This window comes from Microchirus variegatus (assembly GCF_963457635.1).
Source record: "Microchirus variegatus genome assembly, chromosome: 23".
Classification (NCBI taxonomy): domain Eukaryota; kingdom Metazoa; phylum Chordata; class Actinopteri; order Pleuronectiformes; family Soleidae; genus Microchirus; species Microchirus variegatus.
Window position 1 is genome coordinate 11,622,532 of NC_139824.1, and position 70,567 is coordinate 11,693,098.

General features: G+C 40.4%; 7 protein-coding genes across 8 annotated transcripts in view; 2 read left to right on the forward strand and 5 right to left on the reverse strand.

The window, feature by feature from the left end:
- The first annotated feature begins 9,576 nt into the window (after positions 1-9,576).
- LOC310943513 (calcium uniporter protein, mitochondrial-like) lies at positions 9,577-23,908 on the forward strand. Its single transcript, XM_083909106.1, has 8 exons — positions 9,577-9,839; positions 19,938-20,007; positions 20,098-20,268; positions 22,418-22,522; positions 22,635-22,795; positions 22,894-23,097; positions 23,341-23,457; positions 23,590-23,908. The coding sequence occupies exons 1-8, from the start codon at positions 9,723-9,725 to the stop codon at positions 23,665-23,667; spliced, it is 1,023 nt and encodes a 340-aa protein (XP_083765232.1). The 5' UTR covers positions 9,577-9,722; the 3' UTR covers positions 23,668-23,908.
- A 1,540-nt stretch (positions 23,909-25,448) lies between these two features.
- Positions 25,449-28,632, reverse strand: LOC310943741 (caspase-6-like; the record flags this gene model as incomplete). The annotated part of the gene is made up of 8 exons (XM_083909377.1): positions 25,449-25,684; positions 25,975-26,125; positions 26,227-26,402; positions 26,507-26,583; positions 26,755-26,901; positions 26,986-27,028; positions 28,304-28,345; positions 28,602-28,632. The coding sequence occupies 8 exons, from the start codon at positions 28,630-28,632 to the stop codon at positions 25,449-25,451; spliced, it is 903 nt and encodes a 300-aa protein (XP_083765503.1).
- Positions 28,633-41,741: 13,109 nt separating this feature from the next.
- Positions 41,742-44,654, reverse strand: pla2g12a (phospholipase A2, group XIIA). The gene is made up of 4 exons (XM_083909185.1): positions 44,369-44,654; positions 43,291-43,367; positions 42,655-42,820; positions 41,742-42,302 (listed from the first exon to the last, which is right to left on the reverse strand). The coding sequence occupies exons 1-4, from the start codon at positions 44,586-44,588 to the stop codon at positions 42,184-42,186; spliced, it is 582 nt and encodes a 193-aa protein (XP_083765311.1). The 5' UTR covers positions 44,589-44,654; the 3' UTR covers positions 41,742-42,183.
- Positions 44,655-45,038: 384 nt separating this feature from the next.
- On the reverse strand, positions 45,039-50,542 carry dnajb14 (DnaJ heat shock protein family (Hsp40) member B14). 2 transcript variants are annotated; one of them, XM_083909410.1, is made up of 8 exons: positions 50,381-50,542; positions 48,274-48,445; positions 47,455-47,600; positions 46,998-47,186; positions 46,827-46,903; positions 46,609-46,718; positions 46,084-46,256; positions 45,039-45,968 (listed from the first exon to the last, which is right to left on the reverse strand). In XM_083909410.1, the coding sequence occupies exons 1-8, from the start codon at positions 50,511-50,513 to the stop codon at positions 45,844-45,846; spliced, it is 1,125 nt and encodes a 374-aa protein (XP_083765536.1). In that variant the 5' UTR covers positions 50,514-50,542; the 3' UTR covers positions 45,039-45,843. The 2 variants fall into 2 exon arrangements, with proteins under 2 accessions (XP_083765536.1, XP_083765535.1); XM_083909409.1 differs by lacking the exon at positions 48,274-48,445 and having other exon boundaries at positions 50,381-50,523.
- A 1,509-nt stretch (positions 50,543-52,051) lies between these two features.
- LOC310944061 (tetratricopeptide repeat protein 39B-like) lies at positions 52,052-56,631 on the reverse strand (the record flags this gene model as incomplete). The annotated part of the gene is made up of 16 exons (XM_083909768.1): positions 52,052-52,166; positions 52,299-52,415; positions 52,738-52,855; positions 52,937-53,048; positions 53,772-53,892; positions 53,987-54,078; positions 54,155-54,316; positions 54,412-54,471; positions 54,573-54,640; positions 55,089-55,197; positions 55,278-55,343; positions 55,429-55,531; positions 55,631-55,760; positions 55,870-55,946; positions 56,088-56,219; positions 56,537-56,631. The coding sequence occupies 16 exons, from the start codon at positions 56,629-56,631 to the stop codon at positions 52,052-52,054; spliced, it is 1,677 nt and encodes a 558-aa protein (XP_083765894.1).
- Positions 56,632-60,022: 3,391 nt separating this feature from the next.
- Positions 60,023-65,128, forward strand: snapc3 (small nuclear RNA activating complex, polypeptide 3; the record flags this gene model as incomplete). The annotated part of the gene is made up of 9 exons (XM_083909378.1): positions 60,023-60,258; positions 60,867-60,950; positions 61,063-61,141; positions 61,240-61,344; positions 61,462-61,611; positions 61,749-61,831; positions 63,223-63,381; positions 64,765-64,872; positions 64,961-65,128. The coding sequence occupies 9 exons, from the start codon at positions 60,023-60,025 to the stop codon at positions 65,106-65,108; spliced, it is 1,152 nt and encodes a 383-aa protein (XP_083765504.1). The 3' UTR covers positions 65,109-65,128.
- An 857-nt stretch (positions 65,129-65,985) lies between these two features.
- Positions 65,986-70,567, reverse strand: part of psip1a (PC4 and SFRS1 interacting protein 1a) — an 8,559-nt gene continuing 3,977 nt past the window's right edge. Inside the window, exons 9-17 of the mRNA XM_083909379.1 lie at positions 70,007-70,121; positions 69,739-69,922; positions 69,572-69,651; positions 69,416-69,471; positions 69,051-69,121; positions 68,788-68,889; positions 67,449-67,650; positions 66,415-66,505; positions 65,986-66,252 (exon numbers count right to left, since the gene is read on the reverse strand). Coding sequence (XP_083765505.1) covers positions 66,222-66,252; positions 66,415-66,505; positions 67,449-67,650; positions 68,788-68,889; positions 69,051-69,121; positions 69,416-69,471; positions 69,572-69,651; positions 69,739-69,922; positions 70,007-70,121 — 932 coding nt within the window. The 3' untranslated portion in view covers positions 65,986-66,221. The remainder of the gene's footprint in view (positions 66,253-66,414; positions 66,506-67,448; positions 67,651-68,787; positions 68,890-69,050; positions 69,122-69,415; positions 69,472-69,571; positions 69,652-69,738; positions 69,923-70,006; positions 70,122-70,567) is intronic.

The following is a 70,567-nucleotide window of genomic DNA, read 5'->3' on the forward strand; positions in this document are numbered from 1 at the left end:
TACAATATTTTATTCCACCTCTGAATAACACACAGAATGCAGGTTGAATAACCAGCAAAGCGAGCTTTTCCTTAAGTAAAACACTCTTTGGCGCAGCGCGACTATGCTGTGCTGTTTGTTTTTGTTTACGGTGTTAATGAAAGGTTGCATGAATAATTTAACATGAACAAAGCGTGTCATTTCAAATTAGCAGCAGCAGCAGCAGCAGCTCTGCAAACACATGACGCAGCCCCACACAACACAGGAGACTCAGACGCTGATGATCTGATAGTGACCTCTGCTGGACAGTTGTGTTGCTGCATGTAGGATTGTGGCAAAACCAGTAAGTCAGCATGAGTGTGTAAATAAACTATAAATACATTACAATAGGTCAGATAGGTAAATAAATAAATTGCCTTTGTATTTTGCGACACTATTTTACTACACTACTGCACTATAGATAGATAGATAGATAGATAGATAGATAGATAGATAGATAGATAGATAGATAGATAGATAGAGATAGATAGATAGATAGATAGATAGATAGATAGATAGATAGATAGATAGATAGATAGATAGATAGATAGATAGATAGATAGATAGATAGATAGATAGATAGATAGATAGATAGATAGATAGATAGATAGATAGATAGATAGATAGATAGATGCTTAATATTGAGGATTGACGTGTGTTGAAAGAGAACAGTAAAATATCGCTTTTCCATTATACAGTTCGAGCACGACTCGGCTGCTTTTCCATTAGGGACAGTACCAGGTCAGGCATTAACAAAAAAAAGCCGTTGTGTTGAAGCGTTGCATATCGCAATGTTTTTTCAGTTGGGTACCTGGTTGGTGCGTGGAGGAAGGCCGGGGGCTGCAGTCACCGCACCATACTGGGGTTAGAGGTTCCGAGTGGGGCATCGGGCGAGTGCGTACCCGGGGGGTGGACACGCCTCCGTCGAATCGAATTCGACTTTATTGACAGATAATTCGATCTGAAAAAAATTAAGAGAAGTCATTAATGCCCAGTACCTGGTACCTTCTGCTTTTTTGAGCCGATACTAAAGTGTGAAGTCGACAGACTGCCGGCCACTGATTGGTCAGAGAGTGTCGTGCAGCCCTGCAAGTTTGGGGTCACTTAGAAATGCCCTTATTTTTTGCTATTGGATGATTAGAAAACCCTTGTGTAATGATGTTAGCACAGCTGAAAACATTATGTCTAATCTTGTCAATGTCTTGACTCTATTTTCTATTCATTTTGCAACTCTTTTGATGAATAAAAGTGTGACATTTAATGGAAAACACAACAAAAATTGTATACGTGACCCCAAACATTTGAACGGTAGTGCACATAAAACTTATAATACATGTTGTGAGTTGGACTGTTCATGTTTTTAAGTCAAAGAACTAACTTTTTACTTTTAACTAGAATGACATTTATTGATTCAGGGCAGCAGGAAGGAGACAGTATGCATGTTTTCTCAGGTTGTTGTTTGTCTCTCACACACACACACACACAGATGTATACCCACCAGCACTGTTTGCCACCCCACTCAGCTCAATTAACAGTGAGGGCCCACGGGTGCGAATTATTTAGCAATGAATTATTAATAAATAATAACAAAGGGGCTCCGGGGAGATACAACCTGGTCAATTAAGACAGGAGGAAAATGTGAAGGCAAACAGTGGGAGGTTGTTGGCTGTGGATCTGCAGTTAATCTGATCTTGGTCTCATCATTATCGTTGCCTGTCAGACACAATTACCTTGGCTGCGTGCACGCGGCACTTCGAACAACAGCCCGTCCCTCTGACGCTGACAACCTTCTGACAGTTCAAGCACAGACACCCGAGCTTGAAGAGTAGTAATTATACTGTAATGTTTGTAACAAGGCCAGGAAAAGTACTTGGTGTCTTATTCATAGGGTTAGATTTTTAAAAAAAGGGGTTTCATAAGAACTTAGATTGAGCTGCTGGACAACTTGTTAAATGCTTCAAACGTCCTGATGCTCTTCTAGGCTGCATGTTTTAAACGTGAACAGGTTTATAAGGCTCCAGTTTGACTCATCATCTACAACTGTACTGTAGAGTCACACTGTGTGCTCATATTGAATAATAAGTGCATTAATCCGACTACTTTGACGTCACATTTTGATATAAACATTGATATTTTAATGGTGCACCGGGTTATTTCTGCAAAATTGCTCAGGAAACTTAAAGGTGCCATATGTAAGAATGTGTCCAAAAACTGTTACTACATTCAAATTCAAAATACCGAGGTCTTTTAGGTTTCGTTTTCTGACCTAACTGGCAACCTGTGGTTGCTCGGCAGCTGAGACTCTACTGACTGCAATGATTGGTAGACGGTGGTAGGTGGCGCCACATGCCAAAACATGATTTCAAAACATAAACATGATTTGCAGTCTGCAAAAGATTTGTTTTAATGCAAATATTTTGTCTGTACTGTTGTTGTTGGTGAGTTCAGTTTGTTATATGAACATTATTCCTGAGTCTCTGTGACATATTAGGAGGATTTTATGGCCAGTTGCTTTAGATTTATTACATAATGCACCTTTAAATATCATATTAATATTAATAATTATTTTTCACATTTGAAGGAAAACAAAGAATGCACAATTCTATGAAATGCAAACTACTTCAATACCATAAAAAATATTGCGTGTTAAATAAACTGCAGTTAAGAATAGCAAACACCACATGTGCTTCAAACTATTTATTCAAATGAATTCCTAGCATATTAATTCTCTCCCTCTCTCTCCATGAGTCCTCATGGAGACCAAAATCTGGTCCTACTGAGACAAAACCTACTTTCTGAGAAACTGTTTGAATTGTGGGTTAGTTAAACCTTCTCTGGTTACAGAGAAGGTTTAGGGATACAGTGAATTAATGTAAGTCAGAGGTGGAAAGTATGTTTTTGTGGAAGGACTGTATTTTTTTAGGTTTTAAATCACACATGTATAACAAAAAATCATAATAAAACATTTTTATGACAAGTCAGGTGAATTAAGGTCCCTGAGTGAGTGACAAAGTTTCAGCATTTGTGACCTTTGACCCATTGTGACTGATACATTATGTGATTCAATATAGTATTTTGTCAGCACTTTAATTTGTAAAGGTTTGCCTTTTAATTTAAAACAAATTATGTGAGATTTGTGTCCCCTGGTCCTTTTTTACACGACACAGGAAAGAACCCCAACCTTGATTTAAAAAAAAGTCAAATTTACTAAATTTTTAGACCAGTACTTTTACTTGTACTTAAGTAAAATTGTCTCAAAACAGTGGTACTTTTACTTAAGGAGAATATTTCAATACGCTTTCCACCTCTGTCTGTATTGTGTGAGTGAATGTGCACAATATTTATTGCCACTAGATGTCGCAGTTGCATCAACATCTCAGATCAAAACAAACCCTTCATTGGATACAATGCACACTCTCAGCAGGTTTACAGTATACGTATATATACACATGTATATATATATATATATATACATACATAATCCACTGACTTTATCCTCTTCTCAGAACTGGCAGCTATATTTGTGCTTAAGTGGTGTTCTGTACATATAAACTTCAACTGAAGCTATAAACAGTTGATGGAAAACATATTTAAGGTTAAGACCGTAGGTGCTGCACATTCTAAATGAAAGATTATACTGCAGTGTCTAAGAGTTCCTTCTGTCTAATTGACTTGAATGGGTTTGATGAGTTGTGGTTGATCTGTAAATGTTCAGAGTGAGTGTCTCTCTGGCTGTTGTTCTGTGACAAATATCCAATTTCCTCATGACCCACAAAGGACAAAGGGAAATGGCTGGATGGATACTGTCAGTGCAATTGTTTTTAAATTCTATTATACTTTTCATATTTACTTTAAAAAACCTGACATCTGTCTCTGCCGATTATGTAAACTATATTCACAACCAAACAAAACATCTTTGAATTATTTATCACTTCTATCTCTCTGCTTGAACATAAAATTCTTGTGTCATCTTGTGACAAATGTCCTTAAGATACGACTGCAGTCTTGTAATAAGCTTGTACGTATTTGTTACATAAAATATACCAACATTTTCTTCAGTTGTGAATATAGATTTATTTGCGAGGCGTCGTTCGTCTTGCATAATGATTTTATAACACGTTAGCTCCAGGTGGCAGCCTTGTCACGCCTTTATGTTGACGCTGATTCATGAGGGCAACTTTGAAAACAGTTCATTTACCGGAGCGGCAGAGCAACGACTGTGTGCCCTGCATCATTCATTTATCAATAATAATACAAATAACTTACTGAACAAAACGTCTCAGTCTCTGGGTTCCAGCATCAGTGCAGTAGGTTCTCTAAGGTCATGTTATTGCTGTAAAAGAGACAACAATAAAAATAAACTCATTTGAGTTACAACTATTTAATATACAGAGCACTAAACCAACAACCTAAAGGACATTCAGAGCATTCAGAACAGGACATTTCAGAAAGTGAGGACATTTTTAGAAAGTGAAAAAAAATTTCAGAAATTGAGGACATTTTCAAAAAGCATGGACATTTTCAAAAAGTGAGGACATTTTCAGAAAGTGAAGACATTTTTAGAGAGTGAAGCCTTTTTCAGAAAGCGAGGACTTTTTCAGAAAATTAGGATATTTTCAGAAAGTGAGGACATTTTCAAAAAGCGTGGACATTTTCAAAAAGTGAGGACATTTTCAGAAAGTGAAGACATTTTCAGAAATTGAGAACATTTTCAAAAAGCGAGGACAAATTCAAAAAGCGTGGACATTTTCAGAAAGTGAGGACTTTTTCAGAACGCGAGGACTTTTTCAGAAAATTAGGACATTTTCAGATAATTAGGACATTTTCAGAAAGCGAGGACTTTTTTGGGAAAGTGACGACATTTTCAGAAAGTGAGGACATTTTCAGATAATTAGGACATTTTCAGAAAGCGAGGACTTTTTTGGGAAAGTGACGACTTTTTCAGAAAGTGAGGACATTTTCAAAGGTTTAATCGCCCATGAAGTATTCGTTTAGCGTCTCTGTGTAAAACAGGAAAAACCCCAGTGAGAAAAGGTGTCCCATATATTTCAGTCTGCAGCAATTAGTATATTTGTCACCGCACAACTCCAGAATTACTCCTCGCATCACTTTGCTCCTCACTAATGAACCGACGATGGGCACATTTCTGCACGAGCACATTTCATAATTAAAGTGCAGCGTTTCTCAATGGCCAAGAGCTCACACCGGTCCAAAAGAAAACTTGGCACAGAGCCCGCAGATAAATTGATTCAGCTGGAGAGCTGATGCAGTCTTGTGGTTTGTGCGAGAGGATAAATCTTCCTTTCTTTGTTGCTCTTGCGCAGAGCAATAAAAAATAAATAAATAAATACTTTTTAAAAAAGAGCAACTGGGCAGAAGATTTGCTCTGTGATTTTTGTGTCTCTTTTAAGTTAAACCGGGAGCTAACGACTGCCAAATTTACTGTGTGCACCAGCGAGGCATGTTTTTTAAGGTCAAATTATTTTTATTTTTTTTACAAACAAATTAATTTCAATTTGTAGAAAACTCCCTGCATAGCAAACACTTATCGATTGCATCCAGCCTTTCTGCTATCCTTCCCCCTTACAGTATTGATTGTAAAGAGTGAGTAAGAGTGAGAGGAAAAGACATTAGACAAATTACAATATAGCTTCAATGAATAAAACCCTGGCTCCTCTGCATCTACTAGACTTGTTTTCATGCTCTTTTTGGGTCCAACTGTGGTTTATTATGATGAAAAGCTACACACAGTATGTTCTGTACAGTCATCACATCTTCAGAACAGTTTGTCTGGATTAAAGGAGGAAACAACACGACGTTGGCTGCTGCTCAGTTACAGATGAATTTAACAGCAGACTCAGCTCAACAAGTATCATCGCTTACTTATCACGCTCAAGCATTAACAGACAGACTGCGGCGGTATCTGGTTTGTGATTGATTTTCACTGGTCATAAAAAAAACAAAAGGAAGAGCCAAGAGTGGATTACTCCTTTGACGACTTCACGACTGAGAGCTCATTGATTAGTTTGGAGACAATAAGTCCATATCTATAAAGCAGGGCAGGGTTCGATTTGGATGAAGCTCAAGTCGTCAACAAAACTGTTTTAACGTACGTGTACTCACTTTTTTCTCTGTCTATCCTACAAACTCGTTAACTGGGCATATTAAAGTAGACAAAAATCAAATAGTGAGTCATACAAACAATGGATTCAACTAAGAACTACAAAGGAAAAGGAGGCCGACATGTCGCCACCAAAAAAACAACAGATGTTGCTGTGAAAAAGGCCCATTGAATTAGGTCAATTTGGTTGGAGCACTGAGGCCACGCCTCTTGAGGTAGCATAAATTATTCAACAACTTTTAATCATTAACTTGTCTCGGACATATGTACTTAGTTTGGCGGGGCTAGCTCAAACGTGCTAGGACGAGTTCGTTTAAATGCAAAGACTAGTCATTTTCGTTTTTCCAAAATGGACGACTTCTGGGTGGGCGGAGCTAATCAAAGTACGTTAGGAATTTGTTTGGAATCATGAGAGCAACAACTGTACCAAGTTTGGTTCAAATTGGAACAACTCTGTGGGACTTAGACGCAAAAGAAAAAAAGGAAAAATGTTGCATTTTACGCAATTTTGACCACTTGACACACTAAGAAATCAAAGTACGAGACTGTACCTTTTGCTGTCGCTCCAGTTGTACCCTATCAGGGTACAAGGACTGTACCATTCTCAGTGTGTACAGGTACATTTTTGTCACTAGGGGGTGCAGAAATGTCTCTTTAAAAGGTACAAACAAGCAGGTACAAATTTTAAAGGTACAGTACTTGTACCCTGATAGGGTACAACTGGAACGACAAAAAATTTGGACCTTTTGTCTCGTACTTTGATTTGGACTAAGCCTAACACACTCACCAAATTTTGTCCCGATCGGACCACTTTTGTCTGACCATAACCCAACTTCTGGGGGGCGCTATAGAGCCCTGGGGCTATAAACGGGTAAGGGCCCTATGCCACTATCGCATTTTTTGCCGACCTGACCTCCGTGCCAAATTTCAAGAGATTTTATTCACGTTAACCCGCTCAAAATTGAGTGCAACGTTGGAGAAAAATGATCAACTCAACAGGAACAATAGGTTCCTTGTGCCAGGAGCATGTGTCGTGCTTGGGCCCTAATAACCTTATCTCTCTATACCAGTGTCTGAAGTATATGTGAGGAAGAGGAGGATGATGAGCGAGCAAATGATCTGTTTACGCCACTGAATTTTAACGGTGCACTACGTTTATATTCAGACATTCATAAAAACATGATGGCTGTGACAGTTCCTACTGCTGCCTATCAGAGTGGTTTTTCCGCTGACCGTGTGCGTCCTATTAAGGTCACACGTTGCCATCTTCTGGTGGCAGCCTCAAGCCTGAAAAACTGCTTCAATTAATAAAGTGCTGAGTGAACGCCGGTGGAGACTGCAGTCACCAGCTCTGAATCCAAAAGAGGAAAAAGAAAAAAAAACCTCAGGGATGAGGCAGATTTGCAGCACGAACGCGCCGCTGACAACTCTGCAGAAACCGTGTGATACGATCATGTGACGACGGGGCCTGAATCTCAAAAGGAAAGCTTCAGCCATCGCCGCCACTAAAGAAATGGATTCGCCTTGCACAGTATACTGTGCTCCTGATAAAATCCCACTGAGATTATACCGACACACTATGAATCCTGATTGTTGGCCAACATTTTTATGTTCCGTGCCAGCATCAGGTATCAGTTGAAATCATGTTTCTGCCTAAAACAATTCCAACACTCGCTCTGCTTTAAGCCGTTTGTGTCTCCACTGTGCTCTCACTGACAACTCTGGAGGTAAATATCTATATTTTAGACAGTAAACGGTCACCAGTGAGTTGCTAAAGTGCAGACAAACACACATTTGCACACAGGCTGATATTTCTCTTGCCTTCAGATGGGCTTGTATTTACAGGAAGTGTCAAAATGCCTGCATGCTCATCCTTCTCAGTATTTATGATTTTCTAAAGCTCTCTAAAGAGTTATCACACATTTGTTTATGTTTTGAGAACTGGAAAAGGTCAGTTACTGTATTATTTTCTTCTTCATAGAGTTATCTGTCTGACATTCCCAAAGCTGTCAAAAAACATTTTCCCATAAATACAGAACCAATGTCTCCTGTTGACTTCCCTTTGACCCTCTGTGTAATTTAAAGTTATCTTCACTGTAAGTTTTTAAAAGACCTCTTTGTGGAAAAAGTCCATTTATTTATCTGTTTTATTCCATTGAATTACACTTGTTGTGGCTGCATATGTAAAGCCATTTTGGCTCAGTTCGGTACGTATTTTTTTGCATTTCCATTAGGAAAAGTACCCAAATAACAAGGCATGAACTGCTCCATTTTTACGTACCTTTCTCCTGGGTCAGAATAATGGTACGGTACAGGTGGCGTTAAACCCACGACATTCAGCCGATTGGTCGACAGAGAAAGCTTCACTCCGTTGCGACCTAATGTTTCTTCAAAGACCTGCAGAGACAAAAACCGTGTTTCCATTATACGGCACAGTTCAGTTTGGTACAGCACGGTGTCGTGTGGAACTTTAAAGCCCTCGTTCAGCCTTACGTTTCGACTAATGGTGTGCGTTCCAGAGCCTATCTCCAAACCAGTTGGACGTGGGACTTATCCTACCTCCAACTACAAAAAGTGCCTGTCGAAGTGGGACCTCCTACCTATCTGCTGTTCAGGAGAACCGATTTTTACGTAACCGGACCGGGTTTTTTCATAGATCTCGCTGAGCCCGAGATTACAATACAACACAGCGTTCTCAGCAATGGCTGAACTGTTTGTTTCGAACCTTCAGGGCTTCGTAAACAAGGTAATGACGCAGATACACTCTAAAAAACAGCGTTAAGTGGAACTTCCGGTCTAGGTCCTCTTTAACTGAGTGGGACTTACTGACTGTCATGGGTCGAGCTCCTTCTGTACCGTACTGTACCTTTATTCTGGTACAGGAAGGGAAGGGTACTGAAAAATGGAATGTGGTGTCTGGTTATTTTGGTTCTATTCCTAGTGGAAATGCAAAAAAAAAAATACAAATATATACTGTTCCACTTGGAGGAAAGTTTAACATGTTTCCTTTGCTTCCTGGTGCTCATATTTGTTTTTATTCTAATAGAATTCAAAAAAACAGTTGGAATGTGAATGGAGTTTGTTGTTGTTGGATTGGGGACAGTATTTACAGTGCACATGTGTCAAGTTTGCTTAATCTTGTACTTGTATCGTGTTCCAGTGTTTGCTTGCTTTGAAAAACAAAACAAAAAACTGCCCTTTCCTTCCTGGATGAGTCATGCGAAACAGAGAGAAGGAGAAGGAGAGTAGAGAGTAGACAGGGGGGGAGGAGAGGAGGACAAAAGAAAGTGGAATCTGGCCCAGCAGAGCGCGCATGTTGCCAGCAGGAGGAGGAGGAAATGGTATGCGGCTCATGCTCGGGCAGGGCTGTGCCTCAGTCTGTCTGTGTGTCCCGTAGCTATCACAACATCTGTTGTTGTCCACACACACACACACACACACACACAGAGAGAGTCAGTCGCTGGGCCGTTTCGCACCGGAACCCCAGGCTCGGCTTCACTCACTGTGTGGAGGAATCTTTTCCTTCCTCTCGGTATGATCGCAGCAGGAAACGCGGCTCTAACACGGTGATCGGGACGCGACGATGGCTTCGGTGCGGATGGTCGGTAAAGTTACGGCGAGACTTTGTGGAAGTCTTCACAAGCCTCTTCGCTGCGGTGTGTCCGCGTCTGCTCGTCCGGCGACGTCTCTACTACAGCAGGTAATTCACGCGGGGGTTTATAATGTGTGTGGTGATCAGATCAGGACTTCCTGTTTCCCTTGATACAAAACATCAAGTTTGCTTCCCCTGTGTTTGAACAGCTAACTTGAGCTTTCAGGAGGCCTGGTTTCTTTATTCTGTGCAGAAAAGCAGATCAGTTTTCACTTTGTCTCTGTGAAACGCATCTACTGTATATATGTTGCTCTGGCGCTGCAGCTGCAGCCCTGCTGCTCCCTCTGAGTCCTGCAGCTTTCACTCACACACACACACACAGTCCTCGCATGACATTATTCCAGTGCATTACTTTGCTCCGCAGGGGTTTGGGCTGTAATCTAAACATGTGCTTATGACTGATCGAGCCATGCAAAGTGAGCCCCCGGACTGAGCATTACTGAGCATCCTCTCACCACTCACTCAGCAATGCTCATTCAATTATTCCCCTGATAAAGCAGCTCAGTCAGCAGCGAGGATGATGAATACTACGCCTCAACGCTTTGGAAGAAGATATCTCATTGCAATATTTAGTTTCCCTGCAGGTGGAACAATTGTGATTTGATTTGTGACCTTTTCTTCTCAGCGCAACTCACTTATATACTCTATATTCTAATACTAAATACTATAGTATGAACCCTGCCAGTGACACCAGGATCTTCTGTCACTGTTGTTTCATTTCTATGATTTCTAAACCAGCCTGGTTCTTCTCTAACCTCTGGCCTTTTCAGGGAAATGCTGTTCACTAGATATATTTTCTCTTCTTTGGACCAGATGGTTGTGTGTGACGATACCAGTCAATTTCTGAAAAACTCAGAACAGCCCATCTGGCACCAACAACCATGCAGATGTCACGTTTCAAATCACCTTTATCCCTCATTTTTGAACGGTTATAGCCAATTACTGTATGTGGTTGGTGTCTGTGTGTATTCTAATGTGAGGATGATACCTTCAATATATGATACACAATCAGCACTATAGAATTAACCCTGCATCAGATCAGCTGCACGACATACAGTATTATTTCAAATCCATGAATCCAAAGAACCATGCCAATATGGTTCTTTGTAACTATTTTTAATAAAAAAAAAAAAACATTGAATTGTTCAGCTATATGTATAACGTATACTAACACACTCTCAACAGGTATCACTAACTGCTATACTCGGTATCATCTTATTGTATCATATTGTGTAGGGATGCACGATATTGGACCTTTTGCTGTTTGTGTATATATAAATATATGTGTGTGTGTATATGTATGTATATGTGTGTGTATATATATGTATATATATATATATACATAAATGTGTATAAACATATATGTATGTATATGCATATGTGTATATACATATATGTGTATTTATGTACGTATATGTATGTATATACTGTACATGTTTGTGTATATATGTATGTATGTATGTATATACATATATGTGTATGTATATGTATGTATATACATATATATGTATATGTATACATATATATGTATATATGTGTATGTATATGTATGTATATTCATATGTATGTATATATGTGTATGTATATGTATGTATATATATGTATATACATATATGTATATATGTGTATATATATATATATATATATATATATATATATATGTATATGTGTATATATGTATGTATGTGTATGTATATACACACACATATATACATACTGTATATACACATATATGCTGCAACAATGGGCTCAGCCATTTCTCCCAGCTACCGTTCTACACGCGCATATGTTTTGGTTGTGTTTACCCACAATGCCCTGTGTTGTAGTCCACTTCCTGCATTTGGATCACTTGAAGCGGACCGAGACCTACGTTTTTAGGCGAGCCAGAGTTCGGTTCCGCGTTCACACCTCCTCCAAACGAACTAGGATTCGATTAAGAAGGGCTGGTGTGAACGCACACCCTTATTTTCTTCTGTAGTAAAATGAACATAGTATTTCTCATACGCAGCAGATGTAGATATAAACCGTCTTCGGTGTGCGTTGTAGAGGGCGCCACGGGGAAATCTTGCATATGAGTGAAAAACCACATTGTATGCACCAATCTGAGGGTTTTTTTTGTGGCCAGTCTCCACTCACTTTTATGTACCATGAGCTGTTAAATGGTCCACTTTAAACTACGTACGTTTTATCGTCCACAGTGGTATCACACGCTGCGAGAAAGTGTCGAGGTCAGCCGAGTCTTGAGTGGAGCACTCAGATCCCAAAAGGGCACTTCAGTTCTCTGAGTCTCTGACAGTGCAGGCCCCGGGAATGGGAATGGGAATTGCTTGCTGCACACTATTGCTACACACTGAGCAGCTTCTAAGCGATCGGCAGAGCAACACAAACGTATCTGGGTGGAAGCTGTCATGACTCGCACCCACGCACAAAAATGACTAAGATGAGTTCTATTTTTAGACTTGAACATATGTTAAAAATCTGTCTTGAATTCAAACCAAGAATCCCTGTAGCTACCAACAGACCGACAGTTAGGGACGCAAGGTAATTAAAGCAGCTCGTCTTTAATTGGACTGTTCCAAATAAGATACCTTTTTTTACCCAAATGTGGTTAAAAGCATGTGTCTAAATCCGACTGTAATAGGATATCCCATCCCCCACAGCACAGCATCACAGCACTGGGCAGCTCCTTCAGTGAGTGGTGTCGTAGGTCACTCCTCCCTGCTGCTGTTAAGACTGCACAGCAAGTATAGCCCTGCACACTGGGTTGTCTATATTATACATACTATTCTCCAATATTTCATGTTTCTGTATTCTCTATATTTCTATTTGCTATTTTACTTTTTGCACTGTCTTTGCTGCTCTAACACTGTACATTTTCCAGGTTGTGGGACGAATAAATGGCTCTGTTATTATAATTTTGGGTATCTTTGTTGTTATATACTGCTGTGAAAACTCACTAGCAGCATCCGTTGAAGCATCAACTGTACATAAACCACAGAGTGTGATAATCAATTGAAAGATCTTAGGTGGAAAATCAGTGTATAGAAATGAACTTTAAGAGATTTTGTAGACTCAGTGTTAAGGAGCTTTTTGAGTGGATGTGAGATGCGGAGATTGAGCACTAAAAACTTTATAGAGTCTTCATTTTTCTTATTACTGGAGTGGCTGCGGTTCAGTTTATGTAGAAAGTAGAAAGTTTATGTAGAAAGAGTTGACACTGCCCCTTTAACTAATGGATCAGTTTTCGGAGAAGAAAATAGTCCGTTTCATCCACGACTACTGAGGATTTGGAGAAGAACATTTAAATAAAGAAGGTAAAATTAATCCTAATCCTGTTTTAAATCCCTGGTTTGACACGAGAGAGTTCAGCTTTTACACTGACGTATTAAGGTTCTTTCAAATAATTTATTAGTTTATCGTCCACAGACAATACTCATTAAATTAAAACCACAATTAACTGCTTTATTCAACTTCACATCTCAGTCTTTAATTATCTGACATTTTAGCGCAATAATTATTGTTATCAACTGTTTTTTTTAGTCCAGCCTGATCTGTAATACTTTAAGCATTGACTAATTCTGTGTATAGTGCAGATATCAATACAGATAAGTGATACTGCTTCCTCTGCAGTGTGGCATAATTGAATTATCTGGTTTTCCACACTGTCTTCTCTAATCTCTGTACACTGATATTTTGAGTTTACTGAAATAAGATTCTTTTCCCCCTGAAACTGAGACAAATGTCCCATTTATGTGTCATAATCTTGAAAAATAGCCATTTGCTGCAGCCAACTGACATTTGTTATTCTGTCTGCAGCAAAGAAAAATGAACCGAATACAGAATCTGGCGTTAATGATAGCAGTTTATTGTTCTATGACAGTTGTACTGTGCTGTGCATGCATGGAGATAAGCGATGCAGGTCTTGCTCTGCAGCAACACTTAAGATGTGATAGTCTAAGATCGTTTCATTTGCTTTGTCTTTACCGAGTCAAATGAATCAATCCATATTGATTGCGCTCTTCCAGTGTCTCCTTCAAGCTAAAAAGGACCAGCAGGATGATAGCGGAGGATTTGATACCATAGCGTAAAAGCAAAAATCACCTATTGCTACTTTTTCAGATTCAAACTGAATGTCAGTGTTGCACCTGATAACATTAACGAGAGACAATTTGTAGATCTGTGTAATGAAGGTGACAAAGTCTGCAGAGATAACAGCGCTAATCTACACACGGAGAAGCAAGTAAACGCTGAGGGCGACGTGACTTTAAATGTCCAGAGTTTTTCACCTGTGGATTGTTTTTACTCGGATTTAATCTGGCTCCATCTGCCGTGCTTCATGTTTTACCGTGTTCACTTGACATTTTATTGCTTAAATTGACATGGCTTCATACACAGAAGGAGTTCTGAAACACATGGACATCACCTACAGGGAGACTTTTGTTTGAGATTTGAGTAGATGAGAAGGTCACGCTCTATAGACCAGCTCTTCAACAGAGCTTTTGTGCGAGTAATAAAATAATAAAGTGGCTTAGATTAGACCTAATTCATACCTTATTCATACTTTTTATTATTATTTACTTATTATTAAGTGGACCATTTGTTGTTCCCTCTCTGCTTCCTGACCATTACTGTCCTGTAAATCATTTTTAAACGAACAAACTGAAGTAATAGTCGATATCCGGTGTGTTTCTTGTCCTGATGTGACCTTGTGATGAAGAATTGTCTGGTGTTGTGTGACCAAATGGAAAATAATATTCATAGCAGCTTTAATTCAGGAAAGGGAACTTTTTTTTTTTTTTGCTTTGGAAACCATTGTTTTAGAGTTTGAGTCAGTAGGATTTAGGTTGCACATGGTAACCAAGTGAATTCCCTCCCTCTGCAAGCATGTGGGAGAACGTAAGTGTGTAAGTGTTTGTTTATTCTGCTCTGACTGCTGTGCAAGCACTGCCGCGCAACATGAAATACGACCCAAGAAGGGTTTATCCTAAGCTAACAGAATAGCAATGATTCTTTATTTCTTTTCTCTTTTTTTTTGAACTACTGTATGTCCCACCTGTTCCATCTTCTCCTTCCTAAACTGTAGCGATCTAAACAACTCTAAACAAACGTCTGAACTTTTGTCGAAAATGAGTTAATCCAACGCTGACTCAGCCTCTTAGGACTCTGTGCTTCTCAGCTTAGATCTTGGAAGTGATTTGTTTTATATCGGGGGGCAGACGGATGGTAACAGCGACATTGCCCCACAACCCCCTCACCCGCTTCTGTGCTGCCGCTGTATAAACAAGTGCTCCCTCATTCGGGTCTGATGGTATTTGTTGGCGAGCCCAGCTTGTGAACAGGCAAGGCAGGCAACTGCTTGGGGCCCCGAGCCGATAGGGGGGCCCCCGACGCTCGGAGCGCGAGGGGCTGTTTTTTACTGAAATGTGCAGTGACCAGCAGTCTCCCCGTCCCCCTTAAACAACAATGGGCGATTTGCAATGACATCTCAGTAGGAAACCTCCCTAAAGGGGCCCCACCTCACGTTAACCTCTGTGAAATTATCGTTCTGCAAGTTGGAAAATGAAGAGGATTATTTACAGTGTAATGTATATGTTTTTTACTCAGTTTATATAGTTTTTAAAAGATATTTACAGTATTGTATTGTTCTTTACATGTATAGTTTCACATACTTTTTAATTTAAAGGCTTTTCCATGTTATTTCATTCATTTCAGAAAAAAATAATATTTTGAACTTGGAAGGGCCCCCTGGGAATTTTTGCTTAGGGCCCCTACAGACTCTAGAATCGCCTCTGATGACGCCTGCAGCGTTCTGTTTCTGTGTGAAGAAGTAATATATATATATAGTAATATAGAAGTATTTATACTACAACGTTTCTGTTTCATATGTTGGTTTTTGCCAAACCTTTAACACAGTTGACATATTTGCATGCAACTTTGCATGGAGAGCTTTTGTCGTGTAAGGGCGCTGCCTGCTCTCGGTCATGATGCCAACAAGAACCGATTCAATTCCTCTTCTTGACAGCCTTTGTTGTTCACCTCCAGCCTATAATGCCAGTTTTGCGTTACCCTCTTCGTCTTATTATTATTCCGAGACACACCTATAAGCCACTCTGTTGTTGTGATTGCATGAGTGTGCAGTGAGAGGTCACACCTTTTATCAAACCTGTAGTGATGTGACGAGAAAAGCAGCATGAGTAGGAGGAGGAGGAGGAGGATGCAGTTCAGGTGCAACAAGCCATAGCTCAATTGTGACAGGATTCATAATGAAGTGACCTGCTGCTGCCTGGCTGCAGGGAGAATGAAGCTGCTCGTCAACAAGATAACCCTGATTATTGCTCGAGTACAGGAAGCCAAGACCTGCTTTACTGCAGAGGAGGGAGACGGGCCGTTTGTCACTGTCGCTCTCCCCTGATTGGTGTGGCATAAATTAGATCTGCTCGATAGATCACGGGGGTAAATGTAGCTTTAGCAGGCTGTTTTGGTGGGAGAACAGCTGGAGGGAATGATTTTGTGCTGAGGTGCCGCTGTGCAGCGTTGTCCACCGCAGCTCCGATCTGATTTCCAAAATGTGTGAAGGACGAAGGAATGGACGGCGGCCACCATTCCGTTCTTGCAGACTGTACATAATGTCTCATTGCATCATGGGGGGAGTGGTGCTTGCCTGCATGTTGCCCTTGTGTCTGCTGTGTCCAGGCTTGTTCAGGCAGGACAGTGCTGTAGGTGTAACAAATACAATACAATAGGTGTGTCTGCATGGTGAAATTTAAGATTATGCGTAGAGCCTTGCTGAGATGTAGTGATTTACTTGTGTTTACTGTGACCACATTGTTGCTGCGCGGTGTGAGACACAATGTGTGGCTGCCACGTGAAGGTGTGAGAGGAAATGATAACACGCGCGGCCAGGAGCACGGCTGTGGGAATATTATTCAACGCGGCCGGCTCTCGTGCGGCAACATCGTCTGCCATACAGGCCACGTTCTGTTGATTTAGTATGGGATGGGAATGTGTGCACAAAGCATAAAGTGCCTGAAGGCAGTCGGTTGTTGAATTGGACTCCAGTCAGTGATCACACACACACACGCACACACACGCACACACACCCAGGAGGACTATTGGTCCTGACAAGGTCAGTGTTTCTGCCTCTAAAGAGGTAACACATGCATTCATGTTTAGCTGCAGATTCACAAATGTCACAACCCCCCACTTCTGTGCACCAAGGACGAGGCAGAAGGAGGGACCGTACAGTATCAGGGGCTTCTCCAGCCTGTTTAACATACTGATTATGTATGAGTAGACGGTGAGTGAACAGCGGATTAAACTCGCTGACCGTGTCTTTAGGTATTATGGACCTAATAAGGTGTCCGATGAGGTCTTCAAGGTGCCGTTTGTTGTGTATTCAGACTATTTTCCCTGCGAGTAATGAACGGTTATATCCGAGTTACTGTTCGTGGCCCGCTCTAAAACTGCAGCTTGCAAAACAATATCCTCTTTTTCACACCGTTCTCTGTAAACCCCACCGAGAGATGGTATGGTGGGTTTGAAAATGTCAGACCAGCCCGTCTGGCACCAACGAAAACCACATTTCTTCTCGATCCTGAAGCTTTTGCTTCCATGTGATCGGATATTTGTGTGGGAAAACGGGTGCAACCTAATAAAAATGACACGTGGGCGTACGTTGATTGGTAAGAAAGTAGAATTTTTTATACTTTATATTGTGGGATATCTTTATGGTTTCCGATGTATTACTCCAATAAACTTCCTATCAATATTTGAGTTTAATATTGTACTTTAATAATGCTCTGGGCTCACGAGAGGGAAATAATAAGAGGAAAAAAAGCATAAAATTGAAGTATCAGGTTTTAAGAGTCCCTCACTTCCTCCTAAATTCACATTTCCTTCAAACCCCACAGCGCTGCCTTGTCGCACCATAGATGTTGTTTAGAAAATGCTACGGCTGAGGCACAGACTTGGTTTCAGAATGTAGAAACGTCACGACAGAGCCACAGGAGAAAAAAACTGCTGGTGTAGTGATGTGTGGTGTACTGTAGCTCTGTGATTACCTTCAGCTGTGTAATAATAACAATCTGGAGCGAGCAACTTGTTTCATTGAGGCTTCTTTTAGGATATAAATCCCATTGTTTTTCACAGTAGGGATGCGCTCACATAGAGTGGTCCTGTTGCACATATATGTTAGTTATGGAGGTCTACTTACATACATTAACTTGTTTTTATGGTCAAAAACCTCTTGGTTGCTGTAAACGAGCCCATAGAAATCTCTCTTTTCTGACGATGTCCTCAGCCGTGATATTTCAGACTCAACTCTCACCCCCAGAAGACGATGTGTTGTGATTGGCCAGCCAGCGTAGAGCCTTCCCAACTGTCTTGTGATTGGCCAGTACCCAGAAGTGACATAATCGGCACACCCGCTCTCAGAAGCGCAGCTCCCCCCTCTGGAACAGTGGATGCACTGCTACTCATTATCAAAACATTGTTTTAACAGTGTTTAAAAATAGCTTTGTCACGACTCCCCGCCGCAGTCCCTTTTATGACTTTGACCCGGAGTCAGACCCAGAGTCGGAAGACGCTTTCGCTCGTGAAACACCTCCACAACGGACATTATTCTTCTTCTGTGGTTCAATGTACGCAACCGGATGTGCCTGGAGCAGGCGGATCTGCTGTTCAGGAGAACTGCTGTTTACGTAACCGGACCGGGTTTTTTCAGAGATCTCGCTGAGCCCGAGATTACAATAAAACACAACTTCTCAGCAGTGGCTGAACTGTTTGTTTCGAAACTTCAGGGCTTCTTAAACAAGGTAATGACGCAGATACACACTAAAAAAACAGCGTTAATTGGAACTTCCGGTCTAGGTCCGCTTTAAAATGGCGCCCTCGTCAGCTATTGTTATTTCTTTGGATGTAATCTACTTCTGCTGTGGGATGAGTATGCAAAAATATGATGTTCATTTCACTATAGAAAAACAACCTCTGCAGACGGGTACTGGGGAAGAAATCGGCCCACGCACTCCCGATATATCGGCAAAAAGTCCGATATTGTGCATCCCTAGTGCAGTGCGCTGCTTTGTTAGTACACAACCGAACCCCAGTCAGGTTTGATAGTATTGCATGACGATGGAGCCTGTTTTAGATGCAGGATAATAAGAAAATAATAACATGAACGACCAAATCACCAAAAGTTATGCAGGTCAGCTTTAAATCTCCTACTCTGAACCACTGATGTGTGAAGAACTGCCTGTCCTGTCGTATCATAAACCAGAGGGCAGCTCTCTTGTTCTTTTTTAATGTGATATCGATCAAGTAAACCTGTGTTTCTCTCAAAGTGGCTGCAATTGCTCTAGGTGTCGGCGTCGGACAATGGCGTATTTTAACAGAACCGCCCTCTGAATCTCGGCTAAAGTGAGGAATGCTCTCGGTGCAGTTTTGTTGTTGGAGTTCAAAAGGCGAGAGAGTTCAAACTGGAATGCTCTGGAGCATGATATGATATTATAAATCATTGATTCTAGAGCGTCTGGGCCTAAACTCGTATGACCAAATGCTAAAGATTTACTGTGCATCGCATCCCGGTGGCTTTAAATATAGGCTATACGCGTTAATATGCATCTCAAGGAAAAGGACGACGCCCAAGGAATACTAAGCAGACGACAGAGAATAATGCTGCCTGAGATAATGAAGTGTCGCCCGTGGATGTATTCTCTATTACTGAGCAGGAGGCGAGAGCTGAGGTCTTGGACTGATAATACTTTATATTGAGAGACACACACATACCAGCAATTTTATCAAGCATGAAACACCTAAATTTAGATGGAAAATGTGCATCAGGAGGAAAGAGCCAGGCAATCAGTCATAGTCTCAGCCGGTCGGGTTAAGAAAGGGAGTGGAAAGCATTTAGAAAAAGACATTTATATTTATATTCATATTCATACTCTGCACAGAAAGCTTATCCTGTCTTCCTAAAAGCTTTGGATTTATTTACTCTCCTCCTCCTTCTGCTGACATGACTCTTTACTAAGGGAGGGTTGTTGTTTCTGAACAAGCGCAACACCTTTTTTATTCGATTTTTTTTTTTGTTTTTACTGTTTTGCATTGACCTATTGTCTTACTCTGTCCATGTCCTCTCTCTCTTTAAAGGTTCAGCAGAGGTTGCCCCTACTCGGAAACTGCCAAGCACTTTTCTACGCTACACTGCCGCCCTCCAGTGGTAATGCACCATTACTACACTCGCATTTACACACTACACATGTTCTTTATCTAACACCAACTCCCTTTTCAAATGTGTCTAATTTTGCAGCGGACGTGTTTTTGAAGTACAAATACGGCCGCGTGGTTCTGGAAGTCCCGTTGCCGTCTCGGAAGGAGAAGTGCGTGTTCTTCCTCAGACCGATGCTGATGAGCGTCGGAGACCTGATCGCAGATCTGCAGAAAGAGGATCCCGGAGCGACTGCTTCTGTTTTCTCAAAGGGTATGACAGAGTGTTAGCTGTTCACGCACTGGGCAGACAACATTCTTCAGGTGGAGTCACTGTGTCGTTGTTTATTTAACTCCTTACAGCCAGGTTTACTGAGGAAGCAATAAAAGCTGCACAGTGAATTTTGGTACAATTAATCATTAACTACTTTTCACCACTGCAGATAGATTACTACTAACTAACCACAATTTGGAGGGGGGGGGGAATAAGAAGTGTCTACTACTTTACATTCATTCTAGATAGAAGAATACACAGGGCAACGCAAAGTGCTTTACAAAGGCATAGAAATGCATTAAGATGACATTAAAATAATTAAGAATCAACACCATAAGCGATAAAGGTGTGATTTGGCAATAAAAGTGCATTGAATTGACAAGAATTAATTGATAACTGTGATGATTATTTGAGAATTTAAGCAAAAAAACTGCATGTTTTCAGGCCTGATTTAAATGAGCAGACTTCAGGTATTCAGGAAGTTCAGAATAACTCAATGCTGGTTCTGCTGCTTCTGGGAACACACGGTAAACCTGTCCCTGATGATCTTTGAGCTCTGGATGCTTCATAAGTCAAGGATGTATTTTGGTCCAAGGCCATTCAGTGCTTTGACTCACAGGAAGCCAGTGTAGTGATCTGAGTGATGTGCCTAATATTTTCAGGACTCTGGCAGCAGAATTCTGGTCCAGCTGCAGCTGCCTGGATTAGATTCTAACTTGTAAAGGCAGCATCACAATAATCTAATCTAACACATTTTGCTGTCTGTTGTTTGGACAGAAAACCCCTTACAATCCTTACAACAGGTTGTAATAGTCAGACTTAGTCAGATAGTTCTGGCTTGATTTGTAGCTTTCAGTCAGTGGCATTGAGTCAAGGTGAGCTCTGACCTTTGACCTTTCGTTTTTTGGGGGCCAAAAACAATCACTTCTGTCTTGTCTGCTTTAAGCTGGAGAAAGTTCCGGCACAACCGCTCGATTTGAATGATGAATACACTTAGTGAAAGTAAGTAGTCCTGTGACGACACTTGGATTATTCATACACAAAACGAGTCATCTCAGGAATGATGGTGTGTTGTTACAGATTAAATTAGTTAATCCACTCGTGAGGCATCAGGCAACACCAGATATGAACACTCAGGAAGTTGTGTGGAGCTGATAGTCTTAATCAATGATCTGAATCTAACAGACATTTCTTTATATTTAAAAGTCACTCACAGCAGTTTTAAAGTGGATATGCAGTAAAAGTACAGTATTTTTCATTCATTTTAGGAGCGTCTTTTGAAATTTGAAATACAGAAATACAGTAAATATCTTCACGTTTAAACTGGTGTGGCCTTTCCCATCTCGGGATACAGGACATACGGTGTGTTGTGGTTCATATTATAGCTCAGTTACGACAGGGTATTTTTGTCTTTGTTTGTTCATAATGCGACGCTCCACCTTTCACGCGTGAGTCTCATGTTTCCAGGCTGGAAAAACATGTTTTTCTTTTGTCCGTTTCTATCTACACTATCTAAGAAAAACATGCAGGGACATTGTTGCTTTCATAGCAAGGCAATACAATACTAAAAAGAACAATATAAATGACAAAAAGTCAGATACAACAAATACAATTAAATAATTAAATTTAAATGTGTCGTTAATGGAGGATATTTTTTGTTTTAAAGTTAAACAGAATGAGAAAATAATAGATATAAACTGTCTGTATGTTTTAAAATAAGCCACTTTAAAGCAGGATCATCTAGTAAATGTTTAAAATTAAATTTGTCTGCTGCTTTGTTCCACTTATTCTCTGCAAGAAAAAGTTTGATTACTCAGTGTGTTTGATTGCAGGTCGTTTTATAAGCGAGGAAGGATTTTAATTATTTAACCAAATGTTAAACCTGCGCAGTGTAAATGTTTTATTCAGCGTCAGAGATTTCCCTATATTCCTCATGGGCCTTAATTCTTTACAGGAGCGTTGCAGTGTTGTTGCTGCAGGTTTTTGCATGACTGACTCCCTGACTCAGGTTTAATAATATATGCACTGGTGACCTGCAGCATTTCATTATACAGCTTATCATTATTGAAACCTATTCCCGCTCGGCGTTAAATGAAGTTATACGACTGCGATAAAAGCACTAAACTGAACGTTTGTCTCCGTCTGACAGATGGACAGCGCGTCGCCAGCACCACGCTCATCGACGCCCTGCTGGACAAGGACTTTCAGCTCGTCATCAACGATACCGTTTATGATGTTCAACCGCCTGAGACGGGTACAAGCACATTTCTCCCCTCATTTTGCCTGCTTTTAAGTTCAACTTGTTTTTATCGCTTTGTGCACGACTCAACCTCACGTTCCTCCTCCTCTTCCTCCTCGTCTCTCAGCGTGTACGTCCAGTGAGCATGTCATGGAGCTGGAGGACATGAAGCATATGGTGCATCTGCTGCACACGGCCCTGCACACGCCTGATTATCACATGCTGAAAGAGCGGGAGCTGCTGGAGAAACTGGACAACCTCAAACAAGAACTTTCGCCACTAGAGAAGGTTTTTACTTTTTCTCGCCACACTCCCCTCTGTGCATCTTATCATGTTTTAGAAAAGTCAGTGAAAGATGCCATTTCCCTTGTCTCGCTGTCTTACAGATGAAGGCACAGCTGTCTCGTACAGCGGAGTTCAAAACCTCCAGGGTTGTCTGGGCTGGCATGGCCCTGTTATCGGTGCAGGGCGGCGCTCTGGCCTGGCTCACCTGGTGGGTCTACTCGTGGGATGTCATGGAGCCCGTTACATACTTCATCACCTACGCCACCAGCATAGGAGCCTTTTCCTATTATGTCCTCACGAAACAGGTGAGTCCCGGGGACGTATGCAGTAACTCACCTCAATCTTTATCTCTAAATATGAAACTACACTCAGTAGATGATCTCTAATCACGATAACCTTCTCTCATTTGAGTTTCGTTTTTACATCTCACTTCACAAACGCCCCCGTAAATACTTCAGAACCATGGGATTATATAAAGTCATACATGTGTCTCATGATGTTTTCCTCCCCCACGTTAACACCAAATCTCATTTATGGTTTGCCTTCAGGATTATGTTTACCCGGAGGCTAAAGACAGACAGTTCCTGCATTACTTGTACAAGGGCGCCGGCAAGAGAAACTTCAGCGTGAGACGATACAACGAACTGAAGGATCAACTGGCTCAGGTTGGTTGATTTGAATCCACTATAAGCTGTATGAATAGTGAGAGAGACACAATCTACTGTGCCATCATAGAAATGTAGGAAACAGGTTGACTTGTGCAGTATTTAAATTGAAAATTTTTGCTTGTACGTCAGGTGGAGGACGACCTGAGACGCCTGAAATACCCGACTCAAATGCAGCTGCCACTCGAACAGATCCAGCTAAAGGCATGAACACTGCTACCGAGCCCCAAAGAGTCGACGCCCACTATTTCCACACGAAGAAGCAAAAAAAAAAAAAAAACTAAAAAGTTCTGCTTTATTTTGATAACGGCCCATTTTTACAAGGAATCCATATCACTCCCGTCTTCTACTTAATATCTTGATAATGTTGCCAATGACGCGTATAACACCACGGACTGTTAAAATCAAAAGTATTGATCTGCATGATGTTTATTTTGTGTAGATAATATTAACCATTGTGTTATTTTCATTTTAGAGGATGGAGATTTGCAAATATATTGTGTGCACAAGTGAAATAAAGACAGAGTATACACTTTTTGCCACAAAGGAATCATTTATTTAAGAAAGTATAACAAGCACAGGATCAGTGTACATCTGCTGGTAGTTTTGCTTTTCCTGAGTTAGAGATCAGCTCAAGGTGTTTTGATCCACAGCACATGTTTAATATGATACTCGAGCTCCCTGAGGTATTCTTCACACTAGTGTTTTGGGTGCAAATACGCAATATTAAATGTACTGTGAACTGCTACGGCACAAACACAAATTCCCTTTTTGTTGCATGTTTACATTGTCCCTGGATAATGTGCTGGGACACATTTTTACAAAATGAGGTGTTTGCTGAAACACAGTTTAGTATTAAACCCTGATGTATGTGGCTATTCCATTATCTGCCTCTCGGGGTACACTGACAAACATCTGTCGTACCTGTCTTTCAAAGCTTCCCCTAACATTTTCAGCAAAGTCTTGCCTGAGCAAAGATTTCTCCCACTTTCTTGACTCATTAAGAAAAACAGATTCAGCATTCAACATTCCTGTGGTACCACAATAGTTAAAATTGGATTAAACAATCAAGCTAAAGCAACAGAGAAAGCTGTGAAAAGCACAGGATGTGGTCCATGGTAATCTTACAGGTTCACGTAAAACATGTGTTGGAATAAAATGACAGGAAGGCATTTAACAAAACACTGCAATCCAATCCATGCAAACCATGACTCACATTGTAGTCTTTATTAAGTTGATATTTAATACGGACTCTACCATAAACTGGAAGTTTATAAACTGGCCAAACAGAAGATCTCAGGTATAAAGACCTGTAGCACTGTATAAGAGTTAGTCTTGTACCATTGCTATAATATACCATTGATTAAAGCACCTGAAATCTGTTATGAATATTATCTGATTAAATGTTTACCCTTTCTTGTATAACATGGCATCACTACTTCTTTTCCTTCCTTTTAAATTCATCTTTGCTCATCTTTGACCAAAGTTTGATGTGAAACAAACAAAGTCAATTCATACAACATTAAATTATGTTGTGGTGGTTGTATTAGATTACATTACAACCTTATCTGTAGGTCAAAACAGATAAAACAAGCATGTAAAACACAGCTGGTTAGAAAGTAGATATGACGTCTACCCTACCGTACTGCCGTCATTAAAAGCCTGGTTGGAAACAGGGTTTTTAAAAGTCATGGTTTCACCCAGGAAAGAAAACTGGCTTTTCAAGAACAAACTGGACATGATAAGTGAAACTCCCACATTGTATTTCAGGACTGAAGTGATTGCCTCATTCCAGAAACATTCACATTTCTTCAACTCATGGAAATGAACCTTCCTGTTATTTTATAGCCACTGATTTGATTTGAAAAATGAAAATCAGCATATTATTGAGCGCAGAAGTGTTAATAACATACAGAAGAGGACTAAAGAAGAATTTTTTTCTTCAAAACCCCCAGCAAATTAGCAAATTAAATGACTGAGATGAGAAACTGTTACTGTTTTGGTCGGAAGTATAGTTTCTTGGTGAGCATTGAAGCAAAGCAAGGTACTTGCTTCTTCCCAATGGCATTTCGGTCACTGGCTCTTCCGACGCTCCTCTCGGACACCTTTCTGTTGACCAGCGTGAGTATTTCTGTGAATTCCAGGGAGTTCCCGTATTGCTTAAGGAGCTCACATAGATCCTGAACATACCAGGACCCATTGAGGGTTTCCCGGTGGGAATAGTAGCCTTAAACGACAAAAGAACACAAGACAGGATATATCGGTTAATGCCCAAAGAAGAAATGATGCTGGTGATGATCTGAATAATCGGCGGTTTGTGCTCCATGAGTGCTTTCCTCTAGTTTCTAACATTAAAGCTCCAGTGCAGAACTTCTTTCGCGCTAATAAGCAGCATTAAGCACGGCTTGTTTTCCCTGGTTACACATGTGCTCCACACACAGCTGATTACTTAGTTTGGGATCCACTGCCTTCAGTGGTCCATCTTGTGTGAATCTACACGTCACATAGACGACTCACCTTCAGCCACAGAATAGCACATGATGAAATCAGCTCCAGCAGGGAGGGTGTATACAGCACTGGCGTCCACAACCACTTCATTTGTCTTTATTTCATTGTCCACAGCATCACAAGCGGTCACTGGGTCGTCGTGCTTGTCTCCACGGCACGCCTAATGACAGACACAGCCACACGTTTAAGTTTTAATAACTAAAGATTAAGAACTAAGAAGGACATGAAAAGTGAGAGAGCATTTTGATCATTTGCATTCACCTGTATTATAAAGATCTTTGGCTTTCCTACAAGGCTTCTGCACTTGTCTCCTTTAAACATGGCTGCGATGTCCCGAATACTAATCTTGCCATCGTAGGCATAAACATGGTCGTCCTCGCCGTGGCTCAGGAAGGCGAGCAAAAAGCTGTCTGAATCTGAATGGTTGCCGTCTGCAGCTGGTGGGACATCAGGACATCATTCTTAAACTCACAATACTAACAACAGTCATGATGTTACAGTTGCCATTGAGGTCTCAGAGGTATTTATGCATGTTGCCTACCCTCCTTGATCTTTTCTAAGACTTCTACCACTTTGTAGTTATCAAAGGCCTTCACTTCAAAACCCAGGGCAAGCAGTCTAAAAAGAGAGGCCAAAACTAGTTGAGCAAGGGGAATACTTGCAAGACATTAATACATCACAACACGTGAAAACACAGAAACAAGTGGAGACAAGTGGTTCAAACTAAATACAGGTCTTCCAAACACAGCGTTCATTTCCTCTCTCCCCCAGGTGGCTACGAAGCAATACCTTCTCTCCAAGTTGTCGCGGTCAGCGTTGGTTCCGTGCCTGTCGTTCAGCCTCAGGTGCCAGAAGAAACGCTCCTGGTTAAAAATGAGAGCAAGGCCTCGTCGTTTGTTGGTCATCTTATACTCCACTGAAGGATCCACAGAGGAGCTGTTTTGACATGAAACAAGGTCATAATGTTAGGGGAGGAGTGGATCAGGGTGAAGTGACAATTTCAAGCTCTTTAACTTTTACCTGTGGTTAAAGGCATCAGTTTCCGTCAGGTTTCCTGTGCACGCTATCAAAAAAAACAAAAAAAAACACATGAATATCAAATGCATTGATGAGGAATTACAAAACAATTATGCCATGACAAGTCGAGCTTAACAGCTTTTTAAAAATGTCCCAAACACTCTTTTTGCTGAAAATTCATGATCATTGAGCCTTTCAGGCTTTTGCTGTTCAGCGGTGTAAATACAGGTGCATTGATTGCTCCACAGTTGCTGGAATGGGGTCAAGCAGCCATTGTTCCATCAGCTTAGAGTCCTCAATAGGTGGTTGACAGGTGGGGGAAGACAGCAAAGAACAGAGACCAAAAGTGACACCTCCATGTGCCACCCTGCAGATATGTAGATTAGACTTTGTGTGTGAGGGCAGCAGCAGCTTGAGTCTGTACACAGACCTGTGTGATTTTATTTTGTAGGTTCAGTTGTTTTTCTCGGCTGATTTTACTTAGTCGTGGCCTTTGCGCAGGTCGCAGTCGGAAAAATCACAGGTGTATACAATCAAATTAATGATGGCTGATTAAATTTAGATTCCTGAGTGTGCATGCTGCTTCACTGTCACACTGTCAATGATTATATCATTAATGTGATCAGCAGCACCTGTGCCTTTCCTGCTAAACATGTCAAAATGGCTGCTGTACAAAGGGTCCACGAAGGTGATTTAGTGCACATTTAGATGTGTTTCTAACACTTACTGTGCTTTGAAGCACTTCAGAGTGTAATAGTTTATAATACATCCTGTATGACAGGACTATTCACTGCAGGTTTGTTGTATTAAACTGTGCATTTATCTTTAGATGGAGGTAACTGAAGATGTTTTCATTCTTTGTCAGTTCTGGTTTCATATTCCTGCAGTTGTCAAAGAGAATTGTTATTATACCAAAAAGAAGACATGTAGCAACATGTATGTGAGGGTTTTCAGTAAGAGATAATGACCTGAATGACTGAGACCCTTCACAGACACATTTATGTGAGTTAATACACATGTAATACTGTACACGTAGATACTCTCAATATATTTCAGTTGTCGCTCTATTTAAACAAAGCACCATTGTAGGTGACTAACTTAATGACAGGAAGTAAGGTAAAATTATAGCCTGATAAAATCCCATGGAGTGACTTGGATGTACTTTGAGCTCCTAGAGGCAATATACATTTCGCAACATCTTCTGTTGTGTTCGTTTCACTTTTGTTTGGTTGTAAGTCAGACTTTATATGACTTTAACTTGAATAATAAAAGCACAGTTTTTGTTTTTTAATAAAGATTTATGTAAATGTGAAGCACTTACCCGCGCTGTCTGTTGACGTTTTGCTGTCCTGGACAACACTTCCTGAATGGGTGAGATAAAAGATAAAACTATTAAAGTTCATGACACTTAACATGATTTAATTAATGGCATTAAAGCTAAAAAACACATTATGTACTAACGTGACCGAGGAGAAAGAACACTCAAGAGTAAAGGCGGACTTGTGTAGTAGCATTGAAAGAAATCCAAAGTCACGGCATTTAGTTTACTTGTTTTTAAAAGTACACACACGGAAGTCTACGGTAGATGTGTGTACTTTAAAATGTGAATGAAAACGCACCTTGTTGCTTGTCTTCTGCCGTGTTGGACATGTTGACGAGTTTGACTGTCCTCCGTCTGACACAAGACTGGAAAATGATAACGTTTCGTCGATACAACACCGATTTGACGGTGATTAAACTCCTCCCTCTGAACTCTCATTGGCTGAACGACACACCCGGGAAAATTCGATTGGCTCTCACGTCTGTCGCTCAAAATTCAACCATCAGGACTTCCGTGTTTTGCTATATTGCAGCATTCAGTTATGGTAAATGCATTTGAGCATTTAGACAGCTAAACATTTAATCCAGACAAGTTATCTTTAGACAAATAATAACAAAGATTATCACAATAACAATAAGTATTTTACAACAAACAAAAATATATTTAGCATTGATTCCAAGCATCTTTTCAATATTATCTATGTAATTTATTGTTTTTCTTGTTAATCTATCAGCCAAAGTGTTTCAAATTAGAACAGATTTTCACTATTTTTGCTGAAATATTACTAAAATTATTTATTTATTTTTGCAAAACAACATATCAGTTTATCTACTAATAGTTTTACATCTCATTTAAGTGTTAACTTTCACTTTCACCATCAAATCACCAACAGAACTATTTTATAGTCCAATTTAAAATATTATATCCAGCAGGTTGAAGATAATCTGTATAAATAGCTTACAAATATATCTATATGTTCTTACATTTAAATACATTCCGATGAAAATGGATCTAAGTTTTAATTATGTTAGTTATTTGTCCTTCTGAGCTGCTGATTTCCAGAAAAACAAACAATATATTTTATAATATTAATTATACATTTTTGGGAATGTTATTGCTCTGCCGTATTCTTGACGATGGACAAAATCATACATATTAAACATAAAGACTTAAAAAGTATTACAGATTGAGAAACTGAAACCTCTGTTTTCAGTCCATCACAGGTCAAAGTTCCATTATACTATGTTGACAAAATATAAATCATTAACTGCACAGGATATTATACAGTAAGGTAACCAAAGATAATCACACATTCATTTGTCTAAGGTGGGCACATTTTAAAGGCAGCCAATAAACTCTGTTGACACCCTAGCCCTGAGAAAATCTCGAGAATAAAAATAAATCGTTTATTGCCCATGTCCTTCTCTTAGCGTAATGCTTTTAAAACAAGTATTTTCCAGTGTTTTCTCTTTGGTGATGTCACAGCTGTGATGTTAAGTGCAGATTGGTCATTTAAATTTAAAGTTACAATGCACTTCCTGTTTTGGGTGGCTGACCCCCTGTGTGCAGGTCATAGTTTTTACAGATGTGTTCAGAGCGGGCCATTGGTCTCACATATCAAGTTTCGAACCAATCGGTCAATGTAAGGGCGAGTTACAGGGCACTTCCTGTTTCGGGCGACCTACTTCCTGTGTGCAGGTCATAGTTTTTTACAGATGTGTTCAGGGTGGGCCCTTGGTCTCACATATCAAGTTTCGAACCATCCGGTCAATGTACGGGCGAGTTACAGGGCACTTCCTGTTTCGGGCGACCTACTTCCTGTGTGCAGGTCATAGTTTTTTACAGATGTGTTCAGGGCGGGCCATTGGTCTCACATATCAAGTTTCGAACCGATCGGTCAATGTACGGGCGAGTTACAGGGCACTTCCTGTTTCGGGCGACCTAGGTCATAGTTTTTTACAGATGTGTTCAGGGCGGGCCGTTTGTCTCACATATCAAGTTTCGAACCAATCGGTCAATGTACGGGCGAGTTACAGGGCACTTCCTGTTTCGGGTGACCTACTTCCTGTGTGCAGGTCATAGTTTTTTACAGATGTGTTCAGGGCGGGCCCTTGGTCTCATATATCAAGTTTAGAACCAAACGGTCAATGTATGGGTGAGTTACAGGGCATTTCCTGTTTAGCCGTGAAATGGGTGGTGTAATTCAAAATGGCCGACATCGCGTTTGGGTCAAGTTCACATTCATAGACTTGTTCAGATTCAGTCCCATTTATAGCGCACTTCATCAAATCATCAAAATCTGACAAAATTCTTCTTCTTCTGGGGTTCAAATGAGAATTTTTGACATGACTTTCAATCTGATTGGATGAAACCACTCAGAAATTACTTATGTTTGTGTATTAAACATAAAGACTTAAAAAGTATTAGAGATTGAGAAACTGAAACTTCTGTTTTCAGTCCATCACAGGTCAAAGTTCCATTATACTATGTTGACAAAATATAAATCATTAACTGCACAGGATATTATACAGTAAGGTAACCAAAGACAATCACACATTAATTTGTCTAAGGTGGGCACATTTTAAAGGCAGCCAATAAACTCTGTTGACACTCTAGCCCTGAGAAAATCTCGAGAATAAAAATAAATCGTTTATTGCCCATGTCCTTCTCTTACCTTAATGCTTTTAAAACAAGTATTTTCCAGTAATTTCTCTTTGGTGATGTCACAGCTGTGATGTTAAGTGCAGATTGGTCATTTAAATTAAAGTTACAATGCACTTCCTGTTTTGGGTGGCTGACTTCCTGTGTGCAGGTCATAGTATTTTACAGATGTGTTCAGAGCGGGCCATTGGTCTCACATATCAAGTTTCGAACCAATCGGTCAATGTACGGGCGAGTTACAGGGCACTTCCTGTTTCGGGCTACCTACTTCCTGTGTGCAGGTCATAGTTTTTTACAGATGTGTTCAGGGCGGGCCATTGGTCTCACATATCAAGTTTTGAACCGATCGTTCAATGTACCTGCGAGTTACAGGGCACTTCCTGTTTCGGGCGACCTACTTCCTGTGTGCAGGTCATAGTTTTTTACAGATGTGTTCAGGGCGGGCCCTTGGTCTCATATATCAAGTTCAGAACCAAACGGTCAATGTATGGGTGAGTTACAGGGCATTTCCTCTTTAGCCGTGAAATGGTTGGCGTAATTCAAAATGGCCGACATCGCGTTTGGGTCAAGTTCACATTCATAGACTTGTTCAGTTCAGTCCCATTTATAGCGCACTTCATCAAATCATCAATATCTGACAAAATTCTTCTTCTTCTGGGGTTCAAATGAGAAGTTTTGACATGCTGATTGGATGAAACCACTCAGAAACTACTTATGTTTGTGTGTTTGTGAATGTTTGCGTGAGACAGTGCAGCTTGTCGATTGATTCTCAAATTCCCCCCATAAGAAACATGCAGGTTCCCAAGCAGAGAGCCATCGCAGCTTTTCCCCAGCCTTTAATGTCTGCAGGTTGATTGCTGAATTGGAGGCACCTGTGGAACCAGCAGAATGGGTGGACCCACAAAGCACACACAGGAAAAAGCATGTCTCACACACTTCAAGACTAGGAATTACTTAACTACCATAACAACAAAACAACACTGATGTAGATTATTGTTTTACCGCTGACTTTTCCTACCAGTGTAGATGAAAAAGTATAACGCACATTGTGGTTTATTAAAACAAACAAAAGAAAATAACATCAAAATAGTGCAACACAGCAAAATGTCCTTACATTTAAATACATTCCGATGAAAATGGATTTAAGTTTTAATTATGTAATTTATTTGTCCTTCTGAGCTGCTGATTTCCAGAACAAAATAATAAAATATTTTAAAATATAAATTATACATTTTTGGGAATGTTATTGCTCTGCCGTATTCTTGACGATGGACAAAATCATACATATTAAACAAACAGACTTAAAAAGTATTCCAGGATCTCAGCCAGCACCACGGCACGTTCCTCTTTTTCTCTTGCCTAGACAAAAATGTAGATAAGTAGATAAGTCGAAATGGGTTGTTAACCATAGCAGATAAAGAAGATTATTAAGCAAATACATGTAAAACATGTTTATTATTTCTAACTAGTAGTTGCACATAGCTGTGTTGTGCTGTGTGTTGTTTGAGGCAAAGCTGGTACCGGTATCGGTGGCTCTGCTGGGGAGTTGTCGCTAATGGTGGTAGCTGAACCCTCCCCGCTTATGGAATGGGATTCTTGAACAAAGAAGTATACACATACACTGTAGTTTACACACACAACATTATCTGGCAATGTGTAAAAACAAGATGTTACACGGTAGTAGAACAAATCTATTTCATGAGGTGTACAAATTCGGTTTTACAAACCCAGTCCTGCCTCAATCACTGCATTTATTTGTATTGTATTGTATTGATTTATTTTTTGGCATTATCAGTTGTGACTGGGATATTATCTTCCATTCCTCCACTGCCTGTGTCAGTACCTGCGCAAGATGAGTGCCTGTGTGACTCTCATAGAGGGGGCGTGTCTGCAGCACCGGACTTCTGTTGTGAGCGCAAGAGACGGTGCTCGGGATAGTTCATCCACAACTTTTTTCTTCTCCTGCTCATAAAGATCGCTGAAGTGGGTGGCTCAAGAACTTTCAACATTTGTTCAAAGCCCTCGTTTTGCACAACTGAACATGGCCTCATGTCTGCACCTATAAACACACTGATAGCGTTTGTGATAGCTTTAGCCCGGTCGGATTTAGCAGCAAGGGGCTGCTTAAATGCTGCTGTGATAAGAGGTTGTTGAGCAGCTTTCGTTTTCACTCATGTCAGTGAAACACCGGAGTGATGTCGCTTCAAATATGGCTTTCTGGTGCCACAGTGCCTACACACCGTCGCGGTTTTCCCCCAAAACAGGGGATTTAACGGATCACGGATCAATGATGATCCGTTGCACCACTACAAGCAATGTAACTAACTACAAGCAATGCTTGTATTTAAATCCCCTATCTAGTTAGTTAGATATTGCTAACTAGCTAGATAGTTACGCTGCCTCAAGTATACAGACACAGGTAACCGACTAGCTAGCTTGCTGGCTAAATGTGTCTCACTGTGTCTGCACACACACAGCAAAATAAGTTTCAAAATAGTGCAACACGACAACATAAAGTGCTAACAGTACATTAAACTACTTACATGTTGTGGAGGGTCCGGTTCTTGGATAAGAGGGAGGAAATGGGTCATGTGTTTCTGCTCTCAGTGATCTCAGCCAGCACCGCGGCACGTTCCTGCTGTGTGCAGGTTCTTTTTCTCTTGCCTCGATAACAATGGAGATAAGTAGATAAGTAGAAATTGGTTGTTAACCAAAGCAGATTAAAAAGAGTATTAAGGAAAAACATGTTTATTATTTCTCACCAGTGGTTGCACGTAGCTGTGTTGTGTTGTGTGTTGTTTGAGGCAACGCTGGTACCGGTGATGAAGCAGCAGATGGTTCTGGTGGGGAGTTGTCGCTGATAGCGGTAGCTGAACCCTCCTCACTTATGGAATGGAATTCTTGAACAAAGAAGTATACACATACACTGTACTTACACGCACAACATTATCTGGCAACGCGTAACACGGTAGTAGAACAAATCTAATTCATGAGATGTACAAATTAGTTTTTAACAAGCTTGTAGTTAGTGGATATTGCTAAGTAGCTAGCTAGTTACATTGTCTCAAGTATACAGACAGTTTTTTTTTTCATAAATCAATCCGCGGATCATGCGTGTGCCGAACCGAAATAATTGATCCGAACGGATCACGGATCAATGATGATCCGTTGCACCACTACAAGCAATGTAACTAACTAAGTAGATATTGCTAACAAACTAAATAGTTACGCTGCCTCAAGTATACAGACACAGGTAACCGACTAGCTAGCTTGCTGGCTAAATGTGTCTCAGTGTGTCTGCACACACACGGCAAAATAAGTTTCAAAATAGTGCAAAACGACAACATAAAGTGCGAACTGTACATTAAACTACTGACATGTCGTGGAGGGTCCAGTCCTAGGACAAGAGGGAGGAAATGGGTCACGTGTTTCTGCTCTCAGTGATCTCAGCCAGCACCGCGGCACGTTCCTGCTGTGTGCAGGTTCTTTTTCTCTTGCCTAGATAACAATGGAGATAAGTAGATAAGTAGAAATGGGTTGTTAACCAAAGCAGATTAAGGAAATACATGTAAAACATGTTCATTGTTTCTCACCAGTGGTTGCACGTAGCTGTGTTGTGTTGTGTGTTGTTTGAGGCAAAGCTGGTAGCAGCAGCTGGTTCTGGTGGGGAGTTGTCGCTGATAGCGGTAGCTGAACACACAGAAGTAGAACCAATCTAATTCATGAGATGTACAAATTCGTTTTTTACATGCTTGTAGTTAGTGGATATTGCTAACTAGCTAGCTAGTTACGTTGTCTCAAGTATACAGACACAGGTAACCGACTAGCTAGCTTGCTGGCTAAATGTGTCTCAGTGTGTCTGCACACACACAGCAAAATAAGTTTCAAAATAGTACAATATGACAACATAAAGTGCTAACTGTATATTAAACTACTTCCATGTCGTGGATGGTCCAGTCTTAGGCAGGAGAGAGGAAATGGGTCATGTGTTTCTGCCACCATTTGCCTGAACGAGTATCCTCCGCCTGGATCTCAGCCAGCACTGCGGCGCGGCGTTCCTGCTGCATGCAGGTTCTATTTCTCTTGCCTAGAGAACAATAGAGACAAGTAGATAAGTAGAAATGGGTTGTTAACCAAAGCAAATTAAAAAGAATATGAAGGAAATACATGTAAAACATGTTTATTATTTCTCAAAGCCGGTATTGTAGATGAAGCGGCCAACGGCTCTGGTGGGGAGTCGTCGCTAATGGCGGTGGCTAAACCCTCCTTGCTTATGGAATGGGATTCTTGAACAAAGAAGTGTTCACATACACTGTACTTACACGCACGGCACTGCAAGGCAACGCATGAAAACAGCATGTTACAGGGTAGTAGAACAAGTCTATGAAATGTGCAGATTCCTTTTTTACATGCTTAAGTTGAGCATGTAGTTAGGGGATATTGCTGACTAGCTAGCTAGTTATGTTGTCTCATGTATAAAGCCATAACATTCACGAAGGTTTAACAGCAGAACTATCCTTCCTGTGTGTGTTTGTGTATAATCTATGAAAAATTTAAATTGTACGGTTTTAATAGCATTAAAGTAAGCCTTTAACATGTACAGTACTTTAGCCAAGGGCCTTGCTTTGTGATGGCTGCCATCTTGTGCTGACATGTTTCTACAGGACAGCGTTATAAGCGGTTCACTTCGAGAATCCATCCATCCATCCATTATCTACCGCTTTATCCTCCACTGGAGGGTCGCAGGGGGTGCTGTGCCTATCTCATGTTTTTCACAAAAACAGAAAGTAGCTCGTTTACCGTAACGACACTTATATGTGCACGGTTCTTCCCCGGTGAAAATATCCTCCGCAGCCGTGAAATATAGGTCCATCCGGCGGATCGTTTTAGGGATGGCCTTTAGGGTGTCCATCCAACCACATGAACCCACAGCGCATCCACAGACGGAGAGGAGAAAAAGAATAGCTGTTACGTTCTTCATCTTTCTTTTTGCTAGATGAAAGCCTTGATTTACTCAACTGACGTCTCGTTTTAACCGCTGTTTATTTCCAGCCCTGGTTTGACGTGGTCACGTCACACAACTAATCAACAAACAACTGATGATGTAAAGTCCTCTGCGGTGAGATACAGGTCCATCTTGTGGATCCCCTTACGGATGGATTTTTGGGTCTTCATCCAGTTTGGGATGTCGCCCCAACCGGACAAACCTAGATAACAATGGAGATAAGTAGATAAGTAGAAATGGGTTGTTAACCAAAGCAGATTAAGGAAATACATGTAAAACATGTTTATTATTTCTCACCAGTGGTTGCACGTAGCTGTGTTGTGTTGTGTTGTGTGTTGTTTGAGGCAAAGCTGGTAGCAGCAGATGGTTCTGGTGGGGAGTTGTCGCTGATAGCGGTAGCTGAACACACAGAAGTAGAACAAATCTAATTCATGAGATGTACAAATTCGTTTTTTACATGCTTGTAGTTAGTGGATATTGCTAAGTAGCTAGCTAGTTACGTTGTCTCAAGTATACAGACACAGGTAACCGACTAGCTAGCTTGCTGGCTAAATGTGTCTCAGTGTGTCTGCACACACACAGCAAAATAAGTTTCAAAATAGTACAATATGACAACATAAAATGCTAACTGTACATTAAACTACTTCCATGTCGTGGATGGTCCAGTCTTAGGCAGGAGAGAGGAAATGGGTCATGTGTTTCTGCTACCATTTGCCTGAACGAGTATCCTCCGCCTGGATCTCAGCCAGCACCGCGGCGCGGTGTTCCTGCTGCATGCAGGTTCTATTTCTCTTGCCTAGAGAACAATAGAGACAAGTAGATAAGTAGAAATGGGTTGTTAACCAAAGCAAATTAAAAAGAATATGAAGGAAATACATGTAAAACATGTTTATTATTTCTCAAAGCTGGTACCGGTGATGAAGCGGCCAACGGCTCTGGTGGGGAGTCGTCGCTAATGACAGAAAGACACTCCGCAGCCGTGAAATATAGGTCCATCCGGCGGATCGTTTTAGGGATGGCCTTTAGGGTGTCCATCCAACCACATGAACCCACAGCGCATCCACAGACGGAGAGGAGAAAAAGAATAGCTGTTACGTTCTTCATCTTTCTTTTTGCTAGATGACAGCCTTGAGTTACTCAACTGACATCTCGTTCTAACCGCTGTTTATTTCCGGCCCGGGTTTGACGTGGTAACATGACAACTAATCAACAAACAACTGATGATGTAAAGTCCGCTGCGGTGAGATACAGGTCCATCCTGTGGATCCCCTTACGGATGGCTTTTTGGGTCTTCATCCAGTTGGGGATGTCGCCCCAATTGGACAAACCTACAAAACATCCACAGACGGAAAGTAAAAATAGAATACCCGTGAAGTGGTGCTTCATGTTTCTTCCCGGTCTAATAATGCACCTACTATTATCACTTTCATTGTTGACTGAAAGTGCAATCAATTCCTTTTAAAGTATGACACCATGTTGTCTGTCAAGCCACACTCCACTGTTTCTCCATCCACTTCATTGTCTGAAAAGAATAGGCATGCACACAGACACCCACACACAGAGAGAAAATGTCATTTTTCAAAACAAAAGTACTATTAAGAAAGTAAATGGCACACAACTTGTACAAAAATCAAGGTTATGTTACCATGCACATTTTTTTAAACAAACTTTATTAAACAAAAAGTCTAGTCTGTACAGACTTAGACTGAGGATTCGAAGTGATGACGTCATAAAGGGGATAACGTAAAATAGATGATAAAACTCAAAAAATTGGTTAAATCTTATGACTTTAAGCAACGTACATTGTTTTAGAAAATTAGTTGAGTGACAACATTACAATAAAAAGGATTTTAAAATGAATTAAAACTGTGTTGAAGTTAATAGTTAGCTAGCTTGCTAATTGTTTTTTTTATCTAGCAAGTAAGCCATTCGGTTCAACTAAATTTTAAAAAAAAAAAACTAAGTAGAGGTCTATAAAGGTCTATATAATGTCAAATGGCTGACTTTAGCTGACATTAGCTAGCAACCCCTCGGGCTAATATTTATTTATTTTAGCTAATGCTAGCTAGAAAATGTTGCCATTCAGTTCGGTTGAAGCTCATTCAATTTCGACAAAAAGGTTGTATAGAACATATAACACACTTCATCAGCTTAAATCAACGTTACAACAGAACTTTGGTCACAAACTGACCTTTTTCTTATTGTACCTCTATTTGTTGGAAAAATGGTACAGATATGGACCCTTTCTCACTTTAGAATTTATATGTACCCTATCAATCTAGAAAAAGTACATATGTGTACCTTATGGATCAAATATGACCCTTTCGGGGGTACATCACCAGCAGTTGTACCTTCCTTGTTTTGCCATATTGCAGCATTCAGTTATGGTAAATGCAATTGAGGATTAAGACAGCTAAACATTTAATCCAGACAAGTTATCTTTAGACAATTTAATCACAAAGATCATCACAATAACAATATGTATTTTACAACAAACAAAAAATATATTTAACATGGATTCCAAGCATTTTTTTAATGTATTTAATGTATTGTGTAATGTAAACAAATCCTTACATTTAAATAAATAAATGGATCTTAGTTTTAACTATGTACAAACAAAATATTATATAATTAAAATAAACGTTTTTGCGAATGGACTTAAAAGTATTGCTCCTATTCATTTTCACAGGCGCAGGCCTTTCTCTGGTGGTTCAGGTATGTGTCACATACCACATTTTTCAAACATCCTCGTTTTATTTGGGATAATTCCACTATTTGAATTTGCACACAGAAATGAAATGATTCCACAAAAAAACAAAAACTAGCAGGGTCAAAATGATTACCCCCCCCCCCCCTTAAGAATCCCTCAGAAAATCTGGAGAAAGCTCTGCTTGTTTTTTTTGTGTGTCTTTTCCAGTCTTGTTTGTGTGGCGATGTCACAGCTCTTCATTCCCACACGCGCAGGCCTTTCTCTGGCTGTCCAGGTACGGCTGACATCCAAGGCAGGTAACAGCATCAGACAGCAGATTCACCGCTGACTCACAAACTGACAAACGACAAGAGGAGACACTTTGTTCAAAATGATGCACCTGCTAATATCACTTTCATTGTTGACTCAAAGTGCTATTCATTCCTTATATAAATGTAGATTTCAATACATTTTTAAATCTAAACCAGGATGAGAATAACAGAGATTCTCAAATCCCCCTATAAGTAATTTGCTTTTTTTTGACATGGCAAACAACATATATATAGATCACGTGTCAAACTCAAGGCCCGGGGGCCAGATGTGGCCCGCCACGTCATTTTAAGTGGCCCGCGAGTGATTAATTGGTCTTAAAAAAATCTGTGTTAAAATAGGTTTATGCTGCTTTAAGGCATGCGTTGACCATAAACTACATTTCCCACAATGCATGGTGATGAGTGATGGCACCGCCACTAGATAGCAGTGTATATTTGTATATGCGTCATAATGCGATAAGTGAAATTTAATAAGTAATAAATACAGAAAGTTATTTAGCAATATGTTACGTAGTAGTAACCTTTATTTTACATTATATTTGGTTACATTTAGTTACTCTGTGTGACAGTTACATCTGGCCCTTTGAGGGTAACCATTATGCTGATGTGGCCCTCTAGTGAAAATGAGTTTGACACCCCTGACATAGATAAATGTTACATTTTTAATAGAAATGTCTAAGATTATATTACCACATAAAAAAGTAAGTAAAAGTAAACCACTGACACATCACAGATTGCTTTAAAAAGGATGTAAAGCAAAAATCCCCTCCAAAAAGTACTAATAACCAATAATAATAATAATAATAGTAAACAGAACATGTAGATGCAGTCTAAATCCTCTAAACCCTCCCACCTCAGCCTCTCACCTTCAACACTCTCGTCCAATCCCAGAGTTATTTTCATATTCGTGCAGATGGTTTTGAGACAGTCCTGGAACTGCTCATCACAGTCTTGCTTCTCTTGGCCACAGGTGTCGTAGCAGCGATCGTGCTGGTTACAGCATTTGGTCACAGACAGGATGCCTACGTCAAACTAGAAACAACAGTTCGATTAGTCTCCAGTGTTTACAAAAGCATTTTATCTGAGTCATGTTTGGGCTGTTCGTTTCTTCTTTTTGAGAGAACAATATTTGTTATAAAGTTGGAGAATTGTGTAATATCTTTATCTGGCATCATCCCTTCCCTACTGTGGACATCAAGAATCACATGACAAAGCACTGTCAGTGACAGTAAAAGACACACTGGAAACTCACAGCAACCCCACAAACTGTCACACTACCTGAAATCCAAACAGCGGGAAGCCACATCCTTTGGGTGGTGAATACTCGTATTCAGGACAAGACATCGGGTTGGAACCTGTGAGCAGGAAGGAAGATTTGTTTAGGCGTTGTTTAGTCTTCAGGTCATGGAAGATGATGAAACTAGACTTTGATGATGGTAGTCTTAGTTTGAGTGTGTGAAGTTTGTGTTGAGCGATTTTATTAAAGCTCACATAGAGTGGTCCTGTTGGACATATACGTTAGTTATGGAGGTCTACTTACATTCATTACCTTGTTTTTATGGTCAAAAACCTTCTAGTTGCTGTAAACGAGCCGATAGAAATCTCTCCTTACTGACGCTCTCCTCAGCCGTGCTGTTTCAGACTGAAATCTCACCCCCAGAAGACAGATTGTGTTGTGATTGGCCAGCCAGCGTAGAGCCTTTCCAACTCTCTTGTGATTGGCCAATACCCGGAAGTGACATATTCAGCACACTCACTTTCAGAAGCGCAGCTCCCCGCTCTGGAACGGTGGATGCACTGCTACTCATTATCAAAACATTGTTTTAACAGTGTTTAAAAATAGCTTTGTCACTCCCCGCCGCAGTCCCTTTTATGACTATGACCCGGAGTCAGACCCAGAGTCAGAAGACACTGTCGCTCGTGAAACACCTCCACAATGGACGTTATTCTTCTTCTGTGGTTCAATGAACGCAACCCGGATGTGCCCGGACTAGTGCAGGAGGATCTGCTGTTCAGGAGAACCGCTGTTTACGTAACCAGAAGGGAGATCTCGCTGAGCCCGAGATTACAATAAAACACAGCGTTCTCAGCAATGGCTGAACTGTTTGTTTCGAACCTTAGGGCTTCGTAAACAAGGTAATGACGCAGATACACACTTAAAAAACAGCATTAATTGGGACTTCTGGTCGAGGTCCGCTTTAATAGTTTTTCCACAAAAGGCATAAAATAGCTCGCTTACCATCACTGCACCTGTAATGACACGGTCTGTCATCGCCACCGAAGAATACCTTGAGGACGCTTTTCATAAGTTCCCTAATCTCTTGAGTCTTCTCCACCGACGCAGACTCACCCATCACACACCCGCAACAGTACAAAGCCAACAGAAACACGCAGGTGACGCTGTGGTGCTGCATCGTCCTCTACAAGTCGACTGGTTTGACTTCAGTTGATTTATTCTCCTAATGGCAGTTTGGGGACTATGATACTGAGGATATAAGTCAAAGCACTCTACACCAAAGCACCACAGAGATTAAAGCCACAGAATAAAGACAACAGCCGATTCTCTTACCTTTGATATTTCTGCGTCAAAGTTGATATTAGAGCAGAAATCTTAGTTGAGTTTGTCCCCACAGTGGATTATGTGACATTTCACTTTATGGGGAAATGAAGACAAAAATACAGATGCAGATACTGTACAAACATACATTCTTTATTTGACTATTTATACAGTTTAACTATGCAGTTGGTTATTCCTCTGTAATTTATTTAGCGCTCACGCAGGATAAAGCAGTAGAAAATGGATGGATGGATGTAGATAACAGATTAATTGACATGGACATGAAAGTTATTTGTACGTCTGAGCTGCTGATTTCCAGAAAAACAAAGAAAACATTTTCTATTATCTACGATACATTTTTGGAGACTTTTTTCTTATTTTTTTTTAGTTCTATTATACTGTGTTGACAAAATATAAATAATTAACTGCACAGGAAATATATTAATTAAACAGTAAGGTAACCTAACACAATAACAGTGCACATTTTAAAGGCAGCCAAGAAACTCTGTTGATACTCTATCCCTGAGAAAATCTGGAGAATAAAAATAAATAAAAATAATTGTTTATTGCCGGTGTCCTTCTCTTAGTGTAATGCTTTTAAAACAAGTCTTTTCCAGCCGTTCCTGTGTGGCGATGTCACAGCTCCTTCTTCACTTCATACTGACACACGCAGGACCCTCTCTGGCTGTCCAGGTACGGCTTACATCCAAGGTGCATGACGGCATCGAACAGCAGATTCACCGCTGACTCACAAGCTGACAAACGACAAGAGGAGACGGTTTGTTCAAAATAATGCACCTGCTAATAACACTTTTATTGTTGACTGAAAGTGCAATTAATTCCTTCAGAGAATGCATTTTAGTATCTAAACCACGATGAGAATAACAGATTCTCAAATCCCCCCATAAGAAAACTGTTAACATGTGGCTCTCTCTTGCCCCCTGCTGGATCTATATTGTGTTGCAACTGCTTGTACTTGCACTTGATAAACATTACAAGCACACATGAATTCATATCTTGCCTTATTTCCTTTGAAATACATTCGTAGATGTAGATGCCATGTACTAAGGAGTTTATAGCTAATTTAGCAAGTAATCAGCTTCTCACCCTGGACACTCTGGGCCAATCCCAGAGTTCTTTGCACATTCCTGCAGATGGTGTCGAGACAGTCCTGGAACTGCTCGTCGCAGTCGTGCTTCTCTCGGCCACAGGTGTCGTAGCAGCGATCGTGCTGGTTACAGCATTTGGTCATAGACGGGATGCCTACGTCAAACTAGGAACAACAGCTTGATTAGTCTCCAGTGTTTACAATCATTGCATTGTGGACATCTAAGGCCAAAAAGAACTGTCTGCAGAAACAAGAGCAAGAGCGTATGGAGGGCTGAGACAGATCTGATAGGTTGATGTTTCAAAGCATTCACACTTTCAGTGCTGAAGACCTTTGCTCAGTACGACATGTTCTGAGTGGAAATTGCAGGCGAGAGGTGTATGACTGTTTTGTGGGTGGAGTTTAACTGGAACATATACAAACGGAATTGAGTTGACATATGTTACGATATTAAGGAGCATGCACTGCACCAGACATGCTGGTCAAAATCACTGGATCAGATATCGGATGGAAAAAAAATCCAAAAATCTTATATATCGCATGCTTCACTATGCACAAAATCAGTAAGAGCAATTTCATGAAGAATCACATGACACTCGAAAACCACGGCCACCATCAAAAAACGGTCACACTACCTGAAATCCAAACAGCGGGGAGCCACATCCATTCGGTGGTGGATGCTTGTATCCAGGACGAGGCACCGGCTTGTAACCTGTGGGCAAAGGTGAAGATATTTGTTGGAGTTGATGTTCTTAAACTGACGTTATCTTGTTGTCAGAGATAACCATATCAAGTACAGACACATTTAATAACTTACTGTGTGCCTGGTAACCTATACATTGTAGCTTCAAATTGATAAATAAACTAAGTTTATCTCTGATTGAATGAGCCATAGTGCTACCTACAAAAGCAACTGTGCGTGATATCTAACAGAGACCTATTATCTGGGCTGATTTTGTCATTTTTTTAATTAACAGCATCAGTTGATTGTTCAATGACACGTTTCATACATTCAATACTAAGTTCAAATGTAAAGCACTGCGGTACACAAAACGCAGATTGTGAAACCATAATGGAAATGAGTCGTGATGAGGCTCACGATCGACTCAGGAATAATGTTCATATAACAAACTGAACTCACCAACAACAGTACAGCCAAAATATTTGCATTAAAAAACATTTTGCAGACTGCAAATCATGTTTATGTTTTGAAATCATGTTTTGGCATGTGGCGCCACCTACCGCCGTCTACCAATCACTGCAGTCAGTAGAGTCTCAGCTGCCGAGCAACCACGGGTTGCCAGTTACATCAGAAAACGAAACCTAAAAGACCTGGGTGTTTTGAATTTGAATGTAGTAACCGTTTTTGGCCACATTCTTACATATGGCACCTTTAAATATTGGGATGTTTGAAATTGTATGGTTTTCATTGCATTGAAATAACACTTTAACATGTCATTTAGGCAAGGGCCTTGCTTTGTGATGGCTGCCATGTTTCTACGGGAACTCGAATGGACAAACCAGCCAGAGAGTGCATTTTGTGTTTTGAAATGGAGATCACTAAGCAAACGACGAACAACAACATCCTTTCTGGAATGTGAAGGCCACCGTAGTTCTCAGACGCATTCTTACACACACTTTGCCATTTACCCGTTATATTTATCAAGCGGTTCATTTATATTGTTCACAAAAGACAGAAAGTAGCTCGTTTACCGTCACTACACCTGTAATGACACAGTCCGTCATCGCCACCGAACAAGTCCAGCGCTGCGTTCAGATACGTGTCAATCCTGTGGATCCCGTTACGGATAGTTTTCAGCGTCGCCCTCCAGTCTGGAGTCTCGGGCTCCTGTACCCACGCAGACACACGCATAAAACACCCACAACAGTACAAAGCCAACAGAAACACGCAGGTGACGCTGTGGTGGTGCATAGTCCTCAACAAGTCGACTGGTTTGACTTTAGTTTAGTATTCCCTCAAACTCTTAACTCAAACTTGTTTTCATCTGACGCCTTGCTCGTATTTGTAGCTTCACCCCGCTGTGGTTTATTTCCGGGTTCCGCGGTCATGTGACAACTCATAAGCCAATAGGGGTTGATATCAAAAGTTGCGTCAGGAAAAACGTAAAGTCAATGGTTTTATTTAACAATTACAATAAAATATTAATTTAGATATGTACACAAACTATGTTTCTATCATAAATTAATATCTTAATAGCTTTGTGATTTAGCTGTTGTATTCTATTCAGCTTACAGAGATGACTACTTAAAAAAAACTGGGGGTAAAAAGTATATTATTATATTCAAAACAATCATCATTGGCATACACTTTCTGTATTCAATTAAAGTAACTATACCTGTTAGCAATGTCTATGGTAATAGATTTACTTTATTTTAATGGTTAGGTTTGAGCATTATGGAGAAAACAAACAACCTTTTCTTCTATAGTTACATAAATAACTGCATCATTTTTCATACATTCCAAAATGAAAATATACAACCATTTAAAAAATAACAGTTCCAGTGTCTTTCCATGTCAAGTACCAAACACCTTCACATGTCTTTAACATAAAAATGTCCTTGAGTAGCAAAGTCACAGATGTCTCTTCATTATCCACTGATTCTCATCCGCACCGAGTCCAGTTGTAAGTAAAAAGATGCATTCAATGTTCTTTATTTTCTTCTTTTGTTTCGTTGTTCTTCAAAAATGGTTAGGCTGGAGGACACAGCCACCAGGTGAGCCCACGAAGTCTCCCATTCTTGAGTTTACTGCATGTCGAGCAGATTATGCCAAAAGCCACGGGCACATTTTCTTACACAGAATGGCTCACAGGTTGTCACAACTCAACACACTTGCCTTTACACAATCAAGTGTCCTTGTCCATCTTGTATCCAAGAAAACACATAAAAAGGTGAGCAAATGTGAGATGATGTCTGAGGCTTTGTACAGTGTCGTAGACTGGTTCATTAAGTTGCAACAAGTTCAATTCCTGGGGTCTGGCTTGAGTGATGAAGAAGCAAAGTTGATGGAGGATATGAGGAGAGGGACTTTTTTTTTTTTTAATTTCCAACAACAGCGCTAAATTATTTCATTACTTTTTTTGCTCCTAGTCTAAAGACTCTTCCATAATAAAAAAAAAAACATTAATCATAGATCATCTATTCATTTATATCTATATGAGCTAAACTCATCCGCCTCTGAATAGGTTATTTAATCTGTCCAGCTCCTTGCAGTTTTCCATGGTCATGAGCTCAGCCTTCTTGCGCATTCGGTCATCCCTGTATACCTTAGCAGCATACAGCAGGTCTGTTTCTAGATGAAACAATAAGAAATAGAAAAACAATGTGAGTAATAAAAACAAAGGAGTCCTGGAGCGAAATACATACAAATTCACTCGGCTAGTTCAAAGTTGTATTGAAGCACTCACTTGTCTGTCGCTCCTTCCAACAGCTATTTCTGACATTGGCTACGTAGTCCTCCTCCACATTTTTCTCAATCTGATGTAGGGCTGAGCCTCTAAACTCCGATTTGAAATCTTTAGTGACGTAATAATCGACGTGCAGGTTTTCTGTCTGCCGTTTTAAAGTCTGACCCGTTGACCTAGAAGAGATTGAGATGGGGTAGAAGGTTTGAAACTACACATAGCACACACTTGGTGCAATAGACTTTTTTTCACAGCAGATATTTCTGGACATGATTAAGTAGGACAAACACATGTTTTACCGATAACATTAAAAAAGGTCCCACAAACAAAAATCCAGTCTCGTATTAGTCCAGACAAGCTTGCAATAGCAGGCTCGACATCAACAGATGTAACCGTGTAATGACGTGTTATAATCAATTTGTAAGCAAAATAAATGTGGCATATACATAGGACAAAGGCTTGTCTGTGTACTGTGGCAGGTGGCAGTAATATACACTATTGTGTAATAGTATGCACGCTTGTACTTACGGTCTAGAGTAGAGACTGTAAGGTGGGGGGGATACCAACAATTGGCTCAGTACTGACACTAAAATCAGGAGCACGATGGGCATTAGCTGGATAAACATTGAGAAACCACCCTAGAGACAAACACAGAGCAATAAGAATTAAGGTTCAACAACAGAGTTTAAATATTTTTCACTCACACACACAGTATGTATTTGTAAAAACATATAACGTTTACATACATCTGCTCTTTCCTCGGTTCTCTCTTGTCGATAATCTGCATGATGGCTGTAACTGGTTCTGCCGTTCTGTGCACTTGCTGTAGATTGAAATATTCACGTCAAATCCTCAAAAGCAAAAACAATGTGGAGCATAAAGCAAGTAAGTCTATGTTCATCACAGAGCTCACTTACAGGAGGGGAAGCCACCACCGAAGAACATGTTGAAGAGGTCCTCAGGAGTGATGTCGGCCTCGAAGCCCCTGTGGAAATCAAAGCCTCCATGGTGAGAGTGACCCAGGTTGCTTGGCTCCTCCCCTCCCGTCAGGTCATACTGCCGCCTTTTGTCTGGGTTGCTTAGCACTGCGTATGCATTGCCGATCTCTGGAGGAGGAGATTGGTATGATGTTTGGGTAAACCATTGTTTATGTAAGTACCTGTTTTTTTTATTTAATCCCTCTCGACTTACTTTAATTACACCAAATGATAGAGACTTCAAAACACACTAAACAAGCTGGGAAAATTTACAGAGTGCAACAAATTGAGGACTCCTTTTCAAACCCATGCCTTTCCCAAGCATGTAAAGAAAACAGTGGACTGGAACATAATTGTTCATAATCAGGGCCAAAAGATAAAAGAAAAGCCATCTTACTCTTAAAGGCCTCTGTTGCTCCAGGGGCATGATTTTTGTCTGGATGGAATTTGAGTGCTAGTTTCCTGTAGGCTTTCTTGAGTTCATCTTCACCAGCTTCTTTATTGACACCGAGCACTTCATAGTAGTCCTTACACCGTTTTATTCTGAAAGAGATGGATTGAAAGTGTAAAAAGGGACATATTTGAGAGACAGATGATGTAAAGTATTCATATACATAGTGTTTTTCACTCTTACAATGCATGCTGTTAGTTTGCTGATATCATGAGCAACTGCATTCAAACTAACATCATATACTTACAGCTAATTATATGCATTATCACTAATGACTGAAGTTGGACTGCTGATGCAAACACAGGGGACAAGCCAGCCTTATTCTTTTAAAAGACATGATGCAACGTTAATGCATCAACCTTCAGTGCAACTCCGCTAAAGGTTCCTCAAGGGGTTTGGTTTAAAACACCAGGGAAAGAACAACAAACTAAGATTAACTGCAATAGACCTGTAGGAGAGTGTAACCATCAGCATCATGTTTACCTCAGACACAAACACAATCTGCCATCAGTAATTTTCTAATAATCTGACTGGAGGATGTGGGTAGTTTGCGCCAACACGTTCTAATTTTAGACTGAAATTAGAGCATGTAGTGGTTACCTGGTATCTCGTTCTCCGCTCATGGGCAACACACAGCACTGAAGATATTCCCATAACAATAGTGACGAACACTGCAGTGATTATTAAGTATTACCCTAATCAAGCTTGATCACGTGTAAAAGGAAACGGAGCATGTAGTGAAAAGTGAACACTCAAAGTCCTTACTTGTGAACACCTTCGACCTGGTCTTTCGTGAACCCTTTCGAAGAATCGCCTCCGGACGCTTGTCTTTCTCTCTCCGCCTGGGCTCTGGAGCTTTCTGAGCTTTCTGCTGGTTTTCTTCGATATGCACCGTTACCTGCTGCGCTTCCGTTCTTCGTTAATGCGTCCAACAGTGCTGACAGAGAGAGGAGGAAGATGCCATATGTCAAAGATTATTAACCATCATTTTAGTGTCTCACACTTACAGAAAGTAAATTGTTGTGTACCCCATCATGGCCTCAATGCATAGACTCCAACTAGTATTATCAGGTTGCTCAGTGACAAAAAGTCTATTATATAAAATCCAATTTTTTGGGGGGTTAACAGAGTCCGTTGATAACCATCTTTTTGACAGTTTGATATACATTGTATTAAAGCACTTATTATTATGGGTAGGTTGTACACGTGTGGCTGTTGTAATCTTAACTAATTTGAGGAATACCTATGTGCTGTCATCTCTGCAACATCAGTGGTTTGTATGCACAGCCTTGTTAGCCATAGCCCTTCCTATCCACACAATACATTGGGCTGTTTAAATGCAAATATAAACCCTCTGAATGCTGGTTGAAACCTTGTTTGCATTCAAATCGTGAAATTTGCTATGGAAGGTTTCCCACCTGACGGGAATAATCTGGGCATATCTCAGTAGTAGCCATATTGTAGGCTCCATTCAGACTCAGTATTAACATCCCTCCTCAGTGATTCGACAGCACTAAGTACAACTGTTCACACCTGGCACTAATAATATACATCCTGGATGTGTCTCCTCTAACCACCTGATCAGGGCTTCCCCTGAACTATAATCCAATACACACTGGCAAATATGACTGTTTGCAAGAGCAAAATTAAATGGTTTTAAGAGTCTGACTGTACAAATGTGCCTGCTGTCGAGCACCGATGAGTGTAATAAGAAGTGAGAAAACATCAGCAGAGGAGGTGGTCTCTAATACATGCTGCATTGCTTTCATTCATCTCTGGCATGTGGCCACATGCATCCTCAAACCACCACCGTATGTGGTTTCTGTGTTTAGAGCTGAGGATGCAGACGTGCAGTCTGAGTGCAATCAAGAATCTCTCTACGCTGGGTGTATTTTTTTTTGGACTACTCTGAGAAAAACCTTCCACAACAGCAGATTCAAACACTCACTGGCTCATGGTAGCAGTGTGTCTGTCTTAAGCTGGGGGCCCACAGTATACAACTTTTACAGTCGTTCCCAATTTCCTCTGCATTATTTAACCCATCCTTATTACATAGTACGGTACAGGAGTAGTGGGAGCAATGGGGGGGGGACACAATACCGTTCCAGGATTTAAACCAGCAACCTTCCGCAGTCATTCACAAAACTGTAAACTCAGGGCACTTGCGAGTCCCACCTTCACTACTACACACGTACTTATTGTTGTCCCACAGACAACTGTGTCCCGGATTAATCCATACTTTGAGGCTCTCCCCAGATCAGTCATTCAATTAAAGGATTGACACTCGTCTCTGCTGATGCCTGAACGACATAACTTTCTCGGGCTACGTTCAGCCTCCACGTCTGTCCTGCGGTCTCACGGTACAACCAACAAACACACGACCTAACGCAGGTCAACGTACGTGATCGGAAATACAACTCCCGGATAGGTCAAGTCGTCCACTGACCGTGGGCTCACATTTAATGCTAAAACATAATCAGTAGTGTAAACATTGTAATGTTAGCTGCTGGTATTATTGCTTCACTTTTAGCCATTCCCATCGCCACGGTCACTTAGCATTACCTGAAAGAACCAGAGAGCGTAGCGCTAGCTAGGGTTAGCCAAAACAGCAGGCCTTCCACTGATGAGCTAACTCAAACTGAGCGAACTTACTTGATTACCCGTTTGTTTTTACCACAGGCCATTCGTAAACTATACATTATTAACTTCCTGGTGAACAAACACAAACGTCAACAAATGAGCCGACGCGGGCTCGGTCCATTACTCGTGTTAGCAAATGCTAGCTACATGCTAACAGCCAGTGATTTACAGAACACAGGGAGCTGAGATGGGTGACAAGTGTCCGACCAATGACAACCTCTTACGGACATACCTTTGGCTCTGTCCGTCGGGAACAGCTTTTCTGCTTTTATTAGAAACTTCTCCGCCTTCTCCTTGTCGCCAGCCTCGAAGGCTTTCGTCGCTATATTGATGCATTTTTCTGCTTCGTCTCTGTTCCCTTCCATCTTCTTTCCTCTTCCTCCCCGGCGGAGTCAGCTGACCAGCTCAACTACACCACGTGGTCACCATCACTGACAGCAGTGGGACGCAGAGGTTTTTTTTAATGCTATAATGGTTAAAGGATAGTGTAACTCGTTTTTACACATAATATTGTATTCAGGGATAGTTGCATGTTGCTCAGCTTTGCAGACGCATTTTAATCAGGATTCAGTAAACAGGACTGTCATCCAAGAAATTATGTTTAGCTTCGATGCTCGTCCTTATTTTTTATTTTTTTTAGTTTGCAGGACATCTCTTAACAATACCGAGATTTCTCTATTCTCTATTTTACACCCTTGTCATCCTTTGATCTGTGCGTGGTAACTCTGTTGGGGGTTCATTTTAACCTAGTTTCAATTTGTGCACGGATTAAAGGCAACGGCGTAATAATTCATAAATTCTATAATCCATTTTCTAGATTAATGTGGACTACATAACGGAATGTGATTGTTGGAGGCCACCTAGTGGGCACACGACGCAACTGCAGCTTCTGTCGGGATTGGGATAGGATTTTGACTGCAGTGCACAGTTGTGCACATATCTTGTATAAAGGTAATTTAGACAGTACAAATAATGTGAATAAGAATAATGTGTATATGTATAGGTTAAGGTACGATATGAGCTGGTTATATTTAAGGTTAGAATGTACAATAGTCTACTAAAAGCACGATGACCGGGAGAGGAGATGCCATTTATGGTTAAAAGTGCATTAGAAAGGAATAGTTAAAATAGTTGATTTAATATCGGCAGTGAGAGAGGCTGAGAAGGAAATGATCAATCTTGCCTGGCACAATTCACCGACTTCCTCTATGTCATGGCAAATTGAGAAAATAAAAATACAATCAAATATGACACAGGTTAATAACACGAGTCTCGTGAAAACTGCTCATCCACAACACTTCAGTCAATGCTGTACTTCCATTGTCTCCAGAAACAAACCAAGAAAGCAAATCAGATTATATATATATATATATATATATATATATATATATATATATATATATATATATATATATATATATATATATATATATATATATATATATATATATATATATATATATATATATATATATATATATATATATATATATATATATATATATATATATATATATATTTTATTATTAGTCCAAATTACACAAAATAACTAATTAGTTTCATTATTTATTCTGTAAATCGCCTCTTAACAAAGCAGATTGAAGGTAGCAGCCATTTAACCTTCAGAAAATATTCAGGTAGAGGTCAAATTACAAACTGTTAGCTGTGAAACATGGCTAAAATATACAGGGACAGTTCAACATGTAATTTCATACCAGTTTTGTACATTTCGAACATCCGTTTTGTTCAAAGCAGCATTCTTGGCTGCTGTAATGCAAACAAAGAGCATTGCTGAAAGCAGTCGGCACATCTGGAGGATTTCAAGTGTTGCCATGGAGCTGAAGCCAGCATCAGAAACGTTACATCGGCTCTTTTTCTTTCTCAGTTTCATGTGCTGTGGTCTTCAAGCTGGTGTACGCGAAGGGGCCAGTTTGGCTGAAAACGAGCCCATTGTGTTCAGGGTTGCATGAATGCGGAAATGTAACCTAGACTCCATGTTGTAGTCTTTGTAGTTCATCCTGCAAATGAGATCATCGATGAGTGCCGTGGACACAGTTAACTGTTATTTTACACTGATCGGTTGCATGGCAGCAAATACATTCCCCCTATTTAGGATAGGTTTTCAACAATAACCTGGAACCGACACTTACTTGGCTTTCTCAATCACTGCAATGGCTTCCTGGATATCACCTTTCTGCTTGTAGAGCAGACCCAGCTCGTACGTGGTAAATGGCACCAGATAGTTTTCGTGTTTAATGTCGTTTTCACTGGCATAAATAAAAAGACATTTAATTCAGTGGGTTTATTCAGCAAGTGCACATTAATGCAGACGATTTAGAACAGGGGTCTAAAACTCAAATGACCTGCGGGCCAATGAGTGTCCAGTCTGGTCATGAGGAAAAAAAATAACTGTGGGGGAAATGAGCTTAAAATTATATCACAATAACGCAATAATGATATTTAAAGTGTTTGTTATAATATGGAACGATATACAGTTCATACATTTTTTAAAAAAAAAAAAAGGGAAGGAAATGACTTTCCCTACCAGCAGATGGCAGTATTCAGTCATTGAAAAGGTTTGGACCTCACCTGGCAAGAACATGGTTGAAACACTGCTCCGCCTCATCCAGACGGCTCAAATGTCTGAGACACAAGCCCTTCAGCAGCTGGACAATGCACTGGTCATCCAGGTGATACTCGGACGGATCTACACGACAAATAAAAAAACACATATTTATTAGTTATGCTTCTACAACACGGTTCACAGTTCTGCTTCTGTTCCGCTCACTTAGATCCAGTCTGAGCTGCTCCTCTGCTTTTTCCAAGGTCTTCAAGATGTTTTCGGTCAGTTCAGGCCTCTTCCCAAGTATTGTAAAGCCATTCCACACATACATCATTTCCTGTGACAAATAGATTCACACGTTGTTTAATACGTCTCCCCCCAATTTTACGTCATATAAGAGTACAGAGGTGGAAAGTAACGAAATACATTTACTCAAGTTACTGTATTGATACTTTTTTTGTGTATTTTGTATTTCCATCCATTATCTACCGCTTTATCCTCCACCAGAGGGTCGCGGGGGGTGCTGTGCTCAGCTGTGATCTCAGCTGACATTGGGCGATAGGCGGGGTACACCCTGGACAGTATATTTTGTATTTTTTTAAAGTACAATTTAAAATCAGGATTTTGCATTTTAATTGAGTACGTATTGACTCAAGTATTGTACTTAGTTACTTTATAAATCCTATCCGTTACTGAGTAAAAATAAAAATTCAGCACAATGACGACCTACAGGGGGAAAATATACACCAGAACCAGACGAATGGTGATGGGATTCGTTGTGCGCGCCAAATCCTGTGTCGCGCCGGGCGTGTGAGCTCCAAAATAGTTTTGGATTTCTGAACTCTTGTCATATTTCTACTACCCTCACACCCCATGCAAAGTAACTAAGTAACTTTTACTTAAAGTACATTTCAAATGAACTACTTTTTACTTCTACTCGAGTACATTTTCGGATGACTACTTTTACGGGAGTAATATTCATCAAAGTATTTGTACTTTTACTTGAGTACCATATTTGAGTACTTTTCCCACCTCTGTAAGAGTATGTGCATGTTCATACCAGTGCAGGGACGGCTAAATTCACAGGGTCGGACGAAAAGTAACGCTTGGCTTTCTTCGCGGCAAACTTCTCGGTTGGAATTGATTTTCCAGCAATCCGCATTCTGGCACCATCCACTTGCCTACAACAAATCACAAATTACACGTTTTTCACCCTTGCAGCAATAACAAAAGATTAGCGATAAGGTTTTGTCCTCTCCCCCTCCCCTGACACACCTGAATAATTCCACCACATTTTCTCCCAGTTTAGTGACTTCTTCCTCTGGGAGCATGCTCAAGATGGCAGCTTTCTGGAAAATATAAACAGCCTGGAACAAAAGGAGCACATGTTATGATGGATATACATTTAACAACATTTAAAGGTTAAATGGTCACATCATATACCTGGGACCACTTGCTCTCCTTGCAGAGGAGGTCAGCGTAACGATAAGCCTCGCTCCAGTTTTGTTCAAAGGAGTAGGCCCACATGAGCTCCCAGTAACAGAGGTGGTGAATCTGATGCCACTCCTCCTGCGCTCCAATACATGCCAGGAACTTCTCCTGTGCCTGCAGAGGAACACACACACACACACACACTCTGTAAATGCGAGTCCTCTTCTACAACTTCAGCTGATCTTTAGTCGTTTGTTACCAGAACTCACAAATGTGAAGTTTCCCTTCAGCAAAGCAATTCTTGCCACGTAGAAAAGCATGAGAGCTCCCTGTGGACAATAAAGTATTATTATTATTATTATTATTTTTAAATTATGCATTTTCACTGAGCAAGGCAGCAAAAATCAGAGTTGAAGAATAAACTGCTCACATTAGGAAACCTTTCAGTGTAGGGTTGAAGCAAAGTTTCAGCCTCAGTGAGGTCTCCCTCACCAGTACCTAAGGGAAGAAATCATTTTTATTTTAACACCATTAAAATAGAAAAAAATGACTATTTTAAAAGGTGCCATATGTTAGAATGTGGCCAAAAACAGTTACTACATTCAAATTTAAAATACCGAGGTCTTTTAGGTTTCTTTTTCTGACTTCTAACTGGCAACCCGTGGTTGCTCGGCAGCTGAGACTCTACTGACTGCAATGATTGGTAGACGGCGCTAGGTGGCGCCACATGCCAAAACATGATTTCAAAACATAAACATGATTTGCAGTCTGCAAAAAACAGTTTTTAATGCAAATATTTTGTCTGTACTGTTGTTGTTGGTGAGTTCAGTTTGTTATATGAACATTATTCCTGAGTCTCTGTGACATATTAGGAGGATTTTATGGCCAGTTGCTTTAGATTTATTACATAATGCACCTTTAAATGAGAGAAAATGAATACACAAACCGAGTATTACTGTGATGTACAGATGGAACATCAGCAGAGTCAGGGTGCTCAGGATGGAGCGCAGGCTGTCGCTCGCTGCTCCCTCTCTCAGCTGCGACAGTCCCAACTCCTGGAAGGAAATAGGAAGACGTCATTTAATTTGACATCAAAATACTTAAATGTATTCGGACAAGAGTGGGATTACCATACCCTGTCTCCAGAGAAGCCTAAAAACTCCATCAGTCTGAGGACTTTCGATGGAAGAAGAGACAACATCTAATAACAAAAAAGACAAAAAATGAGGCACATTGGAAATCAGCATATAGTCCAGACAATAGTCTTGTTAGTTTTTATTCCTTACTAGATTAAATGTTCCTATGCCCATGTTGACACCGCCCTTAAAATGAGCGTACGTTTTCAGTTTTTCCACGTCTTTTGTTACGTTGACTGCAGCCAGGCAATCCCTGTTTGGAAAAGAGACAACAACTTGAATTTACTTAAACATGTATAAATAAAATAACGTGGATTTTTTTTCTGATCATTTCCCCCTCCGAGCTTCTTACTTGTAAATCTGATAACTGTTCCTTATTCTCATCCCTCCTTTGATGAAGCCGATGATGCTCTCGTCCAGAAAAGTGAGCGCCGCCTTCTGGAGCAGAACCTCAGCATAGCACAGCTCTGCATGCAGTTCTTCTGTTAAAAGACAATCAGTGTCACGGGTTACACGGACATTTTAAAAATGAAGAAATTATCCGTTCAGAATTACATCCCAGTATGTACACGTTGTATCGCGTAATCTCACCCTCTGTCAGATTATCTGCCGGTTGTCTGAACCACAGGCTGGTCAGGGTCTCCACGATTCCCGTTTTCCTCCGAAATCTTCCAAAATGAGGAGCACAAAAAGTGTCACAACATTACAAACCTTTTGAGAAGTAGCAGAATGAATGAAATTGACTGATCCGAATCTGATGTATAACACAAAATAATGTGGTTCAAGATTGCTAAACCATTTCTCCGTACGTCTGGCATATCTCCAGGGATTCGCCCAGTGAGGTCATGGCAGCGTCCATGTCGCTGGGTTCAAAGGTCATGCCTGCCTGCATTACCAAGATACTGCTGTAGCCCATCGCGTGGTACATGCTCTGACTCTTTCTGGTGGAGATGAATACATGAATGTTATTATTTTTCCCCACAAAGTGCAGAGTCAAGTTTCCAAGAAGAAAATAATGAGAAAAGCTGTGACCAGGGCTGCAACGCCAATCAATCGCTAATCAATAATTTGATTATTTTGATAATCGTTTTGAGGTAAAACAAGTTATCTGATTTTTCAGCTACTTAAAATGTGAATTTTGGTTTGAGGACATGATTTCCAGGTTTGGTAAAACACCAATCAACCAAACAAGTATTATTTTCATAATTGTTTGTTGCAGCTCTAGCTGTGTCATAAAAGCGTGAGAAACAAAACTTACCGGGGTCTTAAAGCGGCCAACGCATCAGCAAATCTGTTGCTCAGGAACAGCTCGAGGGCAGATGAGCATTCCTTCACCGCAGTCTCCAGATCCATTTTAGGTGATCTGAAGGACAAAGACATGCTGATGTGTCACAGCAGCTCATGAATGACTTTTTTTTAACTTTATTGTCATCAGACCGTGTACGAGAGAAGGACATGGACTCAAAATATTGCACAGAGATTGAGATTCGAGTGTTGAGAGGAGTCGCGAGTGACCGTCGGTGCATCAGTGATGACGGCTTTGCTTTAACATGAAAGAGCTCAGGATCATCAAAGCCAAGAAGCTCGGACTGTGGGAAAACTTCAGCCACAGAAATCAGTGTAAACGTGGACATTACTGTTTTTATTATTTTTATTATTATTGGCTCAGCATGATGGCGAGTCCAGTTTGTGAAGCTATAAACTTTGATAAAGCTCATTTCTCAATTAAAATGTCAGATAATTAAAATATACAGGTTTTGCTACAGGTTGAATGTAAGGATTTCACAGTGCATAAATATTATATTGATGGTGCTTAACAAATTTATGAGACCAGCCATTATAAGACAAATAAAATAATAATAATTGGGCAGGCTTCTGAGAAGTCAGAGCATAACATTCAACCACTAAAACTCATGTTTCTGTTCAGGAATGCAAGTAAATAACTAGAATTTGTGACATCTAAATCAAGAAATAATGTGCTTTAATTTGTCAATTTATTTTGGGGTTTTACTGTAAAACAATACAGCAATAATAATTCTATTTTAGCATTAAAAAAATGTCAGCTTTTACATACTGGTTCATTACCCATGAATGCCCATATGGAGCCCTTGCTGTATTAATATTTAAGAAAAAAATCATGATGCGGTTTATCAGGTTATTATATGACAGCTCAGACCTATAAAATGACTTCCGGCACAAAGGTAACAAATAAAAACAGGAAAAAAAAAACCCACTTACATTGTGTCACTATTTGTGTGGTTTAAGGGAACCTGGTGGGGATGAAAACGAAAACTATCAATGACAAAAAAATGCACTTTTATTAATGTATGCACGGCAGAGTAAACAAACAAACAAATAATAGGATTTAGAGCAAAAAAAAAAAAAAATAAAAAATCGCATCGCAGTTCAGCGTCAGTGAACCAGGTGACACACACACACACACACACACACACACACACCTGTGCCAAGTGAAATGAAAACCTACCTCTTTCAGTGAACTGTCTGTCGTCTCCATTCGGGCCAAGTAACGTGAAACACAATACAATATTTAATTGTAATGATAAAAATAATGCCACTCCCTTTGACACAGAGGAGTAACTTTAAATCTCCCGTCGCATTTATACTCAAACAAAATGGGCGTGGCAAACTTTTGTAAACCCAGCCCACTTTTCTGTCTTTTTTTTTTCATTTTTTTAATTCCTTCTCACGCCAAAGAGAATTAATTTAGCATTTCCTCATCTCAAAGTTTAATAGCTGCCCAATAAAAATAAAGCTTTATCTCTGACAATCAATAAATGTTGTTACCTTTTAAAAATAAAAGTCCTGATAACAGACCTGTGATTGTGTGTGTGTCTGTGTGTGTGTGTGTGTGTGTAAATTATTGAAGTGTACACTGAAGAACAAAACAGTAATTGTGTGAATTTAAATGTTTTTTTTTTGTTTTTTTAATTCAGCTCATTTCATGTACATTACTACCAAATAAAATCAGAAGAAGAAGAAGACTTGGCAATGGTCTGTATTCATACAGAGCTTTTTTGGTCTTCACACTAGTTTTCATTAATTCACACAGCTTTCACACCCATTCACACGCTGCAACACGCTGGGTAAAGTGTCTTGCTCAAGGACATAATATAGACGAGCAGAGACAGGAATTGAGCTCCCAATGGTCAATCCTTACTCCTAACTTTAAAAAAAATATTTTTACTTCTAAAATTGAAGTACATTTTATATCAGAAAATCACTTTTGATACTTAAGTACAGTAAATGTCATATACTTTTAGACTTTTACTGAAGTAATCTTATAAAAAAGTGACTTCAACTTCTACCAAAAGGCATTTTCTGGTAAGATAAAGTATGCCTTTTAGGTACTTTATACAAGTCTTTAAAAGTGCTAAAAGAAGTGAAGCTCCTCACATGGTCAGACAAGATGTTCCAGTTATTTGGTGGAAAGAGGGTGGAGGATTATGATAATGTCACAAAACCCTCCAGCTGCTGAATGACCACTCAACAGTGGATTAACTTCACTTTCTCACAACAAGGGGTGTTTTGCTTGGTTAGGTTAGCATCTCCGATCAGCTGCATGCATGTGACGTCCCTGTATAAGGAATTATTTCTGGTGGTTTTGTGATTGGTCCTGCTGTGCTGCAGTCTCCTCTTTGAAGCTCCTGACTGATCCTTTTTCTGAACATACATGGTCAATAAAACATTCTGAGAAGGTGACCGAGGATTATGGCCTAAAAACTATGTGCTCAAGCAAAAGAAACAGTTCACGATGAATCAAATATAAAACAAGAAATGAATTTAAGTACATTCTCATTGTAAAAAAAATAAGACCAACTTATTAAATAGGGGCTTATCTATGACTCACATGGTATGTTTTAATGCAGTCTCAGTCTTAGCCTCAAGTGTAACATTTCTTTGCAACAGGATCCCCTTTCAGCTTCAGAAAAATCTATTAAAATCCAGATTTTTCCAGTTTGTTGGGTCATATATGGTTGTGATTCTTTTCTGCATATGTAGTTTCTCATCCGTAAATTCCAGCCACAAATAATCTACACATTTGTTTCTTTTATTCTGAAAAATAGCTTGTAAATGGTGAATATGAATGACACCATTTTTTTTATTTTTTTTTATTTTAGTCATCTATTTACATAATGATCTATTATGAACTCGCCCAAAATTGGTTCCACGTTATTATTTTCCATAACATACCTTTTTTTTGTTTCCCTGGGGAGTAATTTGGCGTTGCACCTGACGGTCGGAACTGGTAAATTATGTTTACATCTCTCGCCCATTTATTTATTCTTTATAAAGCTTTTAGTTTGTCACTGTTAAACAATTCTATCGTAATGCACACTGCTTTGTGATTTTATGTTAAGCACATTTCCGTTTTTTAGGTAACTTTCAGTTTGTTTAATTTACTTTTATGTGTGTTAATTGATGCGTGAATTAGCTTAATGCTAGCGTCGGTCATTACGGGGCTTCCTGTCCTCCTGAGTTTGAGCATGGGTTAAAAGACACCGCTGCGTGTATGATTAATATGTGGGTGTAATTATTTTTCTTTATTCTGTAGAGTGGCGTCAGACAATGTACATTGTGTACTGTGTGTACAAACTTAAGATAAAACATTGCAAAATACAATACTGTACTTTAATGTACGCGCCACGACACTTCCGCCACTAGTCTCATAACAACTACATTTCCCATGATCCTCAGCGCACTCGCTGTTGCTCCAGAAAGAAACATGGCGGCGCCGTGCAAGCAGAAAACGGAAAGCACCGTAAACATCCCGGATTATGAAGAAGCGAATGTTAACAGCGAATCGTTTCACGTCGACTCGTTCAGAAACGAATGGCTGCGCAGACTGAACCCCGGAGACTGGTCCCACCAGCAGGAGGACGAGGACACGTTTAATGCTAACTTCGCTGAAGAGATGGGGATCAGCGCGGAGACCATGGCCGAGCTCAAGTCCGTGTGCAGGTACTTTTTAAAGGGATAGTGCAGGTGTTTTCAGGTGTGGTTGTATGATGTATTATTGTTGTTATTGTCCAGTAAGGACAGAAGGAAAGATGTCCTCACCTAATAACACCGATGTCTGCCTGCTTAAGTCTATTTTATCCTAAGAATGTGTTGGCTGATTTATCTTGCTACTGACAGTTCAATCCCCACCCCACATGATATTCTATCATCTCTGAAACAATGGAAGTATCCCCCAGACTGGTCACTCCAAGGTTTCTCTTCAAAACTTCCTGTTTGCATTTGCCCACATTAACACATGTGAACCCACGTCAAACATTGTGTGTCACATGGTCTCAGTGCAAGAAGTGATCAGGTCAGAGTGGTTCATTGTCATACCTCTGATGATTAAAAGGTCTACAGATGAATCGGTGGCGATTAAGGACTGGAAATTTTGGTGGGGGTCATGCAGGAAAATCTTATAATGCAATCCAGAAATAAATGACCACATATTGCTTTTTTTTTTTTTTGTTGAAGTAATAATACACTTACACAAAAATATGGCTGTGTTTCTTGTCCCATCGTTTCCATGCTTTGCAAAAGTGTCACCTTGTTTAATTCTGTCCTTTCAGTGTCGATTCACTCCGTTGCCACCCCAAGGACCAGCAGCCTGACACTGACGTTGTGCCCCCTGACCCGAGACTTAAAACGCTAATGTATGAATCTTTTTCCAGCACTCACAATTCATTTACTGTATGTTATTGGGCCGATAAATGTGTAAACATGTAAACAAATCCTAGTAAATTCTTTGTGATTTTATTTTAACAGACAAAGGAAAAAAAAACAAGATTACAGAGCTACTCTGAAAATCACCAAGAACAGACATGACCTCTACTCCGATGAACTGGTGAGTTCAAGTAGTGGAGTAGAGTAGAGAAACTTGTGGGCTGACTGATGACAATCCAGACAATTATATTATTTGGCTTGATTCTGTTTCATTTCCAGGAACGTGGAATTGTTGGTGGGCAACCGGAAACCGAGGCGGACAAGTTGCCTGAGGGAGAAGTCATTCTGACCATCAACGTCTACTATCCTGCCACTTTTGCGAAAGTGAGTGTGTTTTTTTTTTTTCCTCTGTGTGCCACAGACCTTCTTTACAGACACCATTTCTTGCATTGCTGTTCTCCGTGGTAGTCACAGGTGTGTGTGTGTGTTTATTGCCCTCAGTTTACCCACATCAGACCGCACATGACTTTGCTGATGACGGGCTCCCACACCTTGGCAGAGCTCAAAGATGCCATTTGCTGCGTCAGCGACTTGCAAGTGTTGGGAGAGTTCAGCTGCACACCAGACGTGGCTCCAGACTTCATCAGCAAAGTAAGCGCATGGAACTTACACCTGAATTTGTATTTACTTTGTCACACTCTCTACCCACACTTGGAGTAGGTGGTCTGTGTTTTTATGACCCAGTTACAAAGCAAAAGAGATAATATTTTCACGTGATCTGTTTTCAGGAGCTTTACAAGTCGGCTTTCTTTTTCTTCGAAGGAGTTTTCTACAACGACACGCGATTCCCAGAGTGTAAAGATATGAGCATGTAAGTAAAAAAAAAATAGGTATTAGCAGTGATGCTGCTCCTGACCTCACTACTAACATAGCTAACATTGCACTAAACTAACTGGCTTTAAAAATGTATCCTGGATGTGTCCCCTGTGACCACATGTCCCCACCCTTTATTCGGGGGACACACAGGCATCATGACTTCGCAAAAACAAAAGTTGCTTTTAAGGAGTCCGACGATGTGAGCATGACGGAGGAAAATAAAAAAAAGAGGCAAGAGAAGCCAAGTGAATCAATTCTCTTACTCTGAAAATAACCATTAGAAAAAGGAAATTATATCATGATTGGAGTGAGTACTACAGCCTAATTTATGAGCAGTGATTGGTGTAGTAATAATAATAATAATAATACTGAGAAACTACCAATGATGAGATATCAGCTGATGAGGCTGTGGCTAATGCGTCCTAAAGATGGAATGCGTTTTTGTACGCTCAGGAATGTGGACACATCTGTCCTCATGTTCCCTCGGAATGCGATGTCCGCGATCAGATTTGAGGATGCATTCCGAACACATTGGGGCCGTTCAGACCTGTACAGAGCAGGATCCGGCTCAGGATCCGGATCACTGAGGACGGATGTTAAATACCAGGTCTGAATGGGATGTTTGTATTTTAAATATCACTGTCTTACCCTAGTCAACACTGAAGCTCCTGTAATCAATCAATAGTGGCACGAACAAGGTCATTTGACCTAGATATTTATTGTCTCCTTGTGATTCTTGCTGTCTTCGATGTTCTCATTCAGTAGTTCAGTCTTACTCATAAGCAGAACAGAAAATATTTGGGGCAGAACATTGCACTTGATGTGCTTCCTTCTCATGCTAAAATGCCCTAAAAAGAGGAGAAGTGACGATGCTTTCTGGCATGTGAGGTGTTTGATTTAGAACAATTTCAAAGGGAAAACAGGCAAATAAAACATTTCTCCTGAAAAACGACAAATTATCACAGCTGCTATTCTGCCAGAGTGCTGGTGCATTAATTACACTTTCCCTTCAGGTTCATGAACTTAAGTTCCATAAGTATTAGTACACTTAGTACAAATATGCCTCATCAATGATTTAGTGTCATTTTATCTGTTGCGACTAATCACGATTTAGAACACACAAGGCACTTGAGGGCATGTTACTTTTCACTCATTAACCTCAAGTCCAACGTTTGACATTTCAAATTATCCATAACCTAAAGTCATGAATGAATTTAAAACAGTGAATTTAGTCTGATGCACAGTAAAGCTAGTCCCCAAAGACTACACTCTGTAGAGACCTCTCTATATGAAGAGGAAGCCTCCATAAAGTGTAGAATGATATAGCAGTATAATCTGACATCTAATTTAAAAGTGCATTTTTGTCATCTTGTGATTGTAATACAGGAACATCATTGAATGGGCAAAGGCTCACAATTTCCCGCCATACAGCCAGGCAGTGATGGAGGACACCAGACTTGTGGATCTGAAGCTAAAAGTTGGTTTCCCGTACCTCTACTGTCACCAGGGAGACTGTGAACACCTTGTCATCGTCACAGACGTCAGGTTAGTGCTACATGTTTGTGCCTCTGTGTCGTCATCATCAGACAAACTGACTCTGTCGCTGCACGTAAGGACAGTGGCTTCACACCTTTATTTGTATATAAGGCCACCAGAGGAAAGGGGTTTCAGATAGGATCACCGGAGAAAATCCAATCAAATTCTCAAGACATTTTGTTGAGTTTGCCGTTCATATATAAAAAAAAACATGTTCACATCAGCAGCTATGTTCTCTCTCAAGGCTCACTTGAGATGTGATAAGATCGGAGCTTGGTTTTCTTCTTCTTCCTGATGCTTTTTTTTTCTTCCTGGTCATTTCAGGCAATATGGCCCAAAATGAGCAGCCGTTTTAACTGCGTGACAAAAAGTGCAGCGTGAAAGTGAACTGTCACCGAGCAAACACTAGATCAGGGTTTCTCACTGTATGTTTTAGGTGTTTTCCCTGCTCCAACACACCTGACCAATAAATGGGTCGTTAACCGGCTTCTGCAGAGCTTACTGAAGAGCTGACCCTTTGAATCAGGTGTTTGAGCAGGAAAACGCCTAAAGCATGCAGGACTAGAGTGTGAGAAACCCTGCGCTACACTGACGAAACCCTGACGTGACTCGCCTCAGCACGGTTATTTTGCTTTTCCACTAGCGATAGCACCTGCTCTGGTCAGGATGTCATCAGACTGCCATCGACCGATTGGTGTCGTCACAGGAAGTCCTGAGAAAGACGTCCACAAAACTTAAACCAAACAATGCCGACTGGCATTCAGATCAGTTAAAAAGACTTAACAATCATGAAAACGTGTGTTAAACATTTAGTACGGGAATGTCTAAAATCTCATCACATCACAACATCGCCGCTGTCTGTGCTCCGGTCATGGAGGAAGTACTCAACTAATCTTTTTAATTCACTGATTCTAATGATTCAGTCACACGGAAAATCTGTGTTTTTCACACATAAATTGTTGGAGAAGACTCTCCCGTCATTGATGAAAGGTCTTGGCAAAGAAAGAATGTGTGTCTGCGTGGACATGCATGTCAGGACATCGCACAAGCTTTTTGAAACAATGCCACAGGGAATAGGTGCCATAAATCCAAGGTAAATATAGTCCAAGTTAAGTGTGTTGTGATTCTGTTGACTTGACCTTAGTCTACCACAGCACGCTGAGAACCACGCTCCTGAAAGAAAGCACAGGATTTCACAGCTGTCACAAGACTTCAGCGCTAATTTCTGAGCCTACAAACAGATGCACAAATATCTACGAGCCAATTTGCTGGTGTGAGCAGGGAAACCGCACATGAAAGCAACTCTTGAATATTACCAGTGAGACAAATCTGTCTCTCATCCCTCATGACCTTAAAGAAGTGGGTGTGCTCCTGATTTCTCTTTTTCTCCAGACTGACACATGAGACCGACTGTCTGAAGAAGAAGCTGTATCCCCTTCTCATCCACAAACACAGGGTGAGCACGCAGAAGTGTGCAGTCTGCCACATCTTCATTGGAAGGTTTGTTAAAACAAATAATATGAAACAAATTTAAAAACAAAACTCTTGGCCTTTCAAAACTGACATCTCACGTCTGTTTTTTTTGCAGATGGTTGACTACCAAAGACCGGCTTGCTCCGAGTGACCCGTGTCTCTTCTGTGACAAGTGTTTCCGGATGCTTCACTACGACGCCGAGGGCAAGAAGCTGGGAGATTTTCTGGCCTATCCTTTTGTGGACCGTGGGGCCTTCAACTAAAGCTTATCCTGCAGCGAACGGCTCAGATCACTGATTTAATGCTGTATGATACAGTTAAATATTTTTGTATTTCGGAAAGAAATGTTTTAAAATTGAAGAATGGTTTTCTTTTGTTTTTTTCCTTTTGTGTCCTGCACACTAATGCTGTTTCTTTGCATTTGAAATAAAAGGTGACATTGACTGACTTAAAGTTCTGTATTTTTTTCCCCCATGACATTTTAAATTGAAGTGTAAAGTGGGACAGACGAGAGTAAAGTATATAAAGTTCTTTATCCAACAATCAAGACACAATTTCTATCAATGTAAACATGATTAGAGACAAAGTGTGCGACATGTACTACTTTATTAATGGATGCTGAGACAAAAATACTCTTATTTACATCTACAGTATGTTAAAAAAAAAAAAAAAAAAAAGGAAGAGCAACGTTAAAATAGACACTTAAACAAGGTGGAAATTAAAGCATTTTCTGGACAAAAGACACTATGGCGATCTCCAGAATTATCTATGTGCTCATCTGAAGCCACTAAGAGATGCTAATGCAGCCAATTATGAGAGGTGCTGGTGGTGAGCTTGACACAGCAAAGCATCTGTACATCAAATAATGTTTAAGTGGAAGTAAAGATCAAAGTTGAACCCTGTAAGAAATGACGAAGCTTATAATAAAAATGGAATGGTGCCAACTGCGAGTGTGCGAAGTACAATCTAAATTCACGATGCTATAGATCAGGGTTTCTCACTCCTGGTCCAACACACCTGATTCAAATAAATGGGTCATTATTGGGCTTCAGCAGGGTTTAATGACGAGCTGATCATTTGAATCAGGTGTGTTTGAGCAGGACAGTAACTCCCCAGGACCAGGAGTGAGAAACCCCGCTATAGATGAACATATTCACACTCTTTCCACTGTTAAACTCAACGCTTGTGACGATGCAGGTAAGAAAAGGTTAAAGTGAACACGAAATACAAAAATAAACTATGTTGTCAGTCACAGAGTCGAAGCGGTCGTACAGATGCACCGGAGCCTTTGAGCAGCAAACTGGAAACCAGTGTTCGAGAGAGACCGGACGACAGATCCCAGTGTGGACAGTATGGAGAACAGCAGCGGGAAACACTTAAGTGGACTCTTCCTGAGCTTTTGGGGTGCTATTAGCAAACAAAAAAAACAGATTAAAAGGTGAATAAATGAGGACAAAGCTATATAATATACAAATAACAATCAATACTATTGTGTTGCATAATGGAACCACATAATCTGACAAAAACCTCCTCGATATGTCCTGAAACGAATACACACAAAGTACTTACCTGTGATTTTTTGCAGCCGAGGCATCTTCTAGCAGCTTCTCCGTCTCGTGCTTCTTCTCCTCGGGGCTCATGTCCCCGTTTGTCATCTTGTCTGCAGGCAGTGCACACAGGAACAGTCAGGTCAGTGAGACAAACCATAGCTGCATCACATAAACCAGTGTGAACGCAGGAACTCAACACAGGCATGTGACGACACATGCCGAGCTCCCGACCGCACAGAGATAAATAGGATTTTCCGTCCCGTTTCGGCACGCTCTGCTCCAGAAAGGAAGCTTTTCAAAGAGGCGCGGATTTGAGTGGAAGTACAGTGTGAACTCGAGTTAAACCGATTACTCCTACGAGGATGTGGCTGCACATCTCCAATTACCATCGACCACTGTTGACGTCTTCCACTCAACTAGTTATGACTAGTTATGGAACCCGTTTTTGTTTCTTGTGACGTTATAATGTTTTTTGCCTGTATCCAAGTATTTGTTTTCTTCTTAGTCCGTATCATCACTCGATGCACGCAATAGTTGCCGCTAAATGTGTGTGTTTTTTGAGTTATACAGTTCTTTACTTTCATTTTATACTTACATTTGTAACATAGATGTTGCACTGTAATCAGTTTGTTGCACAATGTGGTGTCTAATGTAAATCTACCGTACTCCATTCTATACACCGTGACATTTACAGCATGCGTGACTGCACCCGTTTCTCCCTGTAAAGCTATTTTTTTCCCTTTTGTCCTTATATAATCGTGACTTAATCATGTCATGCTTGGTGTAAATGGAGAGGCTGCTGTGGAGCCACTGTCCTGCATGTTTTAGGTGTTTTCCCTGCTCAGACACGCCTGATTCAAATAAATGGCTCGTTATCAGGCTTCAGCAGAGCTTACTGACCATTTGCATCAGGTGTGTTTGAATAGAGAAACTGTGATAAACCCTGGCTTAAAACATTGTAGAAGACGCACAGATAGAATTAAATTATTACATTGAAATAGTCAATTATGACTGTTTATAGCTCCAGCTAGCTGACAAGAAGTGACTCAGTACCCGAGTTGTTTTCCTTGGCTTGCTCGACTCTCTTCAGCGCTCCTTTCTTCGCTTCTTCATGCTGACGCTGCTCTGCCAAAGACTTGTTGAGCACCTGGCTGAGCACGCAGTCGCCTTCTCCGACCAAAAACATACTCTTGAACTTGTTGTACAACATGGTGGCCTTGTCCATGATGTCCTGACTGGCCTTGAACCTGCGTATCTGCAACAGGAAGAGGAAACCAGCATTACTCGCTCAGTGAAGGACACAGAAAAAACACCATTCTGTGGTCTGGTTGTTGCGTTTATCTACGCATTTTTATTTTTTTGCTTATTTTAACCATAAAAGGGCCAGAAAATGTCCTGTAACTCAGTGCTTTTGCCCATTTTTACAGAATAACTTTAAATATCTGGCAGTTTACTGCATGTTAAAGTAGTGTGTTAACAATTTAAAATGAAGAAAAACTATTTTTATTCAAGTTTTATTTAAGATAACGCTGTAGTTGTACAAGAACACCAGATTTTGCTTGTTAAATTTGAAATTTGCGAGTGAAAATGACCGTAATAACCACACGTTGGCTTTGACTTTGACAGCTTTCAGAAACTGTTAGGATTTTTCCAATAGCACAAACGCGTAATTACGATACTGCAACGTGCGCAAGGGTTAAGTTAAGGGTTAATCGTATAAAGACATCCTGTTCTTTCAAAGATATTCGGATATCAGGGCTGTCACTTTTACTTTACAAAAATCAAGTTTGAATTAATTTACCCCAAAGATGAGTGTTAGATTATTCATAACACACGGCTTTGTAGCCAACATGGTCATATGACATGGTAGGAAACCTTATATGTTGCCCTCTGCTGGATTCTAAGGGGTACTGCTAAAATAAGTGCTAATGAGATTCTGTATCTCATAAGCACTTATTTATAAGCACTAATAAAATGTGCCGTTATTGGTGTCGTTACTGTCTGCTCAGTAGGACAGTTTATTACGTGCGTGTCCGCCATTTGACAGCAAAATATATATATATATATAAAAAAAACTAGAAAAGCACTCTGAGAGCGCAGACCTCCGCCAAGGCAGCGCAGTGCCTACAAAATACACCCTGCCGGCGCGCATCGTCTACTGATCACGCCCAAAATGTAATCACTTGTTCCTGGTCCCATTGCGGACATTTCCTGAAAATTTCATCCAAATCTGTCCGTGCCTTTTCGAGTCATGTCGCTAACAGAGAGACAAACAAACAAACACTCCGGCGAAAACATATAGCTCCTGGCGAAGGTCAAAAAGAAGTTATAGAAGTTAACCCTTGAACTTGAATGGGTTTTTAGGGTTAAAGTTAAAGGTTAAATTCCATACCTTTTTCAACGTGGCAATCAGTTCACTGTGTTTCTGCAGGTTCTGGGTCGTGACCTGGAGAGCGCTGATCTCATCTAACGCCTCCAAGCACTTCTTCACATCCTACAGATGGGCGGGAATTCCAGGGATGGGAGGTAATTAGGTGATTAAGTAATTCAAAGTATGTTAATAATACAGAGCAACATAAACAGGCTGAACGAAAGATCAAACGTGTCCTTTTATCATGTTGGAAAAAAAGACTAAACGTGAAGAAATTAACTTACAGGGTTGTCAATTTTCAGTGAAATCTTGATTTCGCCGTGCAGTCGCTGGAGCTTAAGGTCAGTCGACACTTCTGAGTTAAAAAAAAAAAAAAATGAAGGAAGAAAAAACAACACTGTTACAGACCTTTAAAGGTTAAAGGTTATGGACGGACAGATCTGCTGCAGTGTAAACACACAGAAGAAGAACAGGCATATGATGGATGAATCAGGAGAAATATGAACAGAAATGACACAATTTAGGTTTTTAAATACCATCATCAGAGTATGGGATCGTTTTGATATATTTAGTTGTTGCAACACAAGATTACTTGAAATTCAAAAACCCTGAACACTTTCTGTTTAATCGTTACATTTATCGTGCTCACCTTTTTTCTTAACTCCCGTCTTCTCTTCGTTTTTCTTCCCGTCGTCTTTGCCGACTCTGCAAGACGGGAAAAAAACACCACATACACGTTACAAATCTGTCCTTTCCTGTTCATTTAACACTTAAAGTTACATTTGTTTGCTAAAATAAAACGTACTCTCTTAACTCGTCCGCTTTCCGCCGCCGAGCGTCTTTGTCCGCTTCTGAGCTTTGCTGTTTCTTTCTGCTTTTATTTTTCTGAAATAACACAAATGAAAGATTGATGAGAACTCTCTCGTCCTTGTTAGAGCAGGTTTTTGTTGTCGTTTCACGGCAGACACCTGCCTCTTCATCGTCAGAGCCGGAGGAGCCGTCATCCTTGGACTGCTTCTTCTTCTTGGCTTCTGGCTCCTTCACTTCTGCATCCTTTCCTTTGCTGTCCTCCCTCTTCTTTCTCTTCTCCTCCTCTCCACTCTTAGACTTATCCTCTGTTGTCCTCTTTCTCTTTCTGTCCAACTCAGTAGTGTCCCTAAAAGTATTTAACAAGACGAATGCAGTCGTAGAATGTTCTGTACAGCTGGGTTTCTCCGTGTGTTCATATTCATGTGCTTACATTTCACTTCCTGAGCCTTGCTGGTCCTGTTGCTGCTGTTGCTGCTGTTGCTGCTGCAGCAGAAGCAGCTTCTCACTTTTGGGCTTCCTGCCTCTTCGTTTGGGAGCTTCTCCACCTGATCTCACACATGGAATAAAATTCAACACAGTGCAAATCTACAAAAACGTATATATTCATCAATATCTCTCGCGGTTACTTCCCCCAACCATTCATTTGAGTAGAGGGGGCAGGAAGTCTAATTGTGGGGTGTGCTGCCAGAAGACGAGCAGTTTCATTATGGTATTATAAATTTGAAAGCCAGTTTTATTTCAATTTAGCGTGGGGTGTTGAAATTAAGTGTTTCTTAGAAGCATCACAACGTGATCCGCAATCGATTGTGACCACGCAAAGATTGCTTGCGGATTTTTTAGTGGCTAGAATCTGCAGAAGCATTGGTCCTCATTTGAATTACATTGATAAAAAAAATATATATATATGAAAGCAGAGCAAGGGGAGCTTATTTATCTGATTGTGCTGGACTGTGGTGGCTATTTTAATGCCTTTAATGAGTGCATTCCTTCC

Excerpts from the sequence above, each read along its gene's own strand:
- LOC310943513 (XM_083909106.1), top strand. The coding sequence starts at position 9,723 with ATGGCTTCGGTGCGGATGGTCGGTAAAGTTACGGCGAGACTTTGTGGA. Across the intron at positions 22,523-22,634 it reads TGTTCAACCGCCTGAGACGG|CGTGTACGTCCAGTGAGCAT; the intron begins GTACAAGCACAT and ends CTCGTCTCTCAG. Across the intron at positions 22,796-22,893 it reads AACTTTCGCCACTAGAGAAG|ATGAAGGCACAGCTGTCTCG; the intron begins GTTTTTACTTTT and ends GCTGTCTTACAG.
- pla2g12a (XM_083909185.1), bottom strand. The coding sequence starts at position 44,588 with ATGCACCACCACAGCGTCACCTGCGTGTTTCTGTTGGCTTTGTACTGT. Across the intron at positions 42,821-43,290 it reads CCCCGCTGTTTGGATTTCAG|TTTGACGTAGGCATCCCGTC; the intron begins GTAGTGTGACCG and ends TGTTGTTCCTAG. Across the intron at positions 42,303-42,654 it reads ATTGGCCCAGAGTGTCCAGG|CTTGTGAGTCAGCGGTGAAT; the intron begins GTGAGAAGCTGA and ends GTCGTTTGTCAG.
- dnajb14 (XM_083909410.1), bottom strand. The coding sequence starts at position 50,513 with ATGGAAGGGAACAGAGACGAAGCAGAAAAATGCATCAATATAGCGACG. Across the intron at positions 46,257-46,608 it reads TACAGTCTCTACTCTAGACC|GTCAACGGGTCAGACTTTAA; the intron begins GTAAGTACAAGC and ends AATCTCTTCTAG. Across the intron at positions 45,969-46,083 it reads TTGGAAGGAGCGACAGACAA|AAACAGACCTGCTGTATGCT; the intron begins GTGAGTGCTTCA and ends TGTTTCATCTAG.